The sequence below is a fragment of the Phoenix dactylifera genome, chromosome 1 (assembly GCF_051530095.1).
Source record: "Phoenix dactylifera cultivar Ajwa chromosome 1, Ajwa_hap1_PhDact_Kaust_v1.1, whole genome shotgun sequence".
Classification (NCBI taxonomy): Eukaryota; Viridiplantae; Streptophyta; class Magnoliopsida; order Arecales; family Arecaceae; genus Phoenix; species Phoenix dactylifera.
The window spans coordinates 25,129,540-25,201,150 of NC_143190.1; the positions used below are offsets into that span (position 1 = coordinate 25,129,540).

Here is a 71,611-nt window from a genome sequence, read left to right on the forward strand (position 1 = left end):
GCCAGGCATCCGAGGGTTAGGCCTCAGGAAATTCTTCCGGCGCTAGGCCAGGCATCCGAGGGTTAGGCCTCAGAAAATTCTTCCCGTTGGTCGGCCAAGGCTGGCGCGAGCCGAGGCGACCGGTCGGGGCTACAGGCTAGTCTGCTCCCGGGATGATCATCGGGTTAGCCTGGCATCCGAGGGCCGAGCCTCGGGAGATTCCGCTCGTTGGTCGGCCAAGGCTGGCGCAAGCCGAGGCGACCGGTCGGGGCTTCAGGCTAGTCTGCTCCCGGGATGACCATCGGGTTAGCCTGGCATCCGAGGGCCGAGCCTCGGGAAATTCCGCTCGTTGGTCGGCCAAGGCTGGCGCAAGCCGAGGCGACCGGTCGGGGCTTCAGTCTAGTCTGCTCCCGGGATGATCATCGGGTTAGCCTGGCATCCGAGGGCCGAGCCTCGGGAAATTCCGCTCGTTGGTCGGCCAAGGCTGGCGCAAGCCGAGGCGACCGGTCGGGGCTTCAGGCTAGTCTGCTCCCGGGATGACCATCGGGTTAGCCTGGCATCCGAGGGCCGAGCCTCGGGAAATTCCGCTCGTTGGTCGGCCAAGGCTGACGCAAGCCGAGGCGACCGGTCGGGGCTTCAGGCTAGTCTGCTCCCGGGATGACCATCGGGTTAGCCTGGCATCCGAGGGCCGAGCCTCGGGAAATTCCGCTCGTTGGTCGGCCAAGGCTGGCGCAAGCCGAGGCGACCGGTCGGGGCTTCAGGCTAGTCTGCTCCCGGGATGACCATCGGATTAGCCTGGCATCCGAGGGCCGAGCCTCGGGAAATTCCGCTCGTTGGTCGGCCAAGGCTGGCGCAAGCCGAGGCGACCGGTCGGGGCTTCAGGCTAGTCTGCTCCCGGGATGACCATCGGGTTAGCCTGACATCCGAGGGCCGAGCCTCGGGAAATTCCGCTCGCTGGTCGGCCAAGGCTGGCGCAAGCCGAGGCGACCGGTCGGGGCTTCAGGCTAGTCTGCTCCCGGGATGACCATCGGGTTAGCCTGGCATCCGAGGGCCGAGCCTCGGAAAATTCCGCTCGCTGGTCGTGCGCCTGTCGCTTGCCGCCCGACGGGATTTCTCCGTGGCCAGCTGCGATCGTGTTTCTCCTCCTCTCCAAGCGTTGCCTGGGGAACACCAGATGGGCATTAAATGCTAATTGAGGGGTTACCTGGGAAATCGGATCGCCAGTTGCTGCTTGCGAGGAGTGTCAGTTAAGCGGCCGCGATACGCGCGTTCTTCGAGGCGGATGCGGCCTGGGGGCGAGCGGAGATACGTGGACCTAGGGGTACAGGCCACCCGGAGTGTCCTGCACAAAGAATGCGATTAAGGAGAATGACGCTTAGGAAATCGCGGGAAGATACGCCTCGAGAGCCGGATCAGCTCCGGATTCAATGCGCCCGCATTTATTGGAGCCACCCGCATCGGAACGACCGGGGGGCCGCAGTTTGGCTATAAATATAGGTGCAGGTGCGATGGAGCCTGCCAAGCCGGAGCTGTTCAGGTTGCCATGGATCGTGGGTCTCCTCTCCGGCGCATGGTTGAGAGACCCCTACCGAAGGAACGGGAGGCGCGCCCTTCGCGACTTCCGCCAACTAGCCGTTTCATCTGGGATCAACAAGGAGGTTCTCCCCGGCGGAACTCCGCTCTAGGCGTTTCATCCGGGATCACGTCTCCCCTCCTTGAAGTTCGGCCTCCCGATTGAGCTCCGCACCAGGCGCCTGATCCGGGACTGCGCCTCCATATGCTCTTCTCCCTTGTATTCCTTCTCTCCCCTAGCACTGGGGAGGACCGGAATATCCCTTGGAGGTGGCGTTCCCCTGGAGGCAGCGGGATCTTCGTCTGCGGCGGCTCCTCGTCCTTTTCGTGGGGCGTGGATGGCGTCTCCGGTTGGAGGCAGTGTGGACTTCTCCTTCGGCCACTTCTTCTTCATCCGCGCCGGCTCTTCGTCTCTTTCGTGAGACGCCGATGGCGCCTCCGGTTGGAAGCACCCACTTCCGGCGGGATTGCAACCGCTTCAGATGGAGGTTTCGGGATCCCAGATCTTCAGCTCCTCGGAGTCTCCACCTCTTCTTTACTTTCTTTACACCCTAATTCCCCTCTGGGAATTCCTTGTAATCACACGAGCACGCCGTTGTAACCAGAAATTATTGAAATGAAAAGTGTTATACATTTTTGAACTGTCTTTCTGGCATTGTCGTTCTACTGGTAATACATCCGCAGGTTAGCGGAATTCCAGCTCCTTAGAATTTCTCGACCATCTAGGGCCTCCAACTGGTAGGAGCCAGGTCGGTTTACCCAGCGAACCCTATACGGGCCTTCCCAATTTGGCGCTAGCTTCCCACCTTCCGCAGGTTGAGATGCTTTAGCTCGCCTTAGCACCAGATCTCCGATTCTGAAAAGCTTCGGTCGGACCTTGGAGTTGTAATATCGGGCCACCCTCCGCTGATACATCGCCATCCGAACCTGCGCCATTTCCCTCGCTTCTTCCAAGAGATCCAGGTTCCCTCGGAGTTGCTCCGAATTGGCCTCGGGTCGGTGCGCGGCCACCCGAGGTGAGGGGAGTCCGAGCTCCACGGGGACAACGGCTTCCGTGCCATAGGTTAGGCTGAAAGGCGTCTCCCCGGTAGGGGTCCGATGCGTGGTCCGATACGCCCAAAGGACATTCTCGAGTTCTTCGACCCAAGCTTGCCCCGTCCGACCGATTCGCGCTTTGATTCCTTGGAGGATTGTCCGATTTGTGACCTCGGCCTCGTCGTTGGTTTGGGGATGCGACACAGATGTGAACCGATGCTCGATCCCGAACTCCTCGCAGAAGTCACGGAAATGCTTGTTGTCGAACTGTCGGCCATTATCCGAGATGAGGACCCGAGGTACCCCAAATCGGACAATGATGTTCTTCTTCACGAACTTCCGGACTTGCGCCTCCGTGATAGTGGCCAGCGGCTCTGCCTCCACCCACTTGGTGAAGTAGTCGATTGCAACAATCAAAAATTTCCGCTGAGCTGAAGCGACGGGGAATGGTCCGAGGATATCCATTCCCCACTGGGCGAAGGGCCAGGGTGCAGTGATTGGTGCCAAGGGGACAGAAGGGACTCTCTGGACGTTGGCGTGGCGCTGGCAGGCGTCGCATTTCCGTACATGATCCTTTGAGTCCTCCAACAAGGTAGGCCAATAATAGCCTTGCCTCATGATCTTGTGCGCCAAGGACCTAGCCCCCAAGTGTGATCCGCAAACGCCTTCGTGGACTTCGCCGAGGACGTAGGCCGCTTCCGAGGGGCGGAGGCACTTTAAGAGGGGGGCGGTGAACGAGGTCCGATACAGCCTCCCTTCATGGAGTACGTAGTGGGCGGACTTCATAACAAGTCGCCGGGCTTGATCTTCGTCTTCAGGGAGGATCCCTTCGGCGAGGTAGGCGACAAGCGGGTCCATCCAAGACGGCTCCGGATCAATCGCCATCACCGCTCCAGCCTCGCCGATGCTCGGGGCATCCAGGGTCTCCAGGTAGATCGCCCTCGACAAGTTGTGCGCGTCTGCGCTCACTAAGCGGGACAACCTGTCGGCCCTGGCATTTTCACTTCTTGGGACCTGCTGGATGTCGACACTGCCGAGGTCGGGAATGAGTGCTTGCACCTTCCGGACGTAATTCTGCATGGTCGGGTTCCGGGCTTCGAACTCCCCACGGACCTGCCCGACCACCAGCTGGGAGTCGGTGAAGACCTTTAGGCGCCGGATGCCGAGCTCCTTGGTGAGTTTGAGTCCCGTGACTAGGGCCTCGTACTCCGCCTCGTTGTTGGTCACTGAAAATCCGAACCTCAAGGCATACTCGGCTATCACTCCATCAGGGCTGGTGAGGACCAGCCCGGCCCCTCCACCTTCGGGGTTCGACGACCCATCGATGTGAAGCGTCCAAATCGGGAGGTCGAGGCTGGGTGTTCCGGCGACCTAGGTTCCGCCTCCTGCACCGTGCAAAATCCGCGAGCGCCTGGGCCTTGATGGCGGGTCGGGGCTAGTAGCGGATGTCGAACTCACCAAGTTCTACTGCCCACTTCACCAGCCGTCCCGCATTCTCAGGATTGCTGAGGATCTGCCGCAGCGGTTGATCGGTTAAGAGGGTGACAGAATGGGCCTGGAAATAGGGGCGAAGCCTCCTGGTCGCGGTCAGCAGCGCGAAGGCGATCTTTTCAGCCTTCGTATACCGCGTCTCGGCATCCCGTAAGACCCGGCTGATGTAGTACACAGGCTTCTGGAACTTTGCCTCTTCCCGAACCAGTACCGCACTGACTGCGGTTGGGGAGACCGCCAGATAGAGGTAGAGCATCTCCCCTTCTTGCGGCTTGGACAGCAGGGGAGGAGACGCCAAGTATTCCTTGAGCTGGTCGAATGCTGCTTGACATTCGGCCGTCCAGAGGAAGTCTTTCGGGCGTTTCAACACCTTGAAGAAAGGTTGGCAGCGTTCGGCCGATTTTGCCACAAATCGTCCGAGCGCGGCGACCCTCCCAGCGAGCTCCTGAACCTCCTTCACTTTGGTCGGAGGGGACATATCTTGGATGGCCTTGATTTTGTCTGGGTTGGCTTCGATCCCCCGCTGGTTGACAATGAAACCGAGGAACCTCCCGGCCGAAGCGCCAAAGGCGCACTTCGCTGGGTTCAGCTTCATGCGAAACTTCCGCAGGGTGGCGAAAGTCTCCTCCAGATTCGCGATGTGCTGGTCTGCATGGCGGCTCTTCACCAGCATATCGTCCATGTACACCTCCATGTTCCGGCCGATTTGCTCTTTGAAGATTTTGTTGACGAGGCGCTGGTAAGTGGCGCCAGCATTCTTCAGACCGAAGGGCATTACCTTGTAACAGTACAGCCCCCGGTCTGTTATAAAGGCAGTTTTCTCCTCGTCCTGTGGAGCCATCATTATCTGGTTGTAGCCGGAGAAGGCGTCCATGAAAGACAGCAGCTGATATCCGGAAGTCGCGTCGACCAGTTGGTCTATCCGCGGAAGCGGAAAGCTATCCTTGGGGCATGCCTTGTTCAGGTCGGTGTAGTCGACGCACATCCTCCACTTTCCGCTCGCCTTCCGGACAAGTACGACATTTGCCAGCCATTCGGGGTAGCTGACCTCCCTTATGAATCCTGCCTCCAAGAGCTTGTCTACCTCCTGGTCGACCACTCGGATCCGATCCGGGGCAGTGTCTCTTCTTCTGCTTTACTGGTCGGTGGGCTGGGTCGACGTTGAGGGCGTGAGAAATGACCTCCGGGTCGATCCCAGGTACATCGGCCGCCGACCAGGCAAATACATCGGCGTTGGCTCGGAGGAATTCCACCAACCGAGCCCGAGCTCCCGGGTCGAGATTGGTGCCGACCCGGACCGTCCGGTCCGGGCGACCTTCCTCGAGGGGAACTTCGATCACACCTTCGGCCGGCTCCCCGTGCCGCAAGGCCACCTCGTCTCTGGCGTCGAGGGACTCGACGCTTAAGGCTTCTACGGGCTTCTTCCCTTTGAGAGTTGCTAGGAAACATTGCCTTGCGGTCGGTTGGTCACCTCGGACCTCTCCAATCCCGGCCGCCGTGGGGAACCGCATGAGCAAGTGGTACGTAGAGACCACCGCGCGAAGGGCGTTCAGTCCGGGTCGTCCGAGGATAGCGTTGTAGGCCGAGGGAACACGGACGACCAAGAACCCGAGCCGCACCGTGGCTTCTGCGGGTGCAACGCCCGCAGTCACAGGCAGCTCAACGACACCTTCGGCCGAGATAGCGTCACCAGTGAATCCTATGAGGGGGGTGGATGTTTTGTGCAACAATTGTCTGGACAAGCTCATCTTTTGGAAGGCCTCGTAAAACAAAATATCAGCTGAGCTTCCACTATCCACAAGAACACGCCTTACATCATAGTTTGCCATAGTGAGGGAGATCACCATGGCGTCATCGTGGGGGGTCTGAACCCCCTTTACATCTTCATCACAAAAAGTGATTACACTACCGACCCTCGGCCTCTTTGCGACGGCTGCCCCTGACGCTTCAGTCGAGCCCCCTGCGTTCCTCTCGGGCCGGGGGCAGCCCCCAGTGATAGTGTGGATCACGCCCGCGACGGGTCGATTCTGCTCCCGAGGCTCCTGAGGGGCCGGGTCGGCCGGACGCGGGTCTGCGGGGGGACGTCGGTCGTTCACGTATCGACCGAGACGCCCTCGGCGGATGAGAGCCTCGATCTCGTCCCGAAGCTGGAAGCAGTCTTCGGTGTCGTGGCCGTGGTCCCGGTGGTACTCACAGTACGCCCGAGAGGGCCTCCTCCCAGGAATCTTCTTCATCTGTCTCGGGACCGGGAGGTCCTCCCGCCCCTTGATTTCCATGAGGATCTGGGCCCGGGGAGTCAGGAGAGGAGTGTACCGGTTGAAACGTCGGGGCGGAGAACGAGGGCGTAGGGCGCCGTGGTTCCTCGCCGGCGACAGGCTTCTGCGCCGACGTTGAGGCGTCGGGCTCCTCCTCTGGCGTGCCTCTTTTCGCCTTTTCTTCCCGAGCTTTGGAGGGATCTCGGCGGCCTCCTTGCTCCGGTGGGCGGCCGCCTCCTCGGCATCCGCATACTGGTTCGCCCGGGACAACAGCTCCGGGAAGCTCCGCGGCAGGCGTTTGTCCAGGGAGAAGGTGAGTCTGCCCTTTCGGAAGCCACGCTTCAGGGCTGAAAGAGCCACCTCCTGGCTCAGGTTCCGGACTTCCAGCGTAGCCTTGTTGAAGCGGGTAAGATAATCCCGCAAGCTTTCTCCCTCGTTTTGCCGGACATCAAAGAGGGAGTCGGAGACCCGTCGCCGCCGGCTACTGACGGCGAAATGGGTGATGAAGAGGCGAGTAAACTGGTCGAAGGACTGGATCGAGTTAGCCTCCAAGCCGGCGAACCACGCCCTTGCCGGGCCACGGAGGGTCGCCGGGAAAGCCTTGCAGAGGAGAGGATCTGATGCTCCGTGGAGGAGCATAAGGGTCCTGAAACTCTCGACGTGATCCCGCGGGTCCGCCGCCCCGTCATAGGGCTCGATCGCCGGCATTTTAAACCCCGGCGGATTCGGGGTCCGCAGGATCCTCGAGGCAAGCGCCGGCTGGGAGGAGATCTCCAAGTCGGCGAAGGGATCTTTGGAGTGGCCCTTCAGGACCTGGAGTTGTCGGTGGAGATCGTCCACCCGCCGGTCCAGGGAGCGCGACCGATGGGTGGGAGACAAGGAGCACCGAGAGGGGGACCGACTGGAGCGCGGGTTCCTTGAGGACTGGGGGGTCTGGGAACGCGCCCGGGCCCGCCTCTCGTACCCCGCGCAGCTCCGATGGGAAGGTCCCGGCAGAATGGACCGTGCTCGAGAATCTTCCTCGCGCCGGCGCTCCTCCCCATGGGAGAGGAAGGAGCGCGGGTTGAGGAGGACAGGTGAGCGCTCAGGGAGCAGCGGCTCCTGGGCCCGCTGCGGCGCCCGAGACATCACACCCTGCAGGTTCTGCACTGCCTCCGCGAGGGTGCGAACCTGCTGGGCTAACTGGTCGAACTGAGCGGCTTCGACCATCTGAATGGGGGGTGGAACGGTGGAGTGTTGCTGAGAATGTGTTGGAGACGCAGCGGCCTCCCGGCCGGAGGCGCGAGAGGCCCCGCGACCGGAGGCATTGGAAGCTCCACGACCACCTCGCTGTGCCATTACGATCGCTCTGAGATTCGGGCCCTTCCTCTAGCGCCAACTGTTGCTGGTGGTCCAAACCGAGAACGATTGGCACAGCGGTGTGAACGGAATTCCGTCTGAGTTGCCTTGGTTGGTGTTGATTGCGCTCCACCTTCCACCGGGGAACCTGTAAGGAAGCCTCGCACCACCACTGGGGTAGTGGGGGCCCTCCGACGATCAAGTCAGAGGAGATTGGAGGAGAAGGAGAGATAATAGTCGCAAGTAAGAGTATGCACTGGAAGTTCTTGCTTACCTCCCTCCTTCTCCCCCCAGCCGCATATATACCAGGCTGGGGGGTCCTTCTGGGGGGTTGGTCATCGTGTGGCACGATGGAGTTGCCACTGACATGGCCGTTACAGGGCGTCGTGGGGTAGCGCTGGGTACGGCCATGACAGGGCGTAGTGGAGCTCCGCTTTGTACGGCTGTTACAGGAGATCGTGGAGCAGCGCCGGATACGACCGTTGCAGGGAGTAGTGGAGCAGAGGGTCGCGGCGTGCTTCAGGGGAACAGCCTGTCGTTGTCGAGAGATTGCCGACTCGGGGTCGGATTGCTGGATCAAGGGGCAGCCGACTCGGGGTCGGGCTGCGAAGCCGAAGATATCCGACTCGGGGTCGGACTGCTGGATCAAGGGGCAGCCGACTCGGGGTCGGGCTGCGAGGCCGAAGATATCCGACTCGGGGTCGGGTTACTGGATCAAGGGACAGCTGTAGTCTTCTAGGGCGCGCGTGCCGGTCACGTGGGGCATGGTGGCTGAGTTCCCCCGTAACATGCGTCATCATCTTATTAATTCCTTGGACGATTCATGAACACATAAGAACATGAATAATAAGAATGCCCAACTTAATAAATTCATAATTAGGTCAAGTACAATTTTATGTCCCAGAACAAAATAATGCGTTAGCCAAATTGGCTTCTAGGGCATACTTCTAACATTCTAATCAAGTTAGGTCAACTTGCACCCGCACCTACTGCTGGCTAGGTATGAAACCCAATGGGTTATACACAAGAGAATTGATCGAGGATCTAATTAAATTAGATCATGTTTGCAAGATGAACATGCTAGCACGTATTGCAAACCCTAACTCTTGATTTGAATTGGATTCAAATCTGATTCTTGATTTGGATTAATCTAATTTGATTAGATCATTTTCTGGTTTGGGTTGGCCAAGAATTGACACCTAATTGGCTTGGTTTGAATCTAATTGGATTAGGTTTGATGACTCATTCATTTTTGACTATTAGATCTTCATCAACCGTTGGATGAAGACATGATGGTGAGTTGGTTTGAACCCAATTGGATTGGGTTAGATAGGGCCTTCACTCATAACCATTAGATCTTCATCAGCCGTTGGATGAAGACATAATGGGATTGAGGTGAGGCGCCTTGAATTTTAACCCTTGGATCATCATCAACCGTTGGATGATGAGATAACCAATGGATGGCGTGTGGAGCATCTATTGGATGGCGCCTTCACTCTTAGCCCTTAGATCATTGTGTCCACCGTTAGATGATGACATAATGGGCTGAGGCGTGTGAGGGATCAGGAAGATGCGCATGAGATGATAGCGTGATAAGGATGTGGTGCCCTTTCTCATCCTTATCTCCTTATCACATTTCTTCATCTAATACGCTCTCTCCCTGATATGTCTCCCCTTTTTGTTGGCGCCCCTTATCTCCTTATCACACGCCTTCCCATGATGAGGCGTGTGGATGGGATGCATCCTTTGGTGATACATCCCCACGCCACTCCCGGAGTTTTCATTCATCTGCATTCCAAACCAACTCTCTCTCTTATCCTTCTTTCTTACAAGTATTCTTTTTTTTAAAATCTCTTTTCTAGTTTGTTCTAACTCAAGACAAGGAGGTCTTATTTAAGACAAGAAGCTTAGAAGGAGATTTAAAAAGAGGAAAAAAATTAGTAAGGAAAGCAAGCTATTAGAGTTCTTTGGAAGAATTCAGCATCAAGGATCAAGTTCTTTGGAGCTAGAGTCTTGAACCCAGTTCCTGTATGGATCAACGTTGGAGGGTGAACACTTGGGCACCTCGTGGAAATTCTGTATATTGGATATAGCGTTGTAGGTATTTCTTTATTCCTATATTTATATTTATTTGTTTGATTGTTATCATTAAGGTGATCTTGACTTATTAGGTTTTGATGTAACGAAATTTTATTAAGAAATTTTTGAAATCCCAAACTTCTGCTGCGCCCCTACATCACTAGAAAACCCAACAAAGCTTGTCCTGGCATGTGCGGGCACAGGACTTTGGCCATGGCTTGGCCACTTGGGCGCGCTCGGTGCTTTGGCCACTGTTTGGTGGACTCTCCAATCAGTGGGTTTGGCCCGAGCTTTGGCCTATGTTATGTTGCGGTCTCTCCATGGATGGCTCCTCGACAGTGTGGCGGGATAGAGTCCGCAACAATCTCGTCCATTCGAAGCACTCGCATATCGTACAATTAAAGAAACTATTCATGATTGTGGCGAGGCATATGACAGGCTTTTATTTATCGGCTTATGGCTATATGACGAGCTTCTATAGATCAATCTGCCATATCGACTATAGTCGATTTCGGGGCACATAAATTAATACCTGATCATGGGCCTGCCCTCGAGCTTAAACTTTATTCATTTTTAATCGGGCTTCGGTCCAAGTGTATATAAAATTTAATATTTTTTATGTTTAAATCTGACCTATTATAAATTGAACAATATTATAAATTGAACTACTCTCCATTCGCAATTCTTAATCGTTGATAGCGCGATCTTTCGTCATCCAAACTCGGCTGTTACTTTTTTTTTGAAGCATACACTTCTCTCAATCCCTCGCGCGTGGCAGCAATTCAGCGCCACCATTTTTCTCTCCAGGGCTACCGTGGGAACCAGGATGTCTGATACCCCTGCAACGTGGTCTGTCAGTCCCTGGTGGGGTGGGCGTGTCAGTCCCTAATGGGATGGATAGGTGCAGCCAGCTGTCTTCAATCACGGGGCACCGCCTCCAAACCACATCGCTGTCAATCGTTCTCCGGTTAGACGCGTGGCACCAATCTTTCTGTTGGTGCGGTGAAAAAAATCTGGTACAGCACTCGCGGCCACTCGCTCATGCCTCACGCGACGAAAATAAGGCGCAAGTTGGAAGGGTAAACTTGAGAAATAAGTCATCAACTTAGACTCATGTCGGGGTGGTTCTATATACACCCCCCTATTGCTAAGGACACCCCCCAAAAACCAAAAAAAAAATACCCAAACTAACCTTTAGTGTAATTACCATATTGCCCTTGAAATTTTCTTAGTACACCCCCCTTCCTCCTCCTCCGTTTCGTTTTGAAAAGAAAAAAAAAAACACTCCTCAAACCCCCCCTTAAACCCCTCGATCCATTTACATCGTTTAGGCGATCTTTGAAGGAGATTTAAGCCCCATTCGAAGCATGGACAAGCAACTAGTGATTTGGGACGAAGAATCGGCCACAAAGGTACGTGTTCCACCTTGTTTCGAAATTTTTTTTTTTCCACGGTTCGTGCTCCGTTCGGCACTGGATCGCCGAACAAAAGGCTTCTGTTCGGCTGAACAGTGCCGAACAGAAGCCTTCTGTTCGGCAACCCTCAACCGAACAGAAGCCTTCTGTTCGGCTGCACAGTGCCGAACAGAAGGCTTCTGTTCGGCTCTGTGCAGCCGAACAGAAGGCTTCTGGTGCCAAATCGCGTGCCGTGCTGAATTTTGTGCCGAACAGATCCTCTGATTCATTAATTCTTGGTGATAAATTATTTTATATGTAGGGCTATGCTACAACCGAATCGAGTATAATTGGATCAGAATTTGTACTGGATTACACAAGCGAATTTACAACTTACGAGGTATTATAATGTATTGTGCAATTTTGTATTAGTTTAGCGAGCTATTTTTACAACTGTATACTTACATAAATTGTTTAATGTATAGATCTTCAAGAGTAAAGAGGACTTGTGTAATTGGTGTCGTGAAGCTGGGAGGCGAAATGGTTTTGTTGTTGTAATCAAATCATCCGATGCAGGTACCATTTCTAAGAAACCCAGAATTACGTTAGGTTGTGAGAGGGGTGGGACGTACCGAACCAAAAAAGAAAAGCGAATAAAGACTGCCTGTGGGACAAAGAAGTGTGGATGCCCTTTTGCATTAAGAGGAAAGAAATTGGATACTGCGGATGATTGGATATTACTGGTCGTATGTGGAGTGCACAATCATCCCGCTGCAGAGAATCTGGAGGGGCACTCATATGCAGGGAGATTATCTGAGCAGGAGACGGAATTGTTAGTGGATATGTTGAAGAGTTTGGTTCGTCCAAAGGACATATTATCCACATTGAAGGAAAGAGATGCCCTCAATGTTACGACTATCAAGACTATCTACAATGTACGTCAACGGTTTAAGGTTGTAGAGAAAGCCGGGAGATCTGAAATGCAACATCTATTAGGTAAATTATCAGAGGCTAAATATATTGAGTGGCATAGGAATTGTACTAATACGGATGTTGTGCATGACTTATTTTGGGCACACCCTGGCAGCATTGATTTGTTCCGTGCATTTTCCCGTGTGTTGATAATGGATTGCACGTACAAGACGAATAGGTATCGTCTTCCGCTCTTAGAGATTGTGGGGGTGACATCTACTGACATGACATTTTCAATTGCTTTTGTATACTTAAATTCTGAGCGGGAAGAAAGCTATATTTGGGCATTAGAGAGATTGCGCAGTGTCATAGCTGATGATGTTTTGCCTGAGTTGATTGTTACAGATAGAGACTTGGCTTTGATGAATGCAATTCATAGAGTATTTCCTACTGCTAGACATTTATTATGTAGATGGCATATTAGTAGGAATGTTTTGGCCAAGTGCAAAAAAATTTTCGAATTGAAGGAGAAATGGGATAAATTTATTATGAGTTGGAATGTACTAGTGCTGTCCTCCACGGAAGACGAGTATAATGATCGCTGGAGTGCACTGCAGAGAGAGTTCGGTACCTATCCAGATGCACTACAGTATGTGTCAGATACTTGGCTGAGCAAATACAAGGAAAGATTTGTTGCGGCGTGGACGGATACATGCAGGCACTACGGAAATGTGACGACAAATAGGGATCACAAATAAAAACTCATTTAATTTTAATTTGCCTCAATTGTTATATCTAACTTTCATTTGTTTACTAGGGTCGAGAGTGCACATGCAAAGCTCAAAAAGCAGCTTGGATCAAGCCAAGGAAGTTTCGAGTCATCTTGGACTAGAATACATGGATTGATTGAGTTGCAGCACAGCTCCGTTAAAGCCTCATTGGAGAAGAGTTTATTGGTAGTGCAGCACAACTTCAAGCCAGCTGAATTCAAAGAGTTGCGAGGTTTCATATCTATAAGTGCGTTAAATCATGTCCTCGCCCAATCGAAACGAGCCAATTCAGTTGGGTTTGATGATTCAAATTGTGGGTGCGCTATTCGACGCACACATGGTATACCATGTGCTCACCAGATTGCGCGGTACAGGGTGGAAGGTCGGCCCATTCCTCTCGACTGCATAGATCCTCATTGGAGGAAACTTGATATTCTGCCTACCCCCCGTGCAGCCAATTCAGTTGAGTTGTGATGCAGAGTTAGATTTGATTGCGCTACGATTCAAGAAGTTAGATGGGGCTTCTCAATTGCAGATGATCAAGAAGTTACGAGAGATTGCAAGTTCAGATAGTACACCTCTTTTAGAGCCTGCAAAACGGAAGACCGGTTCACGTGGGCGCGCTTCAATGAAGGTTGATACGTCTACTCGACGTGACCCGTCTGCGTTTGAGTTGGTTCTATCTGGACAGGATAGTTATTCACCTGGTGTTGAGAAAGTTACCATCCGCAATCCATCTACTCAGATTCAAAAGAGGCGGCCCAAGCAAAAGGTAAGTACCAAATATTTATTTCCTTACAATAGGTATCACAACGTCTACGGGACGGTCCGTGCCGTGCCGGTATGTGATGTGCCGATACGGGACATGTCGGGACGTGCCGTGCCGAGATGTGCCGATACGGGACATGTCGGGACGTGCCGTGCCGAGATGTGCCGATACGGGACATTTCGGGACGTGCCGTGCCGAGATGTGCCGATACGGGATGTGCCGTGCCGAGATGTGCCGATACGGGACATGTCGGTACGTGCCGTGCCGAGATGTGCCGATACGGGACATGTCGGGACGTGCCGTGCCGTGCCGGTACGGGATGTGCTGAGACGGATAACTATTTGGATATTTCTGCCATTGTTACATATTTTCTATCATTTGATATTATTTGCAGGTTTTTCGTACTAGAGCCCAGTCACATACGCCCATTATCTATATTGATGCTATTCCTTCTGCCTTGAGACCATACATCTAGCATATCAAGGATGTAAAAGCTGATGGGAATTGCGGATTTAGGGCAATAGCTGACTTACTGGGATTTGGAGAAGATGACTGGGTGCGTGTTAGGAAGGATTTATTGCAAGAGTTGCAATGTCATTCAGACTACTATCGCACATTATATGGTGTGGAAGGGACGATTGCTGAGATCACTCATGCATTATCATATTATGATGATTGTCCACCATATGACAGATGGATGACTATGCCGGACATGGGTCATCTTATAGCATTCTGCTATAATGTTGTCCTATACCATCTCTCGTTGCAACAATGTCTGACCTTCCTACCTCTCCGTTCTGTGCCAGTACCTCTTCTATCCCGCAAAGATATCGCTATCGGATTCGTAAATGGAAATCATTTTGTTGAGGTACTACGTTCACAACACTTGCGAATATTTAATTTTGCTTATTTAATTTTGCTTATTTATAATTTTGTAGTTATTAATATTTTCTTATTTCTAATTTTGAAGGTGTTCTTGTTACCGGGACATCCCGTTCCGCCAGTAGCGACCAACTGGCGAAAATATCATCTTCCTTGTGCTACCGGATGGGAAAATTCATATGAAGCCCGGATTCAACAGTTTAAAGAGAGCATCTCACCTAATGTTATAATTAGCGAGACAGTAGAGTTAGATTGATTGTTTATATATGTACAATTTTTGAAAGTTGTAAATTTTTTTGGGCTCTTAGAGTCATGTACTGTGAAACTCCATCATCAATATAAATCAAAAAATATCTGTCTTCGCATTGTTAGATTGATTGTTATGTGCACTGTTATATTTGTGTAAAATAGAACGGGCCAGGCTTTACAAAAATTACACGTAAATGTACCAAAAATATATATTTTTCATTAATATCAAAATAAAGGCTCCATCATCAATCCCTATGACGCCGTCGTCGACGCGTGTACTGCTGTACGTCCGAATGAGAGGGTGCTGGATCCGAATGAGAGGGTGCTGTACTCGGGCCAGGCTCATCACCCAGAAGTAACTGATGCATCTGACAAATAGCATGAAATAGGTGCCCGGCACCTAGTGACGTAGCCTCTGAGGGACCCATCCGTACAATGTCGGTACTGATACCGAGTGCATCTGCAATACGCCGCCGGTGCATGTCAGCATCATCATGACCTCCCCTATCTCCAGAATGAGTACTCGAGCGCAGATGAGGAGGCTGAACTGCAACGTGCGTGATACGGAGATACCACTCCATGTATCCCGGTACGCTGTCTGATGGCCGGGTAACTGGGTGGCTCCTGCTCGCCTGGCTCAGCACGTGGTCCTCCCACCGCTCCCAAAGCTGATCCATATAGGAGTAATGTATCCGGTACGAGCCTGCTGTGGAACCTCTGTTGGCTCGCGTAGGGGCTAGTGGCGCTCGAGGGATGGTCTGAATACGACCAAACTGTCTAAGAACCCTTTCTGGATGATAGGGTTCTACGATATCAAGGCACTTGATGGAGCCACTAAAAAATGCGATATCAACATATGGGCGATCTCCCCGAAGCCGATGATGGGGATCCCAAATAACCTGCAAAACAAAAGGTCCATTTCAGTTTTATACTATATCGCATATTAAAAGTACTGACAAACACAAGCAAATGGTAATATGATACGTACCTCATCGATGCTCAAAAGGTCCAATGACTCACGTAGAACCACTAAATGGTCCATCGTGGTACGGGATGGAGTACCGGGCATCCAGCGGTGCACGCGGGGACTGGCATCAGTATACTCAAGCGACGGGTGAGGACTGAGTGCTGGAAAATGCTCATAAATCCATGCCTGCAGAAGCGTCATATAACCACTGATCTGTCTCACTGATGACCTCGACGCAATCCCCAACTGCCGATACAAATATGCTAAGGCAGCTGTACCCCAGGCATATGTGCTCACCCTATCCAGATCCCGCAGTAAACACAGATACGCTATAGGCACCCTGGTCCCACTCTTATCAGCAAAGAGTGTGCAGCCTAACAAAAATAACAAATAGGCTCGTGTTGCACACTCTATCCTCTGCTGGCCGTCTCTATCAGATACAGAGTGAAACTGAGTCCTCAGCCACTCCATCCTCACAGACTGACCGCGCGATGACAGTACCTCCTGACGCGCGTCTCCAGCTGACACCCCCAACAACTCCACAAGTAGCTCCTCAGCATCCCGATCACTCATCCTCTCAGGAGAAACTGCTACTGAGGCACCTGCGACAGGAATCCCTAAAATGGCGGATACATCATCCAACGTGATAGTGATCTCGCCAAATGGTATATGGAAGGTGTTCGTCTCGGGCTGCCATCTCTCTACGAAGCCCGAAATCAGAATCTTATCGGTGAATCGATAAGAGCACTGTACTAACTCTATGAGGCCCGACTGCCTCAATAGTGCTTTGAACCTGGTATTTGGTTGGTTTGAAGACCACCACTTCCATTCACCAACCTTGGCAGTATGGTTCATGCACTTTAGTGGAGCCCGTTCCTGTAATATAAATGTATAATTACTACTACTTTATAAAACATCAATAAACAAAATATAATGCTATAACAAATAAATAATACCTGTTGCCTCCAGATGGAAGCTGCTATATGCGTCCTGAAACTGATCAGGACGGACTCATCCTCTGGACCTCCTGGACATGGTCCAACGGACTCATCGTCTTCGCCCCTAGCGGGCATATCATCATGCTCTGACTCAGGAGAGGGCGATGGCATATGAGCAGGCTCGGGAGAAGCAATCCTAGCACGACGTCTCCTAGCTGACGCCGTAGGTCTAACTCTGAAGGGACCGGGATCCATGTCTGAAAATATAGAAATTCAATGTTAGGCTATATCAAAGAAAATAATTCAATTGCATACATAAATGAGAGGATCTGTTCGGCACAAAATTCAGCACGGCACGCGATTTGGCACCAGAAGCCTTCTGCTCGGCTGCACAGTGCCGAACAGAAGGCTTCTGTTCGGCTGCACAGAGCCGGACAGAACCCTTCTGTTCGGCTGCACAGTACCGGACAGAAGCCTTCTGTTCGGCACTGTGCAGCCGAACAGAAGGCTTCTGTTCGGTTGAGGGTTGCCGAACAGAAGGCTTCTGTTCGGCACTGTTCAGCCGAACAGAAGCCTTTTGTTCGGCGATCCATTGCCGAACGGAGCACGAACCGTGAAAAAAAAAATGCCGGCGGGGGGGGGGGGGGGGGGAGCTACCTCGAGGTGGTCGTGGAGGCGCCGGCGAGGTGCTCGTTGCTCGGGAGATGGCCGGGGAGGTGGTTCCGGGAGAAGCCGGCGAGGTGGTCGGAGATCGGGAGAATGCCGGCGACGAGAGGGAGAAGGGGGAACGGGGGGGTTTTGGGCGTTGCCGAGGTGCTTTGGGCGGAACAGTTCAAAGGGAGACGGAGGGGGTTTGGCCGCCGGCGAGGTGCTTGAGGCGAGGTTTTTTGGGCGGAAGGGAGAAGCCGGCGGGTGTTTTGGAGGGGAAGAGCGGGGTGGGGGGGGGGTTTGGGGGGTGTAGAGAGCAATTTAGGTGAGGGGGTGGGGAGGGTGGGGGGTAATTTAGGAATTTTTAATTTTTTAGGAGTGTCCTTAGCAAATTGGGGGGGGGGGGGGGGGGGGGGGTAGAGAGTATTTAATTTTTTTTTAATTTTTGGGGGGTGTCCTGAGCAATAGGGGGGGTGTATATAGAACCACCCCTCATGTCGGTGTCGTTTCGCAAACTTAGATTCTCTGCTGTGCGCGCGTGGCACCATCACATCTTCAGATGGAGATGATGAATAATATGTATCATGTATGTTATGGCATTTGTTCCAATGACCGTCCATCTTTGAATGGGCCATTTATATCCCCGCTAACAAGCGTGCTCCATAGTGGATCCATTCGGATCCGCAGCATCTGCGTCTGCACCCTTTCGTATTGCGCCCTGCAATTCCGGGGCCGAGCACCTCTTTGATTCGCGTGCCCCACCGACAAGACCGCCCCATTCGGATAAACCATCACGTTGCTGCAAAACCACGCGGCCATGATAACCATATATTTTTCCAAGATAAGGTCCCGGTAGTCATGCCTCCTCTGTCCTCTCAAGTTTCAGATAACATCCCGTTAATAATATCTCTAACAACTAATTTATCTTAATAAAATTATAATTTTTTCTGGACTTTACCCTTACGAGCACCTCTCTCCTCGTTGGGCAGGGTACTCTCCTTTCTTTCTTCCTTTTCTTTTTTTTAATTTCTTTTCACAATGGAGAGGAAAGGTATGGGTGCATTAGAAATAGATGAGAGGTGTGTGCCACATGGAATTCATAAGGCGGGGTTAATTTCAGGTTGAAGAAAAAGGAGAAGAGGTTCATTCGCCAATAATAGATTTTGGGAGGGGTAAAGTAGGAAAATAAGTTATAATCTTGTTGGAATAAACTAATTGTTAGAGGCATTATCAACAGGATCTTGCTTTAAATTTGAGGGATAAACCATATGGGCATTTAATTGAATGTCATCCATAGGGCAGCCCTTATCATAATGCTAACAAAAGAGCATAATTCATGCACAAGACTAGGGGTTAATAATTCTATGCCACCCAAGTTGCCATAACAAGCTGTCCAAACTACCGTAAGAGAGACCAAGATATTGTGGAAAACTTTTTAAATATGCCAGTTTCCTTGGTAAGCGAAGTAATGTGGCAGGCTTGAATCCGCCCTTATTAGATTTTATATTATTGTTTACACCACTTAACAAACTTGGTTTCTAGAGGAGAAATAGTAGAAGGGGCACGAGTTAAGAGGTTAGTTATTTTTATAGGGCTGACTTGGATCTAACTCGAAATATATGGGTTCAGGCCAGGACTGACTCAGCTTGAATTTGCAATTTAAGTATTTAGTTTTCTTTTGAGTTGGATCAAATTATGTTCAGATCATATTAAATCCACCTTTTGTTGGCCGAGAATAGATTCGAATGATATTAAGGTTTACTCAAGTTAAAACATAGAAGATTCCTGCGCAACTTGGAATTTAGATTGGATCCAACTTTTGAATCCGACCGAACTCACGAGTTTTCAAATATGATGGAGTTGGATCTAATCGAGTCAGGGCTGAGTCAAATCATGAGTTGACCCAATGAGTTTGCCGTTCTAATATTGGATGGCTAGAGGCAAAATATCCAAAACAAAGAAAATTAATACTATTAAAACTAAAAAGAAAATATTTCTGTTACATATGTCACAATATTTTAAGATTTAAATATTAGCATAGAAAAGGCCGGAATTACTGATTTATTTCTAAATAATGACTACCCCTCGTTAAGTCACTTGGTTTCATATGATTACATAACGGCCGTTGCCCGTAACGGTTTTAGCGAGGGACGCCTTTGCTTATAAATTGAGGCACCAGGGCAGGAGATCATTGCTGTACCCCGTACCCGTTGCAAGAAGAGAGAGAAAGGGAGTGAGAGAAAATGTCGGGGATAATCCACAAGGTCGAGGAGAAGCTCCACATGGGAGGAGCGCACAAGAAGGAGGAGATGGGAGGAGCGCACAGCAAGGAGGAGGAGAAACACCACAAGGAGGAGCACCACAAGAAGGAGGAAGGGCACAAGGAGGGCATCGTGGAAAAGATCAAGGAGAAGATCCACGGTGGAGATGGGCACGGCCAGAAGAAAGAGAAAAAGAAGAAGGAGAAGAAGAAGCACGGCGAGGGCCACGACGGCCACAGCAGCAGCAGCGACAGCGACTAGATCCGCATATTATAAAGTATGATTATTTCCCCTTTTCCTCTGTTTAATTTCAGTACGTCAAAACTATAGACTTTCTTTGATTTCTGATCTTTTCTTTTTTTATTTTTGGATGGAACTGATTTGTTTTATTTTGTTTTTTCCCTCATATCTTTTCCCGTTTTCTCTTCTTTAAGGTTTCATTTGATGAACATTATTATGAGTTTTCTTTTCTTTTTGTTACCTTCTTAGTTTTTAAAGTAACCGAGTTAATTTATTTTTCCTTTTGTGCTTCTTTTGAATGAGTAGATAGATCAGTGCGTGGATTAGATGAAGTTATCCGTAGCTGTTCCTCATCCTTTCTTTTGTTATTCTAATCTTTGTTGCAGGTGGAATGCTATAGCTCAGTGTGGGATGGGGAGGTGTCCTGCTTTCGCTTTTAAGTGCTTTCCTCCTGTAATTGTCGTTGGGTAATAATAATAAAGTTCCTTTATCAAATCCTCCCTTAAATCTGTCTCTATCTTTCGCTTTTAAGTGCTTTCCTCTTGTAATTGTAGATGGGTAATAATAATAAAGTTCCTTTTATCAAATCCTCCCTTCAATCTGTCTCTATACGCTATTAATCAAGACGGAACAGAGAATATTATAATTCTTTGAAAAAAAAAAAATTAACAACGAGGATTCCGTGGGTTTCAGCATCCCCTAATTCGTTCTCCTCTTGTACTCCGATTTGTCATATATGTAGCAGAGGCATCCGTTCCTAAGCCTCAAACCCTTGGTTTTCGCATTATGTTTCATAATTTATATAGGAAAGAATTCAGCATAAATTCCAAAAGATCAGCTTGAATCACCATTAATCAATATAGCTCGCATCTCATATTTAGTGATTGATTTGATAGAAAACAATTTTGCACCAGCCAACTCATCAAGCATATAAGTTTAGGTATGGAAACCTATATTTGATTGTGATATTGTTTATAGCTCTACCATCAACACATTTTTCATGTTTTATTCTTCTTAAGGCAGGAACAACACAAGAACTAAGAGATTCTCTAATCAACTCCTTTTTCAATAAATCAATTATTTGTCTGTGTAACTCGGCATGTTTACTAGGAAACATTCTATAATGAGGCAAATTAGAAAGAATAATATCTGGAACGAAATCAATCTAGTGCTGAATGTCTCGAAGTGGTAGTAAATCAACAGGAAGTTCATCAGGAGTTAGGCCTTTGAATCTGTCCGGCAAGCCTTCAACTTCATCTGGAAGATAATAAACTAATCTGGTTTGAAGAAGACACACTATCTGGAATGTCCTTCATAGGGGTCAGAACATACTTCATTCCATTGTGGAAAATAGTGTAAGTGTTCTTCCTTCCATTATGATGAGCACTCCTATCAAATTGTCATGGTCTGCCAAGAAGCAAATAACAGGCATTCATGGGCAGCACATCAAAATAAATCTCATCTTCATACTTGCCAATGGAAAACTTTACCTTGCACCTTTGAGTCACCATGATTTCTCCACCCTTTTGAACCAAGAGACTTTGTAAGGCTTTGGGTGGGGTTCACAAGAAAGTTTTAGCTTTTCTACCATTATTTTTGACACCATGTTCTCACAACTTTCCGAGTCAATCATTAAGTTGCACTTCTTTCCATAGGAAAGACAATAGGTTCTGAAAATGTTATGCCTCAACCATCTATCATCTTCTTGAGTAATCAACACTCATCGGATTACAAGGCTTTCCGCATCACAATCACCTTCACAATATTCTTCATCAAGATTAGCCTCAGGTTCCTCATCATAAATTGGCTCTTCATCTTCATCTTCCAAGAGATGCAGTTCAGCTTTCTTTTTTGGACATTCAAAGGATCTATGCCCAACTTCACCACATCGGAAACATCTATTGGAAGATGAATGAAACTTCCCACGCTCCTTACTTCCTCCACCTTGCTATTGGGCTGGTTTTTCCAGAGATAGGAGCCAACTTCTTACCCTTCTCCTTCACCATTTTTGAACTTTCAACCTTTCGGTATGAACTCCATTTCATTTTCTCTTCGACCTTCAATGCCTTTTGATATGCTTCCTCAAAAGAATGAAATGAATGCATCATAAGCTCGCATTTGAGGCTATATTTCAGTCTACTCAAATATCTTGCCACCAGTTGATCATCTGATTCTTGCAAGTTCATATGACTCATAAGTTTGTAAAATTGCTCTGTATAATCACCAACAGATTGCTCTACACGTTGATGCAATTGATGGAACTTTTGGTAGAGGGTTTGAGAATAATCCAAGGAAAGAAATTCTCATCAAACTTCAACTTCATCTCAGCCCAGGTATTGACTCTTGGAATTCATCTTCGATCTCTACTACGCTGATATTGTTGCTACCAGATTAGAGCATGACCTTTCAACTTTGTAGCAACGATCTGTACCTTTCTTTCATCTGTGAGATCTTTCCAATCAAAGAAAGCTTCTAAGGATGCCATCCAATCACAATATTCATCAGCATTAAGTTTGCCATCAAAGTCTTGCATATGAACTTGGATGCTTCGATCAGTATTTTCTAATGTATGGGCCAAACGTTCCATGGACCATTGATCAGTGACACTAGGTTCTGGAACAGAACTGAAAGAAGATGAACGGTCATTATGGCTGTTGTCATTGAAGAAGATATTGTGTTCACTTTCTTGACTCCTATAGCTTCGAGTTGGTGAAGCTTGAAACCGTTGACAAAGTTTATTTACCATGTCTGTAAGTGCTTGATTAGATCTCGTAATACAGCAAGTTCAGCTTGTACATTATCACGTTCCATATTCGTTTGACATCGTGAAGGCATTGTAAAGGACCCGGAGATATAAAGGAGATAGAGCAAATTCGAAAGAATGGAGCCCAATAGAGAAAACTGATCACCACGATAGGAAAACTTGCTCTGATACCAATTTGATGCAGGTCGAGACCCTTAAGGCTTGGCCAAACCCGAAAAGGATTCAACCAAGGGAAGAAGGATAGTTCTGGGATGCCACTCAACCAGGGGTAGCGGAGGCCACTCGACGTGACCAAGCCACATGCTTGATTGGCAGAAGGATGCCACTCAACTCCTAAAGCAAGAAAAACTTGCAAGAAAAGTTTTTCTCAATCAACAACTCTCCTTTCTTCATTCATGTACTATTTTTTTTATAAGCTATCTTGGAACATCCCTCCAAGTATAGGGAAGATAGAACATTGCTGAAACACGTTAATTGAAGTCTTGTTACATGTTCTAATATTTAGAAATATAAAAAGATACTTAGAAAAATGAAAATATGTGCTGGAAAAAGAACCAAAGTAAATGCACTTTGAAATTCGCTGCATGCTGCCAGTCCTAACATCCTGTAGTAAAAATACCATAACTTTTTCTAGAAATCTTCAAATGGCACGAGGTCAGGTGCGTTGGAAACTAGAGATAGAGCTTTTCAATGGTGTATGGCATGCTTGCTAATTATACGTAAATAGCTTCAGAATTAGATTCTAAGTTACCCCTGATATGCTGACATCTTCATCTTGACATGCCACAAAAGCTTGGATTATGCTCCTGCATCAATGATCATCTCCATTTGGATGTTGTCTTGATTGACAATGCCACTATAATCATTGTTAAACCATAGAAGATGGCACATATATCGAGGGTAGCAAAATATCCTTGGTGGGGTCAACATATCCACCCCGATGTGAGTCTCTAAAAGCATATTCTTTGCAGCATAGTGATGCTTTGAGGTGAGAGAAGGCACCATCACGGTCAAGATGTAGAGTGGTGAACTACTCTTCGGAGCTATTCGGATTCTTGTAGTTGAAGTTGCACTACAACTCAAGTCACACTGCAACTTAAATTATAGTTATTGACTTATAAGGAAGTTCACTTATTGCGTTTGGAGGGATGCTATTTACCAAAAAAAAAAAAAAAAATAGAGGGATGTTTCTAACAAACATTCCATCAAATACCTTACGAGCAAGTTCCACGTCCGAGCACTCAAGGAGCATGGAGATGAAGGTTTTTTGGATGACACGGCCGCATGAAAACTACCGGCTGCGGGGGCCTAGTTGTGGACCTCGGTGCCTATAGGGCTGGATGGAGCAGGCAATGATATAGTCATTTGAGATGGGTGGAAAAGGTGAAGACGAGGGGAAGAGTGATAGGCATTGGTGGTTGGCGAAGGAGGAGGAGGAGGGGGAAGTGAAAGACAAGGGTAGTACGGTGAAGTCCAAGGAGAAGAAGGTGGCCGTGAGCCTCCTAGAAGAGGCAACAGTGGAGAGGGCAACAAGAGAAGGGAAAGGTGGAAGAACAGAGGCTTACTATGGTGAAGTTTGAGATGGTGGAGGCAGGCGTAGGCCTCATGGGGATGGCAAGGCTGGCAGCGACATCAAAGAAAGTGGAGAGGAGGGACTCGAGCTTGACATGGGAGGAGAGGGGAAGGGAGTTGCCTTTTTTTAAATTAAGATGCCTGCTCAAGCGACAGCAACTCATATTGCATCTATTTTGATCGTAAGTTGGCCTTCCACAAGATAATTTTGAGTTGCAATCCAATGTGCTACATTGTTGATTTTTTTTTCTCGCTTTCATTGCAGAATGTGCCTTATTTATGCTACAAGGATGGGATTGTTCTTCATTGTCATCCATTAAGTTTTATCCTTAGTGATTTTTTTTTGTTTTTTTTTGTTAAAGTTCCTTAGTGATGTTTCACATGAGTTCTATGCAAAAAGAAATTGTATTACATGATTTTTTATTAAATTTATTTACATCATGGTACTCATATGTCTTATATCTAAAAAAAATTATAATTCTTTTAGGCGTTATCCTTTTTGGTCATTTTGTAATTCAAAAGCCTTTTTTGGTTTGCCAACCAAACATGTAACAAATCACTTTTACAGCTTCATATCAGCTTCTAGATCTTGACAGCCAAACTGTTAGTAGCAAAAAAATATTTTACCCCGAAATAGCTTTTGACCTCAGAACATAGCTTTCGTTAAAACTGCTTCTCGGCTAAAAGTCACAATATCCCCAAGCAGTATTAAGATGGTTATTTATTAACATTTTAAGGCAAAAATTTAATGGGAGGGGCATCCATAAATTTAGAAGTATATTTATAGATAATTACCTTTAGAGTAAATATGCAATAAGCATGGCTTACTAGATAAATATATAATTTTTTTTGAAGCATAAGTAATGCAGCGCTCTAACTAGGGGCATATAAATTTCTATTCCCTCGGCACATTAGAGTTTTAGTTTTTGATCTTTTCAGCATGTATCAGCGAGGGATGGCAATGTAGTGATGAAATGGATGCAATATAGGCATTATAATTCCTTTTGCTAAAGGAGGGAATAAAGTAGGGCCTAAAACATGGTGGGAGAGACACTGACTTGATCAGATTAATATATATATATATATATATATATATATTAAAAAGCCAAAAAAAAACCATGGTTGTATTTTTTTTCATTTTTGTGAAAAGAGGCGTTGGGCTTCATGCTATCGCCTTTATAGTATGTCCCATTATATACACTAATTATTAGAGTGAGATGCATGCTTTGTACATGATTTTATAAATTTGGAATGGGTTCAAACCACATATGCCTGGCGAGATTCTTCTCCTTCTAAAATTACTTCTATAATTTTGTCAAATGACTTCATTCCTGGAGTTTGGCTTCATATATCCAAAATTCATTTCCAAGTCAATAAATTTTCTTGTAGTAACATACATACATTCTAATTACCTATTCTTTCCTCTTTCAAGGAAGGAATAGGTTTACCACATCACCCTTTGCGAGCACAACCATTGTGCGGATGATGATTGCGAGGCATGCTACAAACATACAGTTGCGTCTTTAGTTCATAAACTTATATTTATTTTTTCTCATTTAATCATCTTAGTTTGAGATTACTTTTATTTTCCTTTCCCTTTAACTGGATGCGTTTCTCTCATCACCATTTGCGGGCACAATGGTGATTGCAGGGCATGCGTCAAGGATACATGCTCTGATGTATCACCGCATGGATGAATGCATGACAACATGGGGGCGCCGCATCCTTCAAGGCCGCCTTGAAGTTGTCCTTTTTTTTCCTTTTTTTTCTTTTTTTTTTTTTTTCTTCCTCTCAGAATGGATGCAATGATGGATGATATTGGTGGGTGTGGAAGCAACAAACACTAGGTCAGAGTTGAATGATAGTCTCTCTTCCGACATCTCCATCAGCACAACCCAGGGCTTCATGCTCGTAACTTTTCCTCCCATCTCAATTTAAGTAAAAACCAAAAATAGCCCCACCCGAATCCTGATTATTGTTTGGATCCAAAGTTCATTATAGGCATAGGTTTATAAATTGGATTTCCGTTAGGGTGTATGGATCTTGATAGCCGTTGGTAGCCGTCCTTTTGATGACAACCATCGAGCGTTGCACAGTGCTATATGGTGCAAACCACGCACCACATAGGATCGTAGGTCTTCTTGCACACAACTGTCATGGGCATGTGCACCAATCATGTGCATATAACATGCGTGCTTTGAAGAAATTGGACTCATAGGGATTTTGGATTTGTGAATCATCCTACAAGGCACATACAAACTGAAGCTCGAGTTGGAGTCTAATGCTTTGCTTAGACTCTATTACATGTAAACAGAGTCAGATGAGCAGCATCTCTCATTTCAACACATGAAAGACCAGTAAACTAGCATGTCGTTCATATTTAATCGTGAACCGTATACAGGGACATTTATTTAGAACATAAGATATTACTATGAGGATGCAAGCAACACATAATCTTAATTATGGCTAAATTGCTCGCTTTGCAACAGTAACATTGGTGAAGAAGGGCAACTATCCGGATTAAAAAATCATCAGCTATGTAATTCCCAGTCTTAACAATCTAAATGACGATTATGAGAGAACTGAAACAATGGCTTCAGGAGAACCAGCATCTTCTAGGTTCTTCAGGAGAGGTTGCTTCCCTCAGCTTCCTTCAATGCATTGACGAAAAGATCCTTCAGATGGCTGTTAGATGCTGCCACCCTCCGAGCCATGAGATCAAAATCTCCACCACTTCTGTGCAAACAAGAAACAAATTATCATTATTACCTTGGCCAAACGAGCAATGCTCAATGATGCTGTTTCTATGTCCATAATTGATATCTTTAATGTAAAGTTTTTGAGAACTTACGGATCAAAAACATGACCTCCAGCTTCCTGAACAATCACAGCCCCAGCAGCCACATCCCTGTGGATGGCAACTCATCAATACTTGCAGCATTACTTTGCTATCAATCTAGCAACCTTAGAACTCAAGGGAAATTATGTAAACAAACATACCACGGGCCCCCAAATCCTAGCTCGTAACAGAGATCAAGCCTACCACATGCAACACCACAAAGGTTCAAAGCAAGGGAACCACACATTCTGACGGACCTCACCTGATAGTAACAGCCAATAGAATTTTGCATCTCATGATCCTAGTCATGACTGGTACAGAAAATAAAAAACTTACCTTGAAGAGAAAACTGTTAATTCTGTTAGTTGTAGAATCTATAGTTGACTTATCACGCTTTGTCCCGGCCTGCTCAAACATTCCTGTTGTCAGTCAAATGTTGCTAATCTGCAAGACTTCAAACATGCATCAAACTTGACGTTCTTACATACATGCATAATAGATAAATTATGTCATTTCTAGCTATTAATCAAAGAAACAGCTAGAACTGTGATAGATATCAAATCGCAGCATCATGATGTCATGAACTAATTTTTACTGCTACCTTGGTATGCATTTTTTGTGTTTGGGGGGTGGAGGGGAGGTGGGGTGATCAATGGATTGACTAGATCAGCTTCCATGTTGGCAAAGTAAATTAGGATAATTTTCATCAAAGAGATCAAATAGCAGGAAATTGCTCAGTTCATTCCAAGATACACTAGGAATTTCTGTTAGATTGCTCAATAAGATAGTGCATCGGTATGATAAGCGCAAGTTGTCAAGGAGAAGTGGTATGTGAAAGGAAGTTTGAGGAGTTCAGGAGGTATGATCAGGCACCTGATACAAAAGGTTAGGACAACAAATTCCATTAAAAAATGATTTTCCATGGCTCTAAAAAATGGAGATGATTAAATTCTCAGCTCTGCCGATCACCCAAATTAATCAATCATCAAAATTCCTTTTTTAATCTTCCTCACTCAAGCAGATCTTATCCAAAGATTAGCTTCTCAGTCATCCAAACAGAGCCTTGTTTTGATGTCAAAGCTACTTATCAATGCGAGCTGCTACGGTGGGTGGTAGTTAAGAGGTTGAGAAAGTAACAAAGAGAGATCAGAGAAATCACTAAGGGCCCATTTTTTGGTGGGCACATAACATGAAAAAGTTTGTCAACTGTCCCATGTTCTCATGCTTCCTTAAATAGGTAAATTATTTCCCCATGGGTAGCATTTACCCATAAAATAGAAGGAAAATTTTACCCACCTGAAAAGTCGGTAAGTCATTTTCTCACCAGCCGATAAAATAACCTTTTTATTTGTTCCTAAAGTACTCCTAACTCTAATATTATATTATATATTATAATATAATACAATATAATATGTATTGTAGAATATAGTATATATTATAATACATCATATAACATATATTTATAATATATTTATATAATAAATATTTTATATAGACAAAAGGTATTATGAAAAATATGGATAGATATTAGCAACTTATCCGAGAAAGTAATAATGGAAAAGAACATGGTAAGAGATTCCGGAGCTACTGGTAAATTATTTTTCTGTCTAAGTATTGCATGGGAAGTGCTTATCCGAAAAATTATTTTTCGGGTCATGTCCATGTATAACCCGGACCCAACCCAAAAATTTTGGGTCCGATTCAAGTCTGGGTCAGGGCTAGTTTGGGTTCGGGTCTACTAGATGCACGTTGCTCACATTTTGTTTTACATTTACTCTTATAAGAAAGAATTATGATTTTGCATGGTCATTGAAAAAAATTTCCTGAAGTAAGAATGTGTGATTCTACTAGATGGCTAGCTCTATGCTAGGAGTTGCTACTTTTTGACATCATGTTGCTAGGCACCAATCAACCTTTTTATTTTTGGCCACTGGAAAATAAAGATATTTACCATAATAGGGATTACGAGTTCACAAATTGCGAGCACTGCTTTCACTTGGGGCACAGTTGCAGTTTTTCCATTCTACACTCCGATGGTTCTGGCACCTAATGCCAAACTTGTGAGTATAATTTGTAGATTTATGAAGTGAATATGATTTCAAACTGACTAGTGTAGTAGTGTATGAGCATCTCAATACACGCACGTTCTACTTGAATTTGTATATTGAGTGGATTTCTTAATTGCCAAAACTCAGACTAAAATAACTATGGTAAGCAGCACTCCTTAAGTTATTCTCGGAGTTCTGTATGCATACCTTCATTTGTCATGGACTCCTAACAAATTAGGTTCATGTTTGCAAGTAAATACTGGCTGCCAGAGGTTCGTATTCAATTTATGCTGTACAGTCTTAAATTAATCCTTGCAGTATATCTTTGATCTGCCACATCTATCATGTTATCTGCAGTACCTGGCTGCGATTTTTCAGAGGGATACAGAGCTTGGGTCGGGCCTTAAGAGAACTTGTTTGCAGCCTTGCAGGCAGCAGCCCGCAGGCCTAAATAATTTTATAGATTCAAGTCGGGTCGAGTCGGGTCGGGTTGTAGAATTGAAAATTCAAAATTATCCAAATTTCAAATGGGTAGGACTGAATGCAGACCCGACCCGAAAAATGGAACGGGTCCAATTTTAGAACCCGACCTGGCACCACAGGTCTTCCAAAACGGGGGGTTGGGTCGGGTCTAAGCGGGTCAGGTCGGGTCTAAGCGGGTCAGGTCGGGTCACGAGTCAACCCGACCCATTTGCAGCCTTACCGAAGAACGAGCCCTAAACGTTGTAATAGGAACGTCAAATGAGTAAGCTGTTAATGAGCATGAGCTGGTGATGCTTCTCTCATAAATGAGCTAGGAATATGCTTTTTTAAAAATGAGCTGGGAATAAGCTTGCTTCTCTAAAATATCTCTAACCATTGCACTAACATGGTTGCAAAATTAAGCACCATAATGGATGGCTTCTCATTGTAAAGCTTTAAGCATTATGGTGAGCTTTATGGAAAACAACAGGAAATTCTTGTTGATCTGATAGGAGATAAAACTCTTCCTCAACTTTTTGATAAAAGTAGCTTAATCTAAAAACAAAAAAAATCTTTAGGGTTGAGGCCGCCTCTCCCTCTACCACTCCCTCGGTTGCCACCCACGCCCACGCAACCCCCCCCCCCCCCCACAGATCCCTGGTCCCTGGCCACATTGCCAGCCCTCATTGTTAAAAAAGAAAATTAGTGAATAAACATGTTTGCTATTACCAAAAATCTGGAAAAAAATGGAACTGGAATTCCTGTTTCCATTGTTTTTAAAAAGAAAAGTGACAATGATGCCAAACACAGCCTTCTTCATTCATTTTTTCTTTGTCTTTTTCTGCTTTGGGGTGAGGGGTGTTTGTTTCATTAAAAGATTAATTTTTGCAACATTACAGACTGACCATGAGACATAGCAAATATGGATAAATCTTGCTAACATGTCTTGTTGCTGCTCGAAATTAAACAGTAAAAAAAGAAAAACTATGTTTTTTTAGTCAAAATGTTCCAAAGCCTAGATTTTAGTCATTAATTCATTCAGTTATCAGGGTCTTGTGTGTTTCTATTCTTGATGAGCTGGGAGGTTCAAATAAGACAATAGTAGTAAGGAAGCACATTAGTTGCTTCTCTAATTGGGTTGAAGAAAACCTACATTCTAACTTGAGCTGCATTGCTGTGACACTTGTTCTCTTGATATAACAATAAACTATTTACTAATAGAAATGGACTAGGCCACCAGTGGTTCTCCAGGTGATGGCAGTCAAGTGCGCTAAAAAAAAGGAACAATAACAAGATGCCTTATCCCATTGATATGGGACCAACTTAATCAATCTAAGTGTGATCCATCAGTTTGAAGAACATTTTATGACTAGTTAAGCAATCTAACATCAACGATCTATGGTTGGTGCCAGATTCCAAGACAACCAAGTAACCAACCCTAAAGAAATGAACTTGCAGAGAAGTTAGTAAGGTTGTTACCAAGTAGACACATCTATTTTATTGGTTATCAAAATTCAAGCTCGTGGGAGAAAATCTACAGTGTTCTCCTAAATTTGGAAATAATATAGACAAAAAGATTGAGAGCATCATTTTTTTTATTTAAGGAACTATAATTATTATTGAGGGACAAATTAAAAGCCAAGGGCAAAAGTCATATTGAGACCAAAATAAAAAGAAAAATTATATCTAACTATTACACTGACATGGTTGCAAAGTTGCATGCCATAACAGATAGCCTCTTGCTGTGAAGCTTTAGGCGTTATGGTGAGCTTCACGGAATTTTTTTTTTACATTCTTTAACTTTTTGATAAAAGTAGCTTGATGTGAAAACATAAAAATCCTTTAGGGACAAGGTAATCCATGCCTTTGATGAAAATATTATATGCCATACAGGTAGGCACCAGTGTGTACTGATTGTACCGCTACCTAACAATATACGGTACAAAGGGCGTACCAAGTGTCGGTATGCTGCCCCGACCACTATACCGGGCATACCAACAATGTAGCAGGATCAGGCATACCAACATTGTAGCAGGATGGTACCGAGATAGCAAACCTTGATAAAAATAATGAAGTTAAAGGTGGTGTTGCTAACCATTATTACAAATCTATTCTTTTATCCTCTTATTTACTCTTCTTTAATCATTCACATGCCCTTAGCTTTCTAATGAGTTTCTTGATGGTAATGACCTTGCGTGCATTATTTTCTCCTACTTCGCACAAGGTTTCAGTAGTACATCAAGCATTAGATCGAAGTCAGCAAACAAGTAGGAATCCTAGTATATTCTCCACCCAACTTGATATTTGCAAGAATTAAATTCACAAGTTAATATAACAAATTATAAATATTCTGAACTGAATGTAGATAAATTAAAGCATACAAAGGAAACTTTCAAACTTGCTATCCTAAGTATCCTCTAAAAATTATTCCACATATATTTGTTGTGTAAAGCATAAGAATCATACTCTCTCCAAAGTTTGCAAGTTAGATGTTAAGAACCTATCATGCAACTACAAGTTCAGCAGCAGACATTATATATAATTTCACTACCTAATAAATAACTCTCACAGCAATTACAATAAAGGATATGATATAAATATGTTAAATGACACAAATATTGCATACCTCTGTTACAAGGAGGGCCTTTAATAATTCATTTTGAGATGAAGCTGCACAATACAAGTTCTTTGAGTGTTATTATGAGAGCATCGACAACATAATTGAAAGAATAGATGCCCTACAAGCCAATCGCAATATGTATTGCGAAGGGTTTTCTTTTGATTTTCCAAATCATGTACATGACATTTAAATATGAATAAAGGCATTGTGTTTTATCATATGTTGTTGATTATATTTGTGATAAACCCCTTAGATTAGGGCAACGGTTTTTGAGGCTATGATGAGATCATACTAGTGAGACCTAAAACCCTAAAACCTTAATCTTAAATATTCCTAATCGTTGGTACATTGAGTCGGGGATCAATATTACCGGAAAGATTGGCACATCTTATGTATGCTCGATGTAGAAGGTGATTAATCTCACAATCACTTATGTGAGATACTAATACAAAGATGTGGGTGCTCATTAGAGGAATGAGTTCACTGAATTGACCAGCCATGAGAACATCTTATGGATTCTTACTTAATTGTCAAAAGATAGTTCTCATAGTGGGAGTTGTGCAAGTGATCCTTAGACCTAAGATCACCATGGTACCTTGTGCACTTGAACCTATATTTTGGTTTACCCTCATTCACGACATTACGTTGTGTACGGGGTATTCTGGATATGGTGGATTTTGTACGAAGGTTGTGAGTAGGTCAACAAGGAATCAGTCACTTCTAATAAGAGAAGGTAACATCCTACTTACTCTAATCTTATGATGATTCAAGAAGCCTTTGATCAAAGCAAAATGAAAATTAGAAAGAGTTTCTAATGTTTCATTGTTTGAATTATCATATAAAAGATTGAGAGAGACATGAATAAATGATTGAGTTTGATATTGATCCATACTCATATACTTATTCAGGATGTAGTATGACTAAGGGATTGAATTGCACGGTAACTTGCCACTGAAGGGTATGTTTGGATTTGTCCAATACATTCCTCATCTTCCGGGTAGACATGATACATTGCTAGACGTCAATCTTGTCTTTTGGGTTGATCGGATCAAAGAGTTTGATTAGATCAAAGCATCAGAAAGGTTCTGATTGCTAAGTCAGGTTTAGCACTAAATTGGACCTAAATTGGATTGAGGTATTCTAATCAAGTTAGGTCAACTTGCACCTGCACCTACTGCTGGCTAAGATAAGAAACCCAATGCGTCACACACAAGGAAATTGATCAAGGGTCTAATTGAATTAGATCATGTTTGCAAGATGAACATGCTAGCACGGGTTGCAAATCCTAGCTCCTGATTCAAATTAAATTCGAATCTGATTCTTAGATTAGGTTGATCTAATATGATTAGATCATGACCTAATATGGGTTAGCCAAGAGTTGGAACCCATTTGGCTTTAATTAGACCTAATTTGATTAGATTTAATGTTTTCTTTAAGTTGGTTAAACCCAATTGGATTGGGTTTGATAGGACCTTCACTTCTGGACCATTGGATTGCTTTCTGGATGAAGGATCTGGTCCACTGGTTGGCGCCTTATTCTGGACCATTGGATGGCTTCCTGGATGAATAATCTGGACCATTGGTCAGCGCCTGAATCTGGACCACTGGATAGCTCCCTGGATGAAAGATCTGGACCATTGGTCAGTGCCTGAATCTGGACCACTGGATGGCTCCCTAGATGAAAGATCTGGATCATTGCTCAGCGCCTGAATCTGGATCATTGGTGATGGCATCTTGCTTCTGGACCATTGGATGGCACCCTGGATGATGATGCCTTGATCTGGACCATTAGATGGCGCCTAAATCTGGACCATTGGCTTTGGCTCCCTGCATTCTAGCCATTGGATCATGATCATATGATGGCACATCAAAGGAAATGAATGGATGGCGTGATGAGGTTTTTAAGGGGAGGCGTGATGATATTTTTCTTCAGAAAAATTACGTGAAGGAATGTGATATGGCGCCCCATGAAGAGGCGCCACTTGGTTTGGATAAGGATGTTTTCCACCTTGATACGCCTCCCTCCTCTATTGACGCCCCATTCATGATAGGCTGATCACTTGGGGCGCCTCCTTTGGTTCTCTCACATCCCTTGATGCATGAAAGGATGGCTAGGATGCATCCTTTCACATCTATAAATAGGGAGCCATTCCACCGCATTCTCTCTTCCTTATCCCTTCTTTCTTACAAGCCTTTGTCTCTTTCTAGCATTGCTTCTAGAGTGTCCTAAGCCAAGACAAGGAGGTCTTCTTTAGGACAAAAAGATTAGAAGTGATTTAGAAAGGTAAAAGAAAAATAAGAGAGGAGAGAAAGCAAGCCAATTTAAATCCTTTGGAAGGATTCAGCATTAAGGATCAAAAATCTTTGGAGCTAAAGTCTTGATCGAGTTTCCGTGTGGATCACCGTTGGAGGGCGGACACTTGGACGCCTCGTGGAGATTCTACAAACTTGAATTTAGCGTTACAGGTATTTTTCTATTTCAGCATTTATATTTATATTGTTTGATTGTTACCATTAAGGTGATCTAGGTTATAAGGGTTTCACGTTAAGGGACTTTATTAAGAAATTTTTAAAATCCCTAGCTTCCGCTGCCCATCATGACATGATCGGAACCCTTCAGTGGTATCAGAGCCGTCCTTAATTGGTTCAATCAAATGATTATGCATGATGTATGATTGTTAAATTACTATGAGATAGTAATATCATATGTTTAGAAAAATGCTGAATTATATGATTCATATATGATATGATATATAATAAAAGGTCATGATATAAATTTTTCATATGAAGATATGTTGAAGCATGTTAATTGATTCAATCAATTGCTTATGATTTATACATGCTATGAAATAGCCATGATGCATGATAGTTTATTTTAGACATGTTAAATATATGTTACAATTAAAAGAATGTGCTAGAGACCGGTTAGCTCTCAATAAAAATTATATTAAGTCATACTGTTGAAAAACTTTGAGCTAACCCATTCTAGAACAATTAATCTAATTGGCGTCTAAGGAAAGCACTAAAGGTGGTTCTCTAATTAGGACCTTACTCTCTGAGTAAGGAGAGCCTCCCACCTGCTTACCTGGCCAATTGTTTGATTGTCTATTATAGATAAGTTTAATATTGATATAGCACTATTAATAGCCTTCCTTCATGCCTCGACATTATTATGTCAAGATCCATGCTAGTTTGTTGTGCAACCACAAGACTTGCAATGGGGACTGATGTTATACTGTCTTGGTGCATAGAGATGTTTATGGCATATTTTAATATGTTGCTTTGTTGTGCAACCACAAGAGCAATATTATTTGAATATGACTGTATGGAAATGAAAGGTTTGATTTAACTAAAACATTATAGTTTGTTGTGCAACCACAAGGCTATAAGTATTTTAAGAGGACAGGATAAAGTTGAGAATTGCATGAGATGCAATTGGAAAGAGTTTCCTACCTTTGAACTCATAAGAATTTGTTGCATGGAATGCCGTACCGGCCCGTACCGGCCGGTACGTACCGGTCCGGTCCTAGACCGGTACCGGAACCACATGAAAACCGGTATTTCCCCGTTTTTTTAGCCGAACCGCCCGGTACGGAGCCCGTACCGGTCAGTATCGGCCGGTACCGCTTGGTACTGGCCTCGTACCGGTGCGAACCGGCCGGTTCGCATCGGTACGAATTTTTTTTTTTTTACGAACCACAGCACCTCGCGCTGTGGTTTTTGAAACCATGCGGTGGTTTCAAAAACCCCGCGCCGGGCGTGGTTTCCCAAAGAAGTGGCCACGGGCCACTTCTTCCTTTTGTTGTCAAATCAAAAAACATAAGTGGCCTTCTCACAACACAAAAACCGAAGTGGGAGGCCTGTCGCCCTGTCTGCACATCGCCTTCCTTCTCACTCGTTCGGTTTTAAAAACCGAACGAGAGGCTCTGTCCAGACTCCAGAGTAACTCAAATCCAGAAGTGTTTCAGAGAGATTGGCTTATCCAGAGTAACTCAAATTCAGTGAGCCTCTGAAGAGTAATCAGAGACGGGAAGATTTGAGAGATAGCCCACAAATTGAGGAGGAGGTCCTGCCCAAAAAATCCAGCTGAGACTATTTAAGGTGCGGTTTTTTTGTCCTACGTTATTTCATTAATTTTGTTAATAAGTAACTTAAAAAAAATAGTTTATAAATTACTTAAAAAATAAGATAATGCGAAAATTTACTTTATTAGCTTAATTTTTTGATAAGTTGTATATTTATGATAGAAATGGAGCCATCAAGAAAAACGAACCCTACAAAGTGTGATATTAGCTGGTCTTATGGGCGAAGACTTGGAGGAGAGGGGCAACGACACCAGTTTCAATGCAACTTTTGCGACAAGATTTTCAAGGGAGGAGGGGTAACCAGGTTGAAGCAACACTTAGCCGGAAATTCCAGTGAGGTTGCTACGTGCCCGAATTGTCCTAGCGAGATTCGTGGCAGAATCTCGCTGAGGTCAAAGAAGCGAAGGAGATGGCTTCCAAGAAGAGGGCGGAGGTCGATCGCCGAGCGGCAGAGCCACCTTCCTATCACTCTAGGGAGCCAGAGGAGGTTGAGGATCTAGATGAGGAGGAGGCAGATATTCAGGCGGTCATGCATGCAAGCCTGGATGATCAGTGGCAGCAGGAGGAGGTGGCTAGGCATAGGGCTCGATTTGGGCCCTCTGCATACGAGTCGGGCGGCAGTTCTGGGAGCACTAGACAAGATCCAGAGTTCTTGAGGACAACTTCAGTCAGGGAGGGCGTCGGCAAAGAACGTGGCCGGATTGGATCTATGCTGGGTAGTTTTGGTAGCCGAAAGAAGTCATCTAGAGGAATTCCACAAGGAGCGACAATTCATGATGTAGATCCGCATGCTCTTCCCAGCAGAGATTCAAGGCAGCAGAGGGTAGACACAATGTGGATGAAGGATAAGAAGAAAACTATGTGGCGAGCTATTGGATCCTGATTTCACTTCAGCCACATCCCAGCGAATGTGGCAGACAATACATACTACAGGTCTGCCATTGCCGCCATACAAGCTGCCGGTCCCGGTGTAGTTTCTCCAGACCCGAAGGACATACGGTGAGCTTCTTGACAACAATAAGGAGGAGCTGGAGAATTGGATTGACTCCTACAAGAGCAAGTGGCCCATATATGGACTAACCATCATGTGCGATGGTTGGACCGGTCCGACCAGGCGGAGCATCATCAACTTCCTGACATACTGTGATGCGAAGACCTTCTTCTACAAATCAGTTGATGCTTCGGCTTATGTGCACAACACCGCGTACATGCTGAAACTTATGGAGGATGTGATTGATCTGGTAGGAGAGGAGAATGTCGTGCAGGTCGTCGCTGATAATGGACCGCAAATAAGGCTGTCGGGCAGGTCTTGATGGAGCGGCGACCACATATTTTCTGGACCCCATATGCTGCACATTGTATCGATCTCATGTTGATGGACATTGGAAAGATCCGTAGGGTGCAACAAACGGTGGAGACAGCCCAACGCATTACCAGGTATATTTATAACCATAACTAGGTCCTTGCACTGATGAGAAAGTATGCAGGAGGAGAGATTCTGAGACCAGGAGTCACACGGTTTGCTACCAACTTCATCGCACTTGATAGCATACTCGAAAAGAGAGGAGCCCTACGTCAGATGTTTGCCAGTCCCGAGTGGTATGATAGTAGATATTCTTATGCCGGCACTGAAGGAAGCAAGATAGAAGACTTGGTGACGAGACAGCCATTCTGGCAGCGGGCTACTACAATAGTTAAGGCTATCAAACCATTATATGAAGTGCTGCGGGCCGTAGATAGCGAGATCTACCCCCAGATGGGGTTTTTGTATCACATGATGGTCAAGGCAAAGGATCAGATTATGGAGACAGATCCAGCACATGGCCGGACGTACGTCAACATCATTGAGCAACGGTGAGGAGCGCAAATGGGTACGGAATTGCATCTAGCAGGTAAGCTAAGATATAATTATAGTGACAATTATAGTGATGGATCTAATTATATAATTATGCTAAGATAGTCTCGTATATGTGCAGCATACTACCTAAACCCCCGGTTTCAGTACAGCATAGATGGAATTGGTATGGATGAAACACTTCTGGATGCTTTGCATAATGTGATTTACAAGATGGAGCATGATCCAGAAAAAGCGGCCCTATGTCTTGAAGAGGTAATTATGATTTAGTAATTACCAGCATGTGTAAGTATATCGGCATCTTCAATTATTAACATGGTTTTCTTATGCTTATTTTTCACAGAGCAAATTATTTAGAGAGGGCAGCTACAGTTTTGACCAACGAGCGGCTGTCGTCAGCAAACACAATATGAATCCAGGTACGTGACACATCAGGAAAACATTCACCTGGTGTTACTTAATTACTATTATGGAACTATCATATATGTAATTTTCATAAATATTTTTGCAGCTGAATGGTGGGTACATTTTGGCGGGTCCGCGAGAAATCTAAAGCGAATAGCTATCCGGATCCTCTTCCAAACAGTCTCCTCTAGTAGCTGTGAGCGCAATTGGTCCACCTTCGCCCTTATCCACAGCAAACAAAGAAACCGTTTGACGCAAAAACGCCTCAACGACCTTGTTTATATGCATTACAATTTGCGGTTGAGGCTAAAGTGCATCCAGGAGGAAGCGGAGCTCAAGTATACAGATCCGATTTACGAGACCTTCACTGCTGATGACGATGATCCACTACTCGGCTGGCTTGTAGGCCAGCAGCAGGATCCCGAGCTTGACGAGCCAGGATCGCCTCCACGACCAGCTAGCTTCATAGCCACCGAAGCTAAGGTCGATCCAGAGCAATGGGCTGAGCGCAATATTCCACGCACTCCCAGAGCTGATCAGTCGCAGGCACAGGGGAGCCAATCACCACATGATTGGTATGAGACACCCTCCGAGAGAGCTGATCGAGAGATGCTCGGCAGATAAGGAAGACATAGCCAGACAGAGAGGGCCAGGAAAGGAAAACAAAGGGTCCCAATAGAGAGTGTCGAGAAAGAGACTTGGACTAGCAGCGATGAAGATTCGGTGGTGATGGATCTTCTAGCCATGGAGGGAGCGGAGGACAGTATGGTACTCATTAGACACAGCCGGAGGGTGGTCTTTATTTCACCGGTGAGTCCCAATTTACGGATGCTACACAGGATACGGACCACGGTCGATCACCTGATAGATTTCGTGAGGATATCATTGGATATAGAAGACGGGCTCCTCAAGGTCGTTCAGGAAGACAGGATACGACTACAGATCCGACAGCATACGGATACGGATTCTATTATCCACAGCCTCAGCCTGACGAATATGGATATGGTGCATTGGATTTTACTTCCGCTATATTTGGATGGGCCCCTACACAATCAGAGGACACCTCTCAGAGCCAGAGCGTGAGCGAGAGATCCGACAGTTCTTATAACCTGGCGCGCGTTCCTTCTGATTGGGTTGATTTGCCTCCTGATTATACTTATGATCCGGATATCTACGAGAGCCATCGGCACTCGTCCCGATTTTAGATATCCAAGAGTGCTTTATACTTATGTAAATGATTGTATCTTAATTTGAAGATATTTTATGTGTATCATTTTATCATTTGGAACGGGAGGAAAACATAACATGCATCATCTATGTTTCAAATTTCAACCCTAAATTTAAACATAAAAACATCAAAAATCATGAAAAAAGCAATAAAAAAACATCAATCTTCACTTAATTTAAGATCCAACAGAGACAACATTTAAAAAAAAATATTCCAAATTTCTGGCTCGCTGTACCGGCCAGCCACCGGTACGCCGACCGGTACCGGTACGGCGGACCTTGGTTTGTTGTGTAACCACAAGGTTTTTATGAAGAATTAGGATCTCAACCCTACTAAGAAAAATTAGGTTTTCTCGTTTATCATAGGAGAGGGCTATGATATTCGATAAAATAGTGGGAGTAATAATTAGATAAAGTCCTAGTCTAATTGTATATATCTCATCATGATTGGTCTGTTTATATTAGTTTTGTTCTTTATATATGTAGAATAAAATTCTGCATAAATGGCTTCTTCACTTTCACTAAGAGGCATCTTAGATGCCAACAAGTTGACCGGTCCGAGCTATGTGAACTGGTTGAGAAATCTTAAAATTGTTCTCACTCAGGAGAAACTTTCTTACATCCTTAAAACCCCTGATCTTGGATCAATAGGGGATGATGCTACTAAAAGTAGTAAGATAAAGACGAAGAAAGGAAAGAAAATCTCCATATCAAGTGCATGTTTCCATTGCGGCAAGAAAGGCCACTGGAAAAGGAATTGCAAGAGTTTTCTTGCAATTGCAAAGCCTGATGCAAGAGTTGCATAAGAAGGTATGTTTATGTTACGTGCCAGTTTGTCATTAAGTTCTTCAAATACAAATATATGGGTATTGAATACCGGCTGTGGTTTTCATATATGCAAGACATTGCATGGACTACAGAAAATTAGAATTTTGAAGAAAGGTGACTTCGAGCTTTATGGCGCTGGAGGAGAGTCCATCCAGGCTGAAGCTGTTGGAACCTACTTATTGGAGTTGCCGTCGGCAAGCTCCTGGAGTTAGAAGATTGTTATTACATGCCCAAGATTATTAGAAATGTAATTTCCATTCCTTTGTTGTTAAAGAAAAGATTTGAGATTAATGGAAAGGACAATGGTTGTTCTATTTCTTTTTCTAATAAGCATCTTTGCAATGGCATTATAGAAAATGGTCTTCTAGTTCTATCCCTTAATGACAATATTTATCATATTGATAAAAGTAATAAAAGAAAAAGAGAAGAGGTAAATAACACCCTCCTTTGGCATTGCCGTCTAGGTCATATTAGTGAGTCAAGAATACACAAGTTATACAAAGGAGAGTTCTTTGATCCTTATAATTTTGAATCATTAGGAACTTATGAATCTTGTCTTATGGGAAAAATGACCAAGTCTCCATTCACTGGACATGGAAAAAGGGCAAGTGAGTTATTAGGACTTGTGCATACAGATGTATGTGGTCCTATGACAACTCCAACTAGAGATGGATACTCTTACTTCATCACATTCACTGATGACTTATCAAGGTTCGGATATGTGTATCTTATGAAACATAAATCCGAAGCCTTTGATAAGTTTAAAGAGTATCAAAGTATGGTTGAAAAACAAACTGGAAAGTGTATTAAAATCCTTCAATCTAATCGAGGAGGTGAATACCTTTCTAGTGAGTTTTTAAATCATCTTAAAGAAAATGGCATTCTCTCTGAATGGACACCTCCGTATACGCCACAATTAAATGGTGTAGCCGAACGGAGGAATCGTACTCTATTAGATATGGTACGGTCCATGATGTGCTTTACAGATCTTCCTACTTCCTTCTGGGGTTTTGCCCTAGAAACTGCTGCACTTGTATTAAACAGGGTACCATCAAAATCTGTATCTAGTACTCCATATGAGATATGGAGAGGAAAGAAGCCTAATCTTAAGTATCTTAAGATATGGGGCTGTAAAGCTTATGTCATAAGAAATTTTGGACACAAGCTAAGTGCTAGATCAGATAAATGTATTTTTGTAGGTTATCCTAAAGATAGTACAGGATACATCTTCTATCATCCTACCGAACAAAAGGTCTTTGTAGGTAGGCATGTCATTTTCTTAGAGAAAGAATTTATCTTAGAAAAAGGCAAGGATAGGAAAATTGAACTTGAAGAAGTTCAAGACTTACAAATGGAGACACAAGATATTCCTCAACCAGATGTACCCATTGATGAGGTACAACCACAACACACATCTCCACCCCGAAGGTTAGATAGAGTGCGAAATGCACCTAAAAGATATGGTTTTGTCATTGAGAATAATGAAGATCACATCTTTCAGAACGATGATCCTCTGACCTATTCGGAAGCTATCATGAGTAGTGACTCTGACAAATGGCTAGAGGCCATGAAATCCGAAATAGACTCTATGTATACCAACCAAGTATGGACTTTGGTTGATGCACCAGAGAGTGTAAACCCTATAGGTTGCAAATGGGTCTATAAGAAAAAGATTGGAGCAGATGGCCAAGTAGAAACTTACAAGGCTAGACTGGTGGCAAAATATTTCAGACAAAAGCAAGGAATTGATTATGATGAAACTTTTTCACCAGTTGCCATGCTTAAATCTATTCGGATTTTGCTTGCAATAGCTGCATACTATGATTATGAAATCTGGCAGATGGATGTCAAAACCGCCTTCCTTAATGGTTATCTTGAGAAAGAGGTTTACATGACACAGCCAGAAGGATTTGTCTCAAGTAAGAGAGCAAATCAAGTATGCAAGCTTAAGAGATCCATTTATGGATTAAAACAAGCATCGAGGAGTTGGAACATCCGTTTTGATACAACAGTCAAAGAGTTTGGTTTTATCAAAAATGTGGATGAACCATGTGTGCACAAAAAGACTAGTGGGAGTGCCATTGTCTTCTTAATATTGAATGTACATGACATATTGATCATTGGAAATGATATTCCAATGTTACAATCGGTCAAGACTTGGCTATCAAAAAGTCTTTCCATAAAAAACTTGGGAGAAGCATCCTATATACTTGGTATAAAGATCTATAGGGATAGATCTAAAAGGATGCTAGGCTTGTCCCAATCTAGGTATATAGATCATGTGCTGAAAAGATTCAGCATGGAAGAAAGTAAAAGACGTTACTTACCTATGAGTCATGGCATACATCTCTCTAAGAAGATGTCTCCTAAGACATCTAAAGAGAGGAATAGAATGAATTCTATTCCCTATGCTTCGGCAATAGGATCAATAATGTATGCTATGCTATGTACCAGACCTGATGTTGCTTATGCCTTAGGCATAACAAGCAGATTCCAGGCTGATCCAGAAGAGGATCATTGGATAGCTGTGAAAAATATTCTTAAGTACTTGAGAAGGACTAAAGATATTTTTCTAGTTTATGGAGGATCTGAGTTGAAACTAGAAGGATTTTCTGATTCTAGTTTTCAGTCAGACCCAGATGATAGCAAGTCCACTTCAGGGTATGTCTTTCCCTAAATGGTGGTGCAGTGAGCTGGAAGAGTTCCAAGCAGCAAACTGTAGCTGACTCAACTACTGAGGCAGAATATATTGCTGTAAGTGAAGCCGCTAAGGAAGCTGTCTGGATGAAGAATTTCATCTCTGAGTTGGGAGTAGTTCCTGAGATTGCTGGACCAATCCCAGTTTATTGTGATAACACTAGAGTTGTTGCTCAAGTGAAGGAACCAAGGTCTCATCACAAATCCAAGCACATTCTAAGACGCTTCCACCTTGTTCGAGAGATTGTCGAAAGACAAGACATAGTCATTGAACGAGTAAACACAAAGAACAACCTAGCAGACCCATTTACTAAAGCTCTACCACAGCAGCAATTTGATCGCCATCTCAATCGTATGGAGATAAAATATAAAGGCGATTGGCTTTAGTGCAAGTGGAAGATTGAAAGAATAGATGCCCTACAAGCCAATCGCAATATGTATTGCGAAGGATTTTCTTTTGATTTTCCAAATCATGTACATGACATTTAAATATGAATAAAGGCATTGTCTTTTATCATATGCTGTTGATTATATTTGTGATAAATCCCTTAGATTAAGGCAATGGTTTTGATGCTATGATGAGATCATACTAGTGAGACCTAAAACCCTAAAACTCTAATCTTAAATATTTCCAGTCATTGGTACATTGAGTCGGGTATCAATATTACTGGAAAGACTGGCACATCTTATGTATGCTCGATGTAAAGGGTGATTGATCTCACAATCACTTGTGTGAGACACTAATACAAAGATGTGGGTGCTCATTAGAGGAATGAGTTCACTGAATTGACCAGCAATGAGAACATCTTATGGATTCTTAATTGTCAAAAGATAGTTCTCATAGTGGGAGTTGTGCAAGTGATCCTTAGATCTGAGATCACCATGGTACCTTGTGCACTTGAACCTATGTTTTGGTTTACCCTCATTCACGACATTACGTTGTGTACGGGGTATTCTGGATATGGTGGATTTTGTACGAAGGTTGTGAGTAGGTCAACAAGAAATCAGTCACTTCTAGTAAGAGAAGGTAACATCCTACTTACTCTAATCTTATGATGATTCAAGAAGCCTTTGATCAAAGCAAAATGAAAATTAGAAAGAGTTTCTAATATTTCATTGTTTGAATTATCATATAAAAGATTAAAAGAGACATGAATAAGTGATTGAGTTTGATATTGATCCATACTCATATACTTATTCAGGATGTAGTATGACTAAGGGATTGAATTGCACGGTAACTTGCCATTGAAGAGTATGTTTGGATTTGTCCAATACATTCCTCATCTTCCGGGTAGACATGATACGTTGCTAGACGTCAATCTTGTCTTTTGGGTTGATCGGATCAAAGAGTTTGATGAGATCAAAGCATCAGAAAGGTTCTGATTGTTAAGTCAGGTTTAGCAATGAATTGGACCTAAATTGGATTGAGGTATTCTAATCAAGTTAGGTCAACTTGCACCTGCACCTACTGCTGGCTAAGATAAGGAACCCAATGCGTCACACACAAGAAAATTGATCAAGGGTCTAATTGAATTAGATCATGTTTGCAAGATGAACATGCTAGCACGTGTTGCAAATCCTAGCTCCTGATTCAAATTAAATTCGAATCTGATTCTTAGATTAGGTTGATCTAATATGATTAGATCATGACCTAATATGGGTTAGCCAAGAGTTGGAACCCATTTGGCTTTAATTAGACCTAATTTGATTAGGTTCATGGAATGCCGTACCGGCCGGTACGGGCCGGTACGTACCGGTCCGATCCTAGACCGGTACCGGAGCCACTAAAAAATCGGTATTTTCCGGTTTTTTAGCCGAACCGGCCGGTACGGGCCCGTACCGGCCGGTACGGGCCCGTACCGGCCGGTTCGGGCCCGTACCGGTTCGCCGGTTCGCACCGGTACGTTTTTTTTTTTTAAGAACCACAGCGCGAGGTTTTTGAAACCACCGGTACCGGCCGGTACGTACCGGACCGGACCGGTACCGTACCGGTCCGGCCGGCCACCGGTACGCCGACCGGTACCGGTACGGCGGACCTTGATTAGGTTTAATGATTTCTTTAAGTTGGTTAAACCCAATTGGATTGGGTTTGATAGGGCCTTCACTTCTGGACCATTGGATTGCTTCCTGGATGAAGGATCTGGTCCACTGGTTGGCGCCTTATTCTGGACCATTGGATGGCTCCCTGGATGAATAATCTGGACCATTGGTCAGCGCCTGAATCTGGACCACCGGATGGCTCCCTGGATGAAAGATCTGGACCATTGGTCAGCGCCTGAATCTGGACCACCGGATGGCTCCCTGGATGAAATATCTGGACCATTGCTCAACGCCTGAATCTGGACCATTGGTGATGGCATCTTGCTTCTGGACCATTGGATGGCACCCTGGATGATGATGCCTTGATCTGGACCATTAGATGGCGCCTAGATCTGGACCATTGGCTTTGGTTCCCGGCATTCTAGCCATTGGATCATGATCATATGATGGCACATCAAAGGAAATGAATGGATAGCGTGATGAGGTTTTTAAGGGGAGGCGTGATGATATTTTTCTTTAGAAAAATTACGTGAAGGAATGTGATATGGCGCCCCATGAAGAGGCGCCACTTGGTTTGGATAAGGATGAAACATCCTTATCCACTTATCATTCCACCTTGATACGCCTCCCTCCTTTATTGGCGCCCCATTCATGATACGGCTGATCACTTGGGGCGCCTCCTTTGGTTCTCTCACATCCCTTGATGCATGAAAGGATGGCTAGGATGCATCCTTTCACATCTATAAATAGGGAGCCATTCCACTGTATTCTCTATTCCAACTCCACCGCATTCTCTCTCCCTTATCCCTTCTTTCTTACAAGCCTTTGTCTCTTTCTAGCATTGCTTCTAGAGTGTCCTAAGCCAAGACAAGGAGGTCTTCTTTAGGACAAAAAGATTAGAAGTGATTTAGAAAGGTGAAAGAAAAATAAGAGAGGAAAGAAAGCAAACCAATTTAAATCCTTTGGAAGGATTCAGCATTAAGGATCAAAAATCTTTGGAGCTAAAGTCTTGATCGAGTTTCCGTGTGGATCACCGTTGGAGGGCGAACACTTGGACGCCTCGTGGAGATTCTACAAACTTGGATTTAGCGTTACAGGTATTCTTCTATTTCAGCATTTATATTTATATTGTTTGATTGTTACCATTAAGGTGATCTAGACTTATAAGGGTTTCATGTTAAGGAACTTTATTAAGAAATTTTTAAAATCCTAGCTTCCGCTGCCCATCATGACATGATCGGAACCCTTCAATAATATCAGTCAGGGTTAACATTTTTCTCTGACCAAGTACTAGATATTGAACAATTCAAAGTACAAGATTAAAGTATTTATTACTCTTACCCTTTATACGAGTTCCATTGAGGAAAGCACCTTGTCCTCGAACACCAGTAAAGAGCTGCATATAAGAATAGAGACAAGTCATATCTCATTGTAACCACGTTTTGCATTCTAACTAGAGCAAGACTCAGCAACAAATGCATAGATCTTAACATTTAAGAAAACTGCCCTCAAAATCAGCTGATGCAGGACCAATTGGGAATGGCCTGCGATGCACTGGAGGGCCTAGGGAATGGATTAAATTAATGTTTGGGTCAACAAGTCTCCTAGTTATCCTATCAAAGAAAACAAGATAGAAAAGTTATCTTCAGCAATTATAAAATTCAAGAATATGAAAAAAAATTCTGTTTAATCTTTCAGAGAAGAAATCAGTCCTAGAAACATATTTCTAATGGTAATTTGTTAACAAAAAAAGGCATTCCAATGCACGAGGCTCCTGCCATGGTGGATTCTCGGGAGGGTCAGATGTATGCAGCATTACACTAACATGTGGAGAAGCTATTTCTATGTTCCAAACCTGTAATACCTAGATCACAATGGAGCAACTTGCCATTGCGCCAAGGCCCACCCTCGGATAATTTGTCAAAGGCTGAAAGTCGATAATTAACTTGCAAAAGAATTTAAGTTTTAGGCATAAAAACATAGAACAATAACATACTAGACTGAAGTACAGATATAGAAGAAGAGAGAGTACTTAAGAGAATAATAGATAGAGAAGACGAGGAGGAACAAAGAGACAAGGTGAAGAAGAAGATAGAGGGAATAGAAGGCCAGACCCGGCCTAAAGAAATCCTTTCTTTATCCAAAACAGACCAGATACGATCTCCTAGTGGGCTAGACATAAGGCCTTTTTATAGATTCTAGATGACTTGAGTTTCAAGTAAACTAGGACTCTTAGAAAGCAAGAAACTAATCATCAAAATCTTTCCCAAAAAAGAAAAATTTGGAAGACCACATAACCCTATAAAAGTCACCTAAAATATTCAAAATCAGATCCAAAAAATTTCATGACTTGTCCAACCGAACATCTATTGAATTCTTTTACACCAATTTCACTTAAAAGAGGACTCTAAAAGCTACTTTAAAAATTAACCAAATAAAAGTTTCAAAAAATACAAAAAAAAATGTGAACTATAACATTTTATTCGCTATCACCAGCTGAAGCATAAAATAAAATGTAACGTGCCAAATGAATAATTGACAAAAAATTAGAGGAAAGTGGTAGCTGTTATAACGGTTGTTTCATCTAGTGGTGAGAAACCTGAAACTGTTCAACCCTTTTCTTTGTTCCTTTGAATTTCCCCTAGAAACTTGTTAACAGTTATCCAGTTAATCTATTGCTCAAGCATTGGCTGAAGAACCACAACATGGACTGATTTATGAAATATTGAGGTTCATAAAAAAATGATGCACTTGTCCTAGAATCGAGACATAACATAGCTACATCATAAGACTGTATCAAGAAAAGAGCAATATCTCCTTCTATACGCCTATTTCTACACACAAAGCCTAGAATATGGTTGTTTACAAATATAAACAATCTGAGTTGGATTTTATATCTTTAACAAAATTCCTAGTGGATAAATATTTTTGTGTCTATCCCTTCTTTCATAGCAACTTTCCTATGGTGAAGAAATCTTAAAGCTACAAGATGTCGGAAAGCATATGATGTTTGCATTTTATCCATATTTTTGAACATCTGCATGAGATGATAAAAATATGCAGGAACACTTAAAACTTTGCTTGCTGTGCTTGTACTTATCTTGCTAAAAGACCTCGTGTGCAGATGCCAGAGAGCCCATAATTATAACATGTGTATGTTGAACATGATCCCTTGATATTGACATTGGATGTTGCATTAATACTTTCCGATTGCATTTAATGTTATCCACTAAAAGGTCATCTCCTCAGGGAAAAATAAATGAAGAAATATTCAAGTCAAAATACTCAAAGGTCAATTGGTTACTGGATGGGCATCCTTGACTTGAAATTACCTAAGTTAATAACCTATAGCTAACATCGATTTTAAATGTGTAAATTCACCTGGGTGTCAAAAGCAGATCTTCTTAGACTTAAAATATGAGGATCAAATATGTACTATTTTTCAAGATGTGAAATGCTATGTTGTATCTCCAAAAGATCTTTTTCAGTATTGTATAATAAACTACCTCTCAACATCATAGGCATGAAATGTACAACTTAAATGTTCTTAAAAATTCATAGCACTATAAAACATAGAAACAGAACATCAAGCCCATCCTCACCTCATTTATTATTGGATTGTATACAACACCGACAGTTGGAACCTTTCCAATGGCAAGGCCAATGGATACGCAGACAAATGGGAACCTGCAAGTAATGAAGTGAACATGATGAGAAATCAAATAAAAGCAAGAGGAGACGAATATTTCTGGAAAGAAGCCTTCTGCAGATACCCGTGAACAAAGTTAGTGGTTCCATCAAGGGGGTCAATAATCCATGTTGGATCATCAGTCAGCTCAGCAGTACCAAACGCAGCAGATGTTTCTTCACCTATAAACTGTAATAAAAATTAAATAAATGAAACAACGATTCATAACAGAACGTAACATATGAGTGCTACAATATGACTTAACCTTGTGATCAGGGTAATGCTTCTTGAGGTAATTGAACACGAGATCTTCACATGCCTTATCAGTTTCTGTCACCAAATCCACCTGCATTTCATTGACCATTCCATCATCACTACTTAGCTGAGATGTCTCATGAGAGACTGACAGTAAAAACTATAATTCTCATAAACATAGATAGCATTGTTCTTCTTTTATTCTCTCTTTTCGCTGAAGCAGAAAATAGATTTTGTATACTAAATCAAGAGTATTTCAAGGGCGTCAGAGTTGTAGGACTAAAATTCCCATATAAAAATCATCAAAAAAATTCCATTAACAAATCAAAATCAGGAAATAAATTCCATCCATGTCCTCCATCTGCAGCAAGATATGCACCTTAGACAGCAAACAAGGAATCAAACGGCAGCAGCGAAAGCCTGCAATTTTGACTATTCTATTCGTGCCTCTTTTACACATTTTTCAGCACCTTTATATAAATTAAAGAAAGAAGATCCCAACAGCGATATCGATTTAAAAAGAGAAAAGAAAAAGGAAATCAGGAAGCATAAAGAAGACCTGGCCTTTGTGCTCCACATGCTTGGTCTGATAGAATCCTTGGCGAATAACCTAGAAAAAAAAAATCATGAAGAAAGGAAGAGATGATGAGTTATACATAGTTATATATATATATATATATATATATATATATATATATATATATATATATATATATATATATATATATATATATATATATATATATAGGAGAGGAAGTGAACGTCCTATAGATATTAAAAAAAATAAAAAAAAAGGGGGATGGAGAGCATTCCATCCGACTCACTTCTCCGGCGCACTTTGCGGCCTCCAGCGCCACCGCCAGGAACTCCGCAAGCGAATAATCTGAATCCCACGAACAGAGACAGAAAATAATTAGAAGAATAAGATTTGACAGCGAGAAGAATTAGAAGAATAATTTAGAGAGAGATGACACCTTTCTCACCCATTATCGTGTTTCCTCGTTTAATAAATGCTCCCCCTTTGGTGGCTGAACATCTACGATGATGAGAATATAAAGTGCGGAGAGAAGCTCGGAATGGCCAGAGATGCGATTGTGAGCGTAATTTTGATGTTGTCCCTAGACTTCAGAAATAACTGCAATAAAACCATGGGCAGGACAAGGGGACCTTCTCCAGGAATATGCGCTGGTGGTGGGAGAATATTCGGAGACTCATGGAATTCGGAATAAAATCTTGGTGGAATGGCACCATGCATGTCCTCCGAGGAAAAACCTTGACCAAGATTGGGATAAATCAAATCTAAATTTTTCAAGATCGATATAGTAAGAGAGAAATTTTGACGAAACTAAGATTTTCTGATACCTTGATTAATTTTTTTAGATGGTGATATATGATATACCTAAAATCAATCATAGTTGACGTGGTAAACCGACCAATGAGACTCACCATAAAGGCTGTCATGATCTTTAACTCTTAATTGTTAGATCAATAAGTTGTCGTGAGTACCAGGCTCTGATACCACTTGTTGCCCAAAGGTACAGCCCAAGAGGGGGGGTGAATTGTATCTTTTAAAAATTAATAATGTGAAGTGAATGAATTACTGAAATCTTCTAGTAACTTGGAGATTTAGTAGCAGAATTAAAGTTGCACAAATAAAGCAGTGAATAAGGTGAGGAATGCAGTTAGAAATATGCAGTGGAAAAAGAGAGACAAGTCACACACAAACACAAGGATATATAGTGGTTCGGTGCACTCCCAGTACCTACATCCACTTCCCAAGCAAAGCTTGAGATTTCACTATAACCGAACAGATTGCAGCCTGATAGTTTTTCGGGCTCACAATCAAAAACCCAGTTGGTTTTTCCAAGCAACCAATCGAAAACCTATCACCATTTGTTTTTCCGGGCTCACAAACAATCCAGTTGGTTTTCAGACAAACCAACCAAAAACTTTACACTGATTGTTTTTCCGGACTCACAAACAACCCAGTTGGTTTTCAGATAAACCAACCAGAAACTTTCTCTTTGCTGAATACTCCCGATTCAACAACTTCCAATCAAGGTTTGGAAGTGCCTTTACAAATTTTAGATGATGAAACTGTTGCAACAACAAATAAACCAAACAAAAGATTGCTGCAACCAGAAAACTAAAGCATATAAAATAAATCAATAAAAGCAACGCTGAATCCGATGAAGAGGTTGGCCGATGATGTGAATCTCAATGCCGAGCATCAACTCTTCTTGTTGTAATGGATGAAAGGCTTTGACTGTTTTCCTCATAGAAGTAAGTTTCAGAGGAGTGTCGGTGAGGATGATGAACTTTTTAGCTTTTTCCTTCTCCTTTCTTTGTGGAAACTTTTCTTACTTGATAGAATATTTCTCTCTTTCCTTGTTGTTTTCCTTCTAAGGTTCCCTTGAATTTATAGACAAGTTCTTCAGAGGGATTCAAATTCTTTCACTACAACAAATGTGGGTTTTGCCGATTGTCTTTTGTCGACGCTAGGGGAAAGCGTCGGTAAAGTTTGGCTCAGCGCCAACCTTTTCCGACGCTTTTCAGTTACGTCGGTAAATCTCAAGCAACAACGATGCTCTGAAACGTCGTTAAAACTTTCACAAACAACGACGCTTAAAAGCGTCGTTAGGATAATAAAACCCCCAACCGCTCGTCCGGCCCCCTCTCCTCATTTTCTATCGGTCGATGCCCTAGCTGCGCGCGCGCCGACTTCTCACCTCCATCGCCGACTTCCCCGCTGCCGTCGACCTCACCCTCGTTTGAGGTAAGCCTCCTCCTCCTCCTCCTCTTCAAACTGATCTCACCTCCATCCCTAGCCCGGATCGGCGATCGAAGATTCCGCTTCTCCGTCGCCGTCGTCTGAGGTAAGCCTCCTACTCTCCTCCTCCTCCTCCTCCTCCTCCTCCTCCTCTTTGTTTTCTTCTTGTCTTTAACGCTCGCCCGGCCCCCTCTCCTCATCCTCTGTCGGTCGATGCCTTTGCTGCGTGCCGACATCTCACCTCCATCTCGAGCCCTAGCTACTCCGCCGCCGTCGACATCGCCGTCGTCTGAGGTAAGTGATCCTCATACTCTCCGTTAACATTTATTAATTGCATATTAAGCTGCATAACTGCTTGCTGCATGGCTGTGAACATATCTAATGACTTTCCTAAATTATGCATTTTTTTAAAAAAAAATCCTGTAGGGAAAATTGTTCACCAGTTGAGGGTGTATAATTATGTTGTTTTAGGTTTTTTTTTTTTAATCTGTTTAAGAGCCCTAGTAACCTTTACTCGGTTATTATGTTGTTCACAAATGTAGCCCTAGTAACCTTTACTCGGTTATTATTTGGTTTTGTACCAGGTTGTGCTGCAGCAACCTTCAGGTATGAAGGCTTGGTTTTAAGTTTTGGCGACTTCATGCTCTCATAAGGCCTCAGGGAGGCTCGTTAATTGCCATCTCTACTATTTATACTGTTTGGGTGCTCCCCTGTGTGTTTCCTTTATAAAATGAGTGTGGTAGGACAACAGATTTAAAGGTCATTACCGGAAGTATTGGTGTGCTAGAATGGATCAACGCTTTGTCTAGATGCCTGGGATTATTAGTGTTTGCAACCCCTAGTGAATGCCAATTTCTCAAGGTCAATGTTGCCTGAAAAGAGATCATTGTTCTGCATAAAACTACAAAAAATTTCACTGGGAAGGATTAAATCCTTTTACACATACCATGCTGAAACCCAAGTTAAAGGGATAGTGAGAACTCAAATGAAGTAGCACTTTTACAAGGTAAAAAAGTAGGCAGTGGAGTAATAAAAAAGTTAAAGATGAGAGTGTATTTGAGAGGGAGATGCAGATACAAATCCTCTCTTCTTTTACTTTTTTTAATAGTAAGTGTGGTGGTATGTGTTTTTGTATGAGTATATGTGTTTTTTTAATTGTTCATTTTCTCCAATAGTTTTTTGCAAGAGCATACGTAGGTATGTTTTGGTAGGTCTTTATTAGTGTGGGGTTTGTGAGGTGGTCTAGGGCAAGGGGAATGTTTAGAGAACCTTCCTTTTTGCAATGGCTGTTGATGTGATCAGATGGTCCTAGAATGTTGGGCTGCATGGGGTTGGCCAAGATCTGGATCAAATTACTGAACAACATATGCTTCTCGGAATCTTATATTTTGTATTAACATATGGTCCTTGATTCTTTTTTGTGCATAATAGATTACAACATGCCACGAGGAAAACGTTTCAGAGATATTGAGTTTTAGCACAAATCCGTGGGATCTACTTCCGATCGTTCCCAGCAGCCCGACGAGCCCCAGCAGCCCGATGAGCCCCATACTCAGTCCGGGTCCCAGTCTGAGCACGTGCCACCTGCAGATTGTTCAGACACCGATGACGTGGACATCCTAGGTAATTTGATTTACAGTTTTTATATTAATTTCTATTACAATCTAATTATTTTAAATCATTTGCCTTTAATGGACTTCTTATTTTATAGATAGACCGGGGAGAGTGAGGAGAATACGAGGGCCCACTCGAGCACGGGACGTGTGGACCCTACGTGAGGATGAGAAGATTGTCGTCCATTGCAACGAACGGGGGCAGCCCATCAAGAAGGCTGCAAGCATTTTATCCACTTTTTTAGGATCGGTTGCGCGGAAGGAACAGTTGTGTCCGCTCAACTATATGAAATGGAATGAAATGCTTCCTTCGTATAAGGTTGAACTTCTTAGAGTTATTGAGATAAAGAATTGAAGTTGCTTAATATCTTCAATTATTTTTTGATTTAACATTGATATAACATTTTTGACTTTGATGTAGAAAAAGTTTGTCCTTCCTGCAAATAGCCATGATTAGGTATTGAAGTCCGTCAACCGCAAATTGAAAGAATATAAGGCGAAGCTAAAGGCGGATTGGAAGCACGAGGGCATGACTGAAGAGGAGGTGGCCCGTGTTTGTCCTCCAGATGTAATCTCTCATCAGTGGAGGGAGCTTGTCCACTACTGATTTTCCGAGAGAGCTCAGGTTGTGTATATTTTTCAATACCTTAGATTGTATTTACTATTATTATAGATTAGAAATTTATACATTATATAAATTACATTGTTTATTATTTTTTGGGGAAGACATATTCCAACATTGGTAGAGCTGCTCGAGCATCGCAGACTGTTCCTCACACTTCAGGCTCCATGAGTTATGCGAGGCGTAGAGCTGACTTCGTAAGTTTTTTTGAAACTCTTTAAATTTATCCTCTAGATGAGCATGTATACTCTTGAAATATACTTTTTGTTGTAGATGGATGATAATGGGAGGGAGCCTGATAGGGTGGAGTTTTATAAGATGATTCACATCCATCGAGATGGCAGCTTTGTTCGGAAGAAGTCAAGAGATATAGTTGTATGCATTCATCTTTGACTTGTGCTGTAATTTTTTTTTTGTTCTATTATTGGCATACATTAATTTGACTTTTTCTTTTGACTGATATAGGATAGGGCAACAAATCTTATTTCAGAGCGCATCGGGGAGTCATCATCATCCGATGCGACCGGTCATATTGAAGCTCAAGTGCTTGCTGAATTGATAGGCCCAGAGCATTATGGTCGGTGAGGGGTTACGGCGTTGAAGTTACCCCCACTCAGTTATCTTCAGTGGGCACGTATACAAGAAATGCCAGAGAAAGTAGTAACACTGCAGAAGTTTGTCATCTTCAATCAACTATTGAAGGGCTGAAGCAGAATCAAGCAAATTTACAGTCTCAGCTTGCAAATATTTCATCTATATTACAACGATTTCTTCCTTCTCAGGTAAATAACTATATATATTTGAATACTTTGCATATTATTAATTATGATATATGAGTTAATGTATCACATTATTCCTAACTTCTAATGTTTTTTTTTTTTGTAGATTTCTGATACTTCAAATGCTCGTAGAGATGATGATGATGGAGCTGAATCCCGTTCCTGATGCCTTCTAGACTAGTTTTTATGAGTTTGATATGTATATGTTTCTTATTTTTCGGAGTACATTGTAATGATCAACTTATTAAGCAAATTTTTAATCAGATATGACAATATTTATATTTCGAATGATCTGAGTGTTTGTGTCAATGTATCAATGTAATACAGGTTTATACTGTTATAATGTATGTTTATAATATGAATTTGTGCTCTTATTTTTTTTAAAAAAATACAATTTTCGACATTTTTAAGCGTCGGTAAAAGATGTCGTGGCACACCCCGGCACGCTTATGCCGACGCTTCAAACGCTTACATTAGCGTTGGCAAATGCGAATATCCCGACGTTCAAAAGCGTCGGAATGTTCCGACGTTTTTCAGCGTCGGAATGTTCCGACGCTTTTCAGCGTCGGGAAAAACTAGGAGCAAAATCGTGACGAATTTGGTCGTTGGGTTATCGCCGACGCTTTATAAGCGTCGGCAAATCATAGTTTTTGCCGACGCTTTTGTCCTGCGTCGGCAAAAACTTTTGCCACTTCGGTATCGTCGATGCTTTGGCGATGCTTCTGTTTGCGTCGGTGGAGTTTTAGCCGATGCTTATAAGCATCGCTAAAGGTCCAAAAAAGCGCCGAATTAGGTTGTTTTTCTTGTAGTGCATTCTTGCCATTCTGATGGAAATATTTTCTGTTACAGTAAAAGACAAAAGTTGTTACAAGCTTCCTGTTGTGGTCCTAGCTGTACAGGGGTCGACTCATGTAACTCAGAGGTCGACTCATGTTTATCCTGGGTCAGCACTTCAAAATATTGAGACGGCTCTTACTGTTGTAACTTCAAAGGGTCGACTGTTTAACCTTAAGGGTCGACTCATCTTGCTCAGAAGTCGCCTCTTTAAACACAAGGGTCGACTCATCCAATAATTTTTCTACCAATACTGAGACTGAACTGGGGTCAACTCTTCAAATACAAGGTGTGGAGTGATTGAGTAAACTCCTAATTGATTTTGATGAGCTCAAAGCATTTGAGTATGTTTTATGTTGTTCTAATGAATTCAATCTAGTTTTTCAGATAAATCTTTGTGAATTTCTGTCTAAGTACCTCGAGCTTTGGTTCAAGATATTTTGGTTAAGTATTGCACTCTATTTGAACCAAAGTCTGAATCACAAGTCGACTCCTGAACCTTGCGAGTCGACTCCTGCACACTTTGAGTTTCTGGCACAAGCTCGAGTCGACTCCGACTGAGAACAGACAGAAAGACAGAACGATGATTTTTGGAGAGTCTAAGTAGTTGCTTCATCTCCCCTGCGAAGGAGCCACACCAGAAAAACCAGAGCACAGGATGAGAGCCCTACAGCTGGTTTTAGAGAGAGATGACTTTGATTATTCAGAAAATTTAGTAGCTAGCTCCCTATCAGCTAAGATGAGATTATTGCACAACTTCATAGGTCGGATATTGTTTCCGAAGAGTGGAAGATTTGATCATGTATCTGAGCGTGACTTGGCCATTATGGAGCATGTCATTCAGAATATTCCCCTGAATCTTCCAGCTATGATGATTAGGCAGATACGAGAGGCCATATGCAAATCGAGAGTCTTCTGGCCCTACGGTATGATACTCACCCTAATATTCAGGCATCATGACATGTGTGGAGGGAGAGATATTCAGGCATTTGCTATTTACCGACACCTACACTGCACGGTCCCTAGTGCGCATGGGTTATGAGAAGGTGAATGGTCAGTGGGTGCGTGGAGGTGCAGGGGCACATGCACCGAAGGCTGATGCACCAGAGCTTGGAGACTCTATCCCTAAGCCTGAGATACCTGCGGATCATCCTATAGCACATTCAGAGGCAGGACCTTCATTATCCATACTTACGGAATGTACAGAGGAGTTTTGGAGTAGGATGACTGAGCTTGTGTCAGCTCAGGTGAGGACTCTCTCTGATAGCATGATGAGCAGAATGGATAGTTTAACTACTGAGATTAGGGGATATTCTGCTCAGTTGACAGGCCTCAGGGATCGGGTGACAACATTAGAGAGAGAGAGGTTCATGGTCCATATGTGCCCAGAGCAGCTGAGTCAGAGGTTTTGGCATAGAGTCACCCAGTTCACAGAGGTCCACGACAGACTCAGTCCCATCGGGCCGGACCTCCCCTTGCCACTTATGCTAGGAGGATGAGGACTAGATCACAGCCTCTAGATTCATCCTAGGCTCGATGATAGCACTACAGGAGTACATCATGTTTAGATGAAAGAGGGGGAGTATTCACTTTCAAATTTGAAAAGCTGAAATTTAGCAATTCGAGCTCTTTCTAAAATAAAACTCCTAATTTCAATATAAGTATCAATCTGTTTATACTCACTATTTTGTAATCATCAAAAAGAGGGAGATTGAGGATGATAGTGTTATTTTGATGATTAACACAACCATTGAGAAAATATCTAATGAATATGACACCCTAGATACATTAAGAGAATGAGATCTTAATGTCCTTCAATGATTAACAACGAGATGTGTGATAGAAGAGGGATAGAGAATTCTTAATTTTATTTTAGCAAGGTTTCAAGTGAAATTTACTCTTAAGAGAAAAATCGTGATCTTTGTTGATTAAGAGTATGTAGCACTACCATGACATACACTAAAAATTACTTGGAATATATCTCCTTGACTATGTGGATAAATCTAACCTTAAGATGCAGGAAAGTATGGAATGAGTCGACCCCAACATTAGTGGAGTCGATCCTGGCACATCATGGAACCATCTGGCACACCCCTGCAAAAATAACATAGATGAACAGTAACTAGAGTCGACCCCATGTATGGCTTGAGTCGACCCCAAAAAGAGTTGAGTCGACCCCAGTGACAAGCAGCCGAAATACAAGGTTCTGTGTTTTCTGAGAGGGCCGACCCCATTGTAGCAGGAGTCGACCCCAGTGAAAGTTGGGTCGACCCCAAGTCTGATGAACAGTAAGTTGAGTCGACCCCAGTAAAGGTTGGGTCGACCCCAGCACGGGCAGAGGCATAACGGCTAGTTCTGCAGAAGTACCTTTTGACCTCCCAACGGCTAATAACGGATTGTTTTTGAAATCTGACCAATGGGGAGTGACCAAAAGGTGTGGGAAAGTATTTATAGTGACACTATTCATCAGAACAAAGTATTTTTAGCAATCAAATCAAAGCTTATTCAAAAAAGAGAAAAGCCCTAGCCTTCTTCAATCAAGTGCTTCATTCAAGAGAAAAGAGGAAGTGGTTGAGCAGATTAAAAGAAGCATTAAGAGCTCCACCAATTCTTGAAGAGTGAAGCTATCTTGACAAAGAAGAGAGAAGTCTCATGAAAGCGATAAATATATTCTAAACTCTTCTTTGTAGTTCATAGTTGTTATACTTGCTCATTTAGGAGTTTCAATTTTTTTCTTCTTAATCACCTTGTAAAGATTTGTTGGTGAGCCCGTAAAACCAACGGTGTAGGTTTGTTGGTGAGCCCGTAAAACCAACGGTGAAGGTTCGTTGGTGAGCCCGTAAAACCAACATAGGTTTTTGGTGATCCCGAAAAATCAAAGTGTAAAGGTTTTTGGATTGTGAGCCCGAAAAACAATCCAACTGTAATCCACGGGATTATAGTGAATTTCCAAGGGATCGCTTGGGGAGTGGACGTAGGTGCTTAGGAGAGCACCGAACCACTATAATTCTTGTGTGTTTGCATTGTCCATTGTTCTAACTTTACTACAATTACTTACTCATCAATTAACTCGATTAAGGAATCAAAAAGTTAGAAAAACCAATTCACCCCCCCTCTTGGCTTGTCACCTTGGGCAACAAGTGATATCAGAGCAAGGTGCTCTCATAGTATTTGTTGATCTCACCATCAAGAGTCAAAGATCATGACAACCCAAGTAGGATGTTCTATGAACGAGGGGCAATCCACAAATAGACCTCCTCTGTTTAATGGCACTAATTACACATATTGAAAAGCTAGGATGAGGATATTCATTCAAGCTCTAGACTATGACTTGTGGAATATCATAATTAGAGGACCACACACAACCACAATTAATATAGAGGGCACAATCATTCCCAAACCAAAAATAGATTGGAATGAGAGTTGTTACGGGGGAACTTAGCCACCATGCCCCACGTGACCGGCACGCGCGCCCAGGAAGACTACGGCTGCCCCTTGATCCAGCAATCCGACCCCGAGTCGGCAATCTCTCGACAACAACAGACTGTTCCTCTGAGGCACGCCGCGGCCCCCTGCTCCACTACTCCCTGCAACGGCCGTATCCGGCGCTGCCCCACGATCCCCTGTAACAGCCGTACAAAGCGGAGCTCCACTATGCCCTGCCATGGCTGTACCCAGCGCTGCCCCACGACGCCCTGTAACGGCCATGTCAGTGGCAGCCCCATCGTGCCACACGATGACGAATCCCCGGAAAAACCCCCCAGCCAGATATATATGAGGCTGGGGGGGAAGGGGGAGGGTAAGATATATCTTCCAGAGTATCATCTCACCTGCTACCTTCTCCTTCTCCTTCTCCTTCGATCTCCTCTGACTTGATCGTCGGAGGGCCCCCACTACCCCGGTGGTGGTGCGAGGCTTGCTTGCAGGTTTCACGGCGGAGGGCGGAGCGCAACCAAAGCAACTCAAAGGGAACCCCGTTCACACCGCTGTGCCAATCGTTCTCGGTTTAGACCACCAGCAACAGTTGGCGCTAGAGGAAGGGTCGGATCTCAGAGTGATCGTAATGGCACGGCGAGGTGGTCGTGGAGCTTCCAATGCTTCTGGTCGCGGGGCCTCTCGCGCCTCCGGCCGGGAGGCCGCTGCATCTCCAACACACTCTCAGCAACACTCCACCACCCCACCGCCCATTCAGACGGTCGAAGCCGCCCAGTTCGACCAGCTAGCCCAGCAGGTTCGCACCCTCGCGGAGGCGGTGCAGAATCTGCAGGGTGCGATGTCCCGGGCGCCGCAGCGGGCTCAGGAGCCACTGCTCCCTGAGCGCTCGCCTGTCCTCCTCAACCCGCGCTCCTTCCTCTCCCATGGGGAGGAGCGCCGGCGCGAGGAGGATTCTCGAGCACGGTCTATTCTGCCGGGACCTTCCCATCGGAGCTGCGCGGGGTACGAGAGGCGGGCCCGGGCGCGTTCTCAGACCCCCCAGTCCTCAAGGAACCCGCGCTCCAGTCGGTCCCCCACTCGCCGCTCCTTGTCTCCCACCCACCGGTCGCGCTCCCTGGACCGGCGGGTGGACGATCTCCACCGACAACTCCAGGTCCTGAAGGGCCATTCCAAAGATCCCTTCGCCGACTTAGAGATCTCCTCCCAGCCGGCGCTTGCCTCGAGGATTATGCGGACCCCGAATCTCTCGGGATTCAAAATGCCGGCGATCGAGCCCTATGACGGGGCGGCAGACCCGCGGGATCACGTCGAGAGTTTCAGGACCCTTATGCTCCTCCACGGAGCATCAGATCCCCTTCTCTGCAAGGCCTTCCCGGCAACCCTCCGTGGCCCGGCGAGGGCGTGGTTCGCCGGGCTGGAGGCTGACTCAATCCGGTCTTTCGACCAGTTCACTCGCCTCTTCATCACTCATTTCGCCGTCAGTAGCCGGCGACGACTGGTCTCCGACTCCCTCTTTGACGTCCGGCAAAACGAGGGAGAAAGCCTGCGGGATTATCTTACCCGCTTCAACAGGGCTACGCTGGAGGTCCGGAACCTGAGTCAGGAGGTAGCTCTTTCAGCCCTGAAGCGTGGCTTCCGGAAGGGCAGGCTCACCTTCTCCCTGGACAAACGCCTGCCGCGGAGCTTCCCAGAGCTGTTGTCCCGGGCGAACCACCTCGGCGTCCGCCCACCGGAGCAAGGAGGCTGCCGAGATCCCTCCAAAGCTTGAGAAGAAAAGGCGGAAAGAGGCACGCCAGAGGAGGAGCCCGACGCCCCAGCGTCGGCGCAGAAGCCCGTCGCCGGCGAAGAACCACGGCGCCCCACGCCCTCGTTCTCCGCCCCGACGTTTCAACCGGTACACCCCTCTCCTGACTCCCCGGGCCCAGATCCTTATGGAGATCAAGGGGCGGGAGGACCTCCCGGCCCCGAGACAGATACGAAGGATTCCTGGAAAGAGGCCCTCCCGGGCGTACTGTGAGTACCACCGAGACCACGGCCACGACACAGAGGACTGCTTCCAGCTTCGGGACGAGATCGAGGCTCTTATCCGTCGGGGGCGTCTCGGTCGATATGTGAGCGACCGACGTCCCCCCGCAGACCCGCGTCCGGCCGACCCGGCTCCTCCGGAGCCTCGGGAGCAGAATCGACCCGTTGCGGGCGTGATCCACACTATCACTGGGGGCTGCTCTCGGCCCGTGAGGAACGCAGGGGGCTCGACGGAAGCGTCAGGGACGGCCGTCGTAAAGAGGCAGAGGGTCGGCAATGTAATCACCTTTTCTGATGAGGATGTAAAGGGGGTTCAGACTCCCCACGATGACGCCATGGTGATCTCCCTCACTATGGCAAACTATGATGTAAGGCGTGTTCTTGTGGATAGTAGAAGCTCAGCTGATATTTTGTTTTACGAGGCCTTCCAAAAGATGAGCTTGTCCAGACAGTTGTTGCACAAAATGTCCACCCCCTCGTAGGATTCACCGGTGACGCTGTCCCGGCGGAAGGTGTCGTTGAGCTGCCTGTGACTGCGGGCGTCGCACCCGCAGAAGCCACGGTGCGACTCGGGTTCTTGGTCGTCCGTGTTCCCTCGGCCTACAACGCTATCCTCGGGCGACCCGGGCTGAACGCCCTTCGCACGGTGGTCTCCACGTACCACTTGCTCATGCGGTTCCCCACGGCGATCGGGATCGGAGAGGTCCGAGGTGACCAACCGACCGCACGGCAATGTTTTCTAGCAACCCTCAAAGGGAAGAAGCCCGTGGAAGCCCTAAGCGTCGAGTCCCTTGATGCCAGAGGCGAGGTGGCCTTGCGGCAGGGGGAGCCGGCCGAGGGTGTGGTCGAAGTCCCCCTCGAGGAAGGCCGCCCCGACCGGGCGGTCCGGGTCGGCGCCAATCTCGATCCGGGAGCTCGGGCCCGGTTGGTGGAATTCCTCCGAGCCAATACCGATGTATTTGCCTGGTCGGCGGCCGATGTACCTGGGATCGACCCGGAGGTCATTTCTCACGCCCTCAACGTCGACCCAACCCACCGACCAATAAAGCAGAAGAAGAGACACTGTGCCCCGGATCGGATCCGGGTGGTCGACCAGGAGGTAGACAAGCTCTTGGAGGCAGGATTCATAAGGGAGGTAAGCTACCCCGAGTGGCTGGCAAATGTTGTACTTGTCCGGAAGGCGAGCGGGAAGTGGAGGATGTGCATCGACTATACCGACCTGAACAAGGCGTGCCCTAAGGATAGCTTTCCGCTTCCGCGAATAGACCAACTGGTCGACGCGACTTCCGGATATCAGCTGCTGTCTTTCATGGACGCCTTCTCCGGTTACAACCAGATAATGATGGCCCCACAGGACGAGGAGAAAACTGCCTTTATAACAGACCGGGGGCTGTACTGCTACAAGGTAATGCCCTTCGGTCTGAAGAATGCTGGCGCCACTTACCAGTGCCTCGTCAACAAAATCTTCAAAGAGCAAATCGACCGGAACATGGAGGTGTACGTGGACGATATGCTGGTGAAGAGCCGCCATGCAGACCAGCACATCGCGGATTTGGAGGAGACTTTCACCACCTTGCGGAAGTTTCGCATGAAGCTGAACCCAGCGAAGTGCGCCTTCGGCGCTTCGGCCGGGAGGTTCCTCGGTTTCATTGTCAACCAGCGGGGTATCGAAGCCAACCCGGACAAAATCAAGGCCATCCAAGGTATGTCCCCTCCGACCAAAGTAAAGGAGGTTCAGGAGCTCGCTGGAAGGGTCGCCGCGCTTGGACGATTTGTGGCAAAATCGGCCGAACGCTGCCAACCATTCTTCAAGGTGTTAAAACGCCCGAAAGACTTCCTCTGGACGGCCGAATGTCAAGCAGCATTCGACCAGCTCAAGGAATACCTGGCGTCTCCTCCCCTACTGTCCAAGCCGCAAGAAGGGGAGATGCTCTACCTCTATCTGGCGGTCTCCCCAACCGCGGTCAGTGCGGTGCTGGTTCGGGAAGAGGCAAAGCTCCAGAAGCCCGTGTACTACATCAGCCGGGTCCTACGGGATGCCGAGACGCGGTATACGAAGGCTGAGAAGATCGCCTTCGCGCTGCTGACCGCGACCAGGAGACTCCGCCCCTATTTCCAGGCCCATTCTGTCACCCTCTTAACTGATCAACCACTACGACAGATCCTCAGCAACCCCGGGAATGCGGGACGGCTGGTGAAGTGGGCAATAGAACTCGGTGAGTTCGACATCCGCTACCAGCCTCGACCCGCCATCAAGGCCCAGGTGCTCGCGGATTTCCTCGCTGAGTGCCCGGTGCAAGAGGCGGAACCTAGACCGCCGGAAACGCCCAGCCTCGACCTTCCGACCTGGACGCTTCACATCGATGGGTCGTCGAACCCCGAGGGTGGAGGAGCCGGGCTGGTCCTTACCAGCCTGATGGAGTGATAGCCGAGTATGCCTTGAGATTTGGATTTCCAGTGACCAACAACGAGGCGGAGTACGAGGCCCTAGTCACGGGACTCAAACTCACCAGGGAGCTCGGCATCCGGCATTTGAAGGTCTTCACCGACTCCCAGCTGGTGGTCGGGCAGGTCCGTGGGGAGTTCGAGGCCCGGAGCCCGACCATGCAGAACTACGTCCGGAAGGTGCAAGCACTCATTCCCGATCTCGGCAGTGTCGACATCCAGCAGGTCCCCAGAAGCGAAAATGCTAGGGCCGACAGGTTGTCCCGCTTGGTGAGCGCAGAGGCGCACAACTTGTCGAGGGCAATCTACCTGGAGACCCTGGAGGCTCCGAGCATCGGCGAGGCTGGAGCGGTGATGGCGATTGATCCGGAGTCATCTTGGATGGACCCGCTCGTCGCCTACCTCGCCGAAGGGATCCTCCCTGAAGACGAAGATCAAGCTCGGCGACTTGTCAAGAAGTCCGTCCACTACGTACTCTATAAAGGGAGGCTGTATCGGACCTCGTTTACCGCCCCCCTCTTAAGGTGCCTCCGCCCCTCGGAGGCGGCCTACGTCCTCGGCGAAGTCCACGAGGGCGTTTGCGGATCGCACTTGGGGGCTAGGTCCTTGGCGCACAAGATCATGAGGCAAGGCTATTATTGGCCTACCTTGTTGGAGGACTCAAAGGATCATGTACGGAAATGCGACGCCTGCCAGCGCCACGCCAACGTCCAGAGAGTCCCTTCTGTCCCCTTGGCACCAATCACCGCACCCTGGCCCTTCGCACAGTGGGGAATGGATATCCTCAGACCATTCCCCGTCGCTTCAGCCCAGCGGAAATTCTTGATTGTTGCAATCAACTACTTCACCAAGTGGGTGGAGGCAGAGCCGCTGGCCACTATCACGGAGGCGCAAGTCCGGAAGTTCGTGAAGAAAAACATCATTGTCCGATTTGGGGTACCCCGAGTCCTCATCTCGGATAATGGTCGACAGTTCGACAACAAGCATTTCCGTGATTTCTGCGAGGAGTTCGGGATCGAGCATCGGTTCACATCTGTGTCGCATCCCCAAACCAACGGTGAGGCCGAGGTCACAAATCGGACAATCCTCCAAGGAATTAAGGCGCGAATCGGTCGGACGGGGCAAGCTTGGGTCGAAGAACTCGAGAATGTCCTTTGGGCGTATCGGACCACGCATCGGACCCCTACCGGGGAGACACCTTTCAGCCTAACCTATGCCACGGAAGCGGTTGTTCCCGTGGAGCTCGGACTCCCCTCGCCCCGGGTGGCCGCGCACCGACCCGAGGCCAATTCGGAGCAACTCCGAGGGAACCTGGACCTCTTGGAAGAAGCAAGAGAAATGGCGCAGGTTCGGATGGCGATGTATCAGCGGAGGGTGGCCCGATATTATAACTCCAAGGTCCGACCGAAACTTTTCAGAATCGGAGATCTGGTGCTAAGGCGAGCCAAAGCATCTCAACCCGCGGAAGGTGGGAAGCTGGCGCCAAATTGGGAAGGCCCGTATAGGGTTCGCTGGGTAAACCGACCTGGCTCCTACCAGTTGGAGGCGCTAGATGGTCGAGAAATTCCGAGGAGCTGGAATTTCGCTAACCTGCGGGCGTATTACCAGTAGAACGACAAAGCCAGGAAGACAGTTCAAAAAATGTACAATTCTTTTCATTTCAATAATTTCTGGTTACAACGGTGTGTTCGTGTGATTACAAAGAATTCCCAGAGGGGAATTGGGGAGTAAAGAAAACAAGGAAGAGGTGGAGACTCCGTAGAGTTGAAGATCCGGGATCCCGAACCCTCCACCCGAAGCAGCTGCAATCCCACCGGGCGTGGGTGCTTCTCCCCGGAGGCGCCATCGACGCCTCACGCAAAAGATGAAGAGCCGGCACGGACGAAGAAGAAGTGGACGAAGAAGGAGTTCACACTGCTCCTAGAGGAACGCCACCTCCAAAGGATATTCCGGCCCTCCCCAAGAGAAGGGGAGGGAAGGAATACAAGGGAGAAGAGCGCGAGGAGGCGCGATCCCGGATGAAGCGTCTGGCGCAAAGCTCAATCGGGAGGTGGGACGTAAAAGAGGGGGGATGTGATCCCGGATGAAACGCCTAGGGCGGAGTTCCACCGGGGAGAATCTCCCCGTTGATCCCAGATGAAACGGCTAGTTGGCGGAAGTCGCGAGGGGCGCACCTCCCGTCCTTCCAGCAGGGGCTTCCCAGCCACGCACCGGAGAGGTGGTCCACGATCCATGGCAACCTGAACAGCTCCGGCTTGGCAGGCTCCACCGCACCTGCACTTATATTTATAGCCAAACTGTGGCCCCCCGGTCGTTCCGATGCGGGTGGCTCCAATAAAGGCGGGCGCACCGAATCCGGAGCCGTTCCAGCTCTCGAGGCGTATCCTCCCACGATCTCCTAAGCGTCGTTCTCCTTAATTGCATTCTTCATGCAGGACACTCCGGGCGGTGTGTATCCCACGGCCCACGTATCTCCGCTCGCGCCCAGGCCGCATCCGCCTCGAAGAGCGCACGTATCGCGGCCGCTTAACTGACACTCCTTGCAAGCAGCAACTGGCGATCCGATTTCCCAGGTAACGCCTCAATTAGCATTTAATACCCTTCTGGTGTTCCCCAGGCAACGCTTGGAGAATAGGAGAAACACGATCGTAGCTGGCCACGGAGAAATCCCGTCGAGCGGCAAGCGACAGGCGCGTGGCCAACGAGCGGAATTCCCCGAGGCTCGGCCCTCGGATGCCAGGCTAACCCGATGATCATCCCGGGAGCAGACTAGCCTGAAGCCCCGACCGGTCGCCTCGGCTTGCGCCAGCCTTGGCCGACCAACGAGCGGAATTTCCCGAGGCTCGGCCCTCGGCTGCCAGGCTAACCCGATGATCATCCCGGGAGCAGACTAGCCTGAAGCCCCGACCGGTCGCCTCGGCTTGCGCCAGCCTTGGCTGACCAACGAGCGGAATTTCCCGAGGCTCGGCCCTCGGATGCCAGGCTAACCCGATGATCATCCCGGGAGCAGACTAGCCTGAAGCCCCGACCGGTCGCCTCGGCTTGCGCCAGCCTTGGCCGACCAACGAGCGGAATTCTCCGAGGCTCGGCCCTCGGATGCCAGGCTAACCCGATGATCATCCCGGGAGCAGACTAGCCTGAAGCCCCGACCGGTCGCCTCGGCTTGCGCCAGCCTTGGCCGACCAACGAGCGGAATTCCCCGAGGCTCGGCCCTCGGATGCCAGGCTAACCCGATGATCATCCCGGGAGCAGACTAGCCTGAAGCCCCGACCGGTCGCCTCGGCTTGCGCCAGCCTTGGACGACCAACGAGCGGAATTTCCCGAGGCTCGGCCCTCGGATGCCAGGCTAACCCGATGATCATCCCAGGAGCAGACTAGCCTGAAGCCCCGACCGGTCGCCTCGGCTTGCGCCAGCCTTAGCCGACCAACGAGCGGAATTCCCCGAGGCTCGGCCCTCGGATGCCAGGCTAACCCGATGATCATCCCGGGAGCAGACTAGCCTGAAGCCCCGACCGGTCGCCTCGGCTTGCGCCAGCCTTGGCCGACCAACGAGCGGAATTCCCCGAGGCTCGGCCCTCGGATGCCAGGCTAACCCGATGATCATCCCGGGAGCAGACTAGCCTGAAGCCCCGACCGGTCGCCTCGGCTTGCGCCAGCCTTGGCCGACTAACGAGCGGAATTTTCCGAGGCTCGGCCCTTGGATGCCAGGCTAACCCGATGATCATCCCGGGAGCAGACTAGCCTGAAGCCCCGACCGGTCGCCTCGGCTTGCGCCAGCCTTGGCCGACCAACGAGCGGAATTCCCCGAGGCTCGGCCCTCGGATGCCAGGCTAACCCGATGATCATCCCGGGAGCAGACTAGCCTGAAGCCCCGACCGGTCGCCTCGGCTTGCGCCAGCCTTGGCCGACCAACGAGCGAAATTCTCCGAGGCTCGGCCCTCGGATGCCAGGCTAACCCGATGATCATCCCGAGAGCAGACTAGCCTGAAGCCCCGACCGGTCGCCTCGGCTTGCGCCAGCCTTGGCCGACCAACGAGCGGAATTCTCCGAGGCTCGGCCCTCGGATGCCAGGCTAACCCGATGATCATCCCGAGAGCAGACTAGCCTGAAGCCCCGACCGGTCGCCTCGGCTTGCGCCAGCCTTGGCCGACCAACGAGCGGAATTCCCCGAGGCTCGGCCCTCGGATGCCAGGCTAACCCGATGATCATCCCGGGAGCAGACTAGCCTGAAGCCCCGACCGGTCGCCTCGGCTTGCGCCAGCCTTGGCCGACCAACGAGCGAAATTCCCCAAGGCTCAGTCCTCGGATGCCTGGCCTAGCGCCGGAAGAATTTCCTGAGGCCTAACCCTCGGATGCCTGGCCTAGCGCCGGAAGAATTTCCTGAGGCCTAACCCTCGGATGCCTGGCCTAGCGCCGGAAGAATTTCCTGAGGCCTAACCCTCGGATGCCTGGCCTAGCGCCGGATGAATTTCCTGAGGCCTAACCCTCGAATGCCTGGCCTAGCGCCGGAAGAATTACCTGAGGCCTAACCCTCGGATGCCTGGCCTAGCGCCGGATGAATTTCCTGAGGCCTAACCCTCGGATGCCTGGCCTAGCGCCGGAAGAATTTCCTGAGGCCTAACCCTCGGATGCCTGGCCTAGCGCCGGAAGAATTTCCTGAGGCCTAACCCTCGGATGCCTGGCCTAGCGCCGGAAGAATTTCCTGAGGCCTAACCCTCGGATGCCTGGCCTAGCGCCGGAAGAATTTCCTGAGGCCTAATCCTCGGATGCCTGGCCTAGTGCCGGAAGAATTTCCTGAGGCCTAACCCTCGGATGCCTGGCCTAGCGCCGGAAGAATTTCCTCAGGCCTAACCCTCGGATGCCTGGCCTAGCGCCGGATGAATTTTCTGAGGCCTAACCATCGGATGCCTGGCCTAGCGCCGGAGGAACTTCAAGAGTCAGGAGTCGGCGAGGCGCTACCGAGAGTTAAAAAGAGGAAGGATGTCCGCCGAAATCCGCAGACCGCCAGATCACCGACAACTGCCATACGCCATAAAGAAGGCGGGAAGCTCGGAGCGCGCGCGCCTTTCCGAGGGATGGCGGCAATCTCGAAGCATCACTCCCTTCACCCGTTCCCCTCCTGGTTCCAGGCTCGGGAGTAGGGGGCTACTGTTACGGGGAAACTTAGCCACCATGCCCCACGTGACCGGCACGCGCGCCCAGGAAGACTACGGCTGCCCCTTGATCCAGCAATCCGACCTCGGGTCGGATATCTTCGGCTCCGCAGCCCGACCCCGAGTCGGCTGCCCCTTGATCCAGCAATCCGACCTCGGGTCGGATATCTTCGGCTCCGCAGCCCGACCCCGAGTCGGCTGCCCCTTGATCCAGCAATCCGACCTCGGGTCGGATATCTTCGACTCCGCAGCCCGACCCCGAGTCGGCTTCTCCTTGATCCAGCAAACCGACCTCGGGTCGGATATCTTCGGCTCCGCAGCCCGACCCCGAGTCGGCTGCCCCTTGATCCAGCAATCCGACCCCGAGTCGGCAATCTCTCGACAACAACAGACTGTTCCTCTGAGGCACGCCGCGGCCCCCTGCTCCACTACTCCCTGCAACGGCCGTATCCGGCGCTGCCCCACGATCCCCTGTAACAGCCGTACAAAGCGGAGCTCCACTATGCCCTGCCATGGCTGTACCCAGCGCTGCCCCACGACGCCCTGTAACGGCCATGTCAGTGGCAGCCCCATCGTGCCACACGATGACGAATCCCCGGGAAAACCCCCCAGCCTGATATATATGAGGCTGGGGGGGAAGGGGGAGGGTAAGATATATCTTCCAGAGTATCATCTCACCTGCTACCTTCTCCTTCTCCTTCTCCTTCAATCTCCTCTGACTTGATCGTCGGAGGGCCCCCACTACCCCGGTGGTGGTGCGAGGCTTGCTTGCAGGTTTCACGGCGGAGGGCGGAGCGCAACCAAAGCAACTCAAAGGGAACCCCGTTCACACCGCTGTGCCAATCGTTCTCGGTTTGGACCACCAGCAACAGTTGGCGCTAGAGGAAGGGACGGATCTCAGAGCGATCGTAATGGCACGGCGAGGTGGTCGTGGAGCTTCCAATGCTTCTGGTCGCGGGGCCTCTCGCGCCTCCGGCCGGGAGGCCGCTGCATCTCCAACACACTCTCAGCAACACTCCACCACCCCACCGCCCATTCAGACGGCTCAGTAACCCTCGGATGCCTGGCCTAGCGCCGGATGAATTTCCTGAGGCCTAACCCTCGGATGCTTGGCCTAGCGCCGGAAGAATTTCCTGAGGCCTAACCCTCGGATGCCTGGCCTAGCGCCGGAAGAATTTTCTGAGGCCTAACCCTCGGATGCCTGGCCTAGCGCCGGATGAATTTCCTGAGGCCTAACCCTCGGATGCCTGGCCTAGCGCCGGATGAATTTCCTGAGGCCTAACCCTCGGATGCCTGGCCTAGCGCCGGATGAATTTCCTGAGGCCTAACCCTCGGATGCCTGGCCTAGCGCCGGAAGAATTTCCTGAGGCCTAACCCTCGGATGCCTGGCCTAGCGCCGGAAGAATTTTCTGAGGCCTAACCCTCGGATGCCTGGCCTAGCGCCGGATGAATTTCCTGAGGCCTAACCCTCGGATGCCTGGCCTAGCGCCGGAAGAATTTCTTGAGGCCTAACCCTCGGATGCCTGGCCTAGCGTCGGATGAATTTCCTGAGGCCTAACCCTCGGATGCCTGGCCTAGCGCCGGAAGAATTTCCTGAGGCCTAACCCTCAGATGACTGGCCTAGCGCCGGAAGAATTTCCTGAGGCCTAATCCTCGGATGCCTGGCCTAGCGCCGGAAGAATTTCCTGAGGCCTAACCCTCGGATGCCTGGCCTAGCGCCGGAAGAATTTTCTGAGGCCTAATCCTCGGATGCCTGGCCTAGTGCCGGAAGAATTTCCTGAGGCCTAACCCTCGGATGCCTGGCCTAGCGCCGGAAGAATTTCCTAAGGCCTAACCCTCGGATGCCTGGCCTAGCGCCGGATGAATTTCCTGAGGCCTAACCCTCGGATGCCTGGCCTAGCGCCGGAGGAACTTCAAGAGTCAGGAGTCGGCGAGGCGCTACCGAGAGTTAAAAAGAGGAAGGATGTCCGCCGAAATCCGCAGACCGCCAGATCACCGACAACTGCCATACGCCATAAAGAAGGCAGGAAGCTCGGAGCGCACGCGCCTTTCCGAGAGATGGCGGCAATCTCGAAGCATCACTCTCTTCACCCGTTCCCCTCCTGGTTCCAGGCTCGGGAGTGGGGGGCTACTGTTACGGGGGAACTTAGCCACCATGCCCCACGTGACCGGCACGCGCGCCCAGGAAGACTATGGCTGCCCCTTGATCCAGCAATCCGACCTCGGGTCGGATATCTTCGGCTCCGCAGCCCGACCCCGAGTCGGCTGCCCCTTGATCCAGCAATCCGACCTCGGGTCGGATATCTTCGGCTCCGCAGCCCGACCCCGAGTCGGCTGCCCCTTGATCCAGCAATCCGACCTCGAGTCGGCAATCTCTCGACAACAACAGACTGTTCCTCTGAGGCACGCCGCGGCCCCCTGCTCCACTACTCCCTGCAACGGCCGTATCCGGCACTGCCCCACGATCCTCTGTAACAGCCGTACAAAGCGGAGCTCCACTATGCCCTGCCATGGCTGTACCCAGCGCTGCCCCACGACGCCCTGTAACGGCCATGTCAGTGGCAGCCCCATCGTGCCACACGATGACGAATCCCCGGAAAAACCCCCCAGCCAGATATATATGAGGCTGGGGGGGAAGGGGGAGGGTAAGATATATCTTCCAGAGTATCATCTCACCTGCTACCTTCTCCTTCTCCTTCTCCTTCAATCTCCTCTGACTTGATCGTCGGAGGGCCCCCACTACCCCGGTGGTGGTGTGAGGCTTGCTTGCA

General features: G+C 46.6%; 3 protein-coding genes across 4 annotated transcripts; 2 read left to right on the top strand and 1 right to left on the bottom strand.

The window, feature by feature from the left end:
* The first annotated feature begins 11,092 nt into the window (after positions 1-11,092).
* Positions 11,093-13,056, top strand: LOC148715125 (protein FAR1-RELATED SEQUENCE 5-like). The gene is made up of 3 exons (XM_088721126.2): positions 11,093-11,161; positions 11,466-11,543; positions 11,629-13,056. The coding sequence occupies exons 1-3, from the start codon at positions 11,117-11,119 to the stop codon at positions 12,811-12,813; spliced, it is 1,308 nt and encodes a 435-aa protein (XP_088577252.2). The 5' UTR covers positions 11,093-11,116; the 3' UTR covers positions 12,814-13,056.
* Positions 13,057-19,442: 6,386 nt separating this feature from the next.
* Positions 19,443-20,366, top strand: LOC103697685 (dehydrin family protein). Its single transcript, XM_008779593.6, has 2 exons — positions 19,443-19,816; positions 20,166-20,366. The coding sequence occupies exon 1, from the start codon at positions 19,522-19,524 to the stop codon at positions 19,798-19,800; it is 279 nt and encodes a 92-aa protein (XP_008777815.1). The 5' UTR covers positions 19,443-19,521; the 3' UTR covers positions 19,801-19,816; positions 20,166-20,366.
* Positions 20,367-26,467: 6,101 nt separating this feature from the next.
* VTC4 (Inositol monophosphatase family protein) lies at positions 26,468-50,314 on the bottom strand. 2 transcript variants are annotated; one of them, XM_039117080.2, is made up of 12 exons: positions 50,148-50,314; positions 49,989-50,047; positions 49,724-49,774; positions 49,175-49,255; positions 48,995-49,098; positions 48,824-48,908; positions 46,563-46,617; positions 32,091-32,134; positions 27,291-27,359; positions 27,116-27,216; positions 26,967-27,023; positions 26,468-26,851 (listed from the first exon to the last, which is right to left on the bottom strand). In XM_039117080.2, the coding sequence occupies exons 1-12, from the start codon at positions 50,149-50,151 to the stop codon at positions 26,740-26,742; spliced, it is 822 nt and encodes a 273-aa protein (XP_038973008.1). In that variant the 5' UTR covers positions 50,152-50,314; the 3' UTR covers positions 26,468-26,739. The 2 variants fall into 2 exon arrangements, with proteins under 2 accessions (XP_038973008.1, XP_038973007.1); XM_039117079.3 differs by having other exon boundaries at positions 50,139-50,289.
* Between the last annotated feature and the right edge of the window lie 21,297 nt (positions 50,315-71,611).

Excerpts from the sequence above, each read along its gene's own strand:
- LOC103697685 (XM_008779593.6), top strand. The coding sequence starts at position 19,522 with ATGTCGGGGATAATCCACAAGGTCGAGGAGAAGCTCCACATGGGAGGA.
- LOC148715125 (XM_088721126.2), top strand. The coding sequence starts at position 11,117 with ATGGACAAGCAACTAGTGATTTGGGACGAAGAATCGGCCACAAAG. Across the intron at positions 11,162-11,465 it reads ACGAAGAATCGGCCACAAAG|GGCTATGCTACAACCGAATC; the intron begins GTACGTGTTCCA and ends TTTTATATGTAG. Across the intron at positions 11,544-11,628 it reads GCGAATTTACAACTTACGAG|ATCTTCAAGAGTAAAGAGGA; the intron begins GTATTATAATGT and ends TTTAATGTATAG.
- VTC4 (XM_039117079.3), bottom strand. Across the intron at positions 49,099-49,174 it reads AGCATTACCCTGATCACAAG|TTTATAGGTGAAGAAACATC; the intron begins GTTAAGTCATAT and ends TTTTTATTACAG. Across the intron at positions 27,217-27,290 it reads TTAACAGTTTTCTCTTCAAG|GTGAGGTCCGTCAGAATGTG; the intron begins GTAAGTTTTTTA and ends TGTTACTATCAG.